This window comes from Microcebus murinus, chromosome 4 (genome assembly GCF_040939455.1).
Source record: "Microcebus murinus isolate Inina chromosome 4, M.murinus_Inina_mat1.0, whole genome shotgun sequence".
Classification (NCBI taxonomy): Eukaryota; Metazoa; Chordata; class Mammalia; order Primates; family Cheirogaleidae; genus Microcebus; species Microcebus murinus.
Genome location: NC_134107.1, coordinates 6352120 through 6422738, shown reverse-complemented (window position 1 = coordinate 6422738; position 70619 = coordinate 6352120). Strand labels below are relative to the sequence as shown.

Here is a 70619-nt window from a genome sequence, read left to right as displayed (position 1 = left end):
GGCAGACAGTGTGCTCAGAGCACTCGCTGCCTCCCCGGGGCCAGGGAGGGCCACAGGGGGCCGACGCGGGGCTCAGGCTGTGTGAGGGGTGGGCTTTGAGGGACTTGAGGCCCAGCCCCACCCCATCGGCTGGTGTGCTAGAACATTCCCCATGTTTGACTTGTCCCTTGACCCGACAAGGGGGTGAGGGGGACCCCTGCAGCCCAGACACTCCGTCTGACCACAGGGGAGGCTCAGGAGGAGGCCCGAGCCCATGGCTGTGGCCCATACCCTCGGCGCTCGCTCGGTCTCTGCAGAGGCTGCCCGTGGGTGGGGAGACTGCCCAACTAGGGGCCCCAAGGCACCCGCACACACCCGAGTGGCAGCTGCAGGCTGCTCCCCGAGACGGCGAGAACTGAGCGGGGAGCGGAGAACAAAGGCTCAGTGGCGAGCTGCACGCCGGGCCGGGCTGCCGTGTCTGCGGGGCCGGGCTCCGGGCGCCTGTTTGCCCGTCCGGAAGCAATAACGTCGCAGTCAGGCAAGATGGCCAGGACATGGTGCAGCCTCCGAATCCATGCACTCCGAGGCGAGGAATGTGGATTGAACGGATAATCTCACCAGCAGCCAAAGAGCCCGGCTCCTCCCGGCGCTTGGCTCTGCCGCAGCCCCGCTCCCGGGCTGCCCTGGGGCCTGGGCTCAGTTTTTCCCTCTCTCCGGGTGGGAATGGGGGGTGGAGCCTGCCTCGGGGCCAGCCTGGGGCCTGTGCCGGAGACCCTCATCTTGCAGAGGAAATAAAAAAAAAAAAAATCAAGTTGGAGAAAGTGAAAAATAAGGGGTGGTGGTGACTGATCAAAATCTACAATGGCTAGGACTTGTTCTGGAATCTGGGGGAGAAGAAACCATTTCTGTAGCTCTTCCCAACTTAATATAGCTGGAATAATAAAATAAAACAATAAAAACCACAGCGGAAAAGATGACTGGAGAGTTTTTATGGCGAGCAGCAGAGGAAGAGCCCAGCAGGCCCGCGCGGCGCGGGGAAGGCGTCCAGCGGGAGGAGGGGCGGGCGGCAGGTCACCGGCCCGGGGCACACGCGGGCAGGGGCCCCAGGCTGCTCACGGAAGCCTCATCTCCGGCGGGGCCTGGCTGTTCTCTGGGCTCTCATTTCAGAGGCTCATTAATTATCCTAATGTAAAATCCCCCCAACGGCAAACGCTTCACAGAGCCGTTCATTCCGTGGGGAGGCATTAATTAGCCTGCTGCCCCCTGGGTGCCCCACGCCCACGGGTACACCAGGCAGGTGAGTCTCTGCTCCTCATCCTCGGCAGGACCCCCCCCACCCCTATTTACAAGTCGGCTATCTTCCAGGCAGCCGGCCTCGCTCTAATGAGAGCCTCGGAGGGAGGTGGCGGCGGCCGCAGCCCTTCCCGTCCCCCGCCGCCTCCTCCCCGTCCAGCCCTGGCTCTCCGGGAGATAACGTGTGCGCTCCATGCCGAGAGGCCGTGAGAAAGTGCCGTGCGGAAGAGGCACAGGAGCGGGGCTGCCTGGGCTTCTCAGCAGTCGGGCAAGGAGGTGGGAGGGTGAGGGAGGCCGAGGCCGGGTGGCAAGGGGGACTCCCACACGGGCCCAGGCAGGGTTAGGGGGATCTCAACCTCGGCCAGCCCCATCTGCAGGTTCCAAGAGGAGTGGGGTGGGGGCCCCACAAACTCCTTGACCCACCCCCATCGTATGAGCTGGGGACGGAAGCTAAGAGGGTCCACATCTGGGCCTCCAGCTACCCATCCCGCACGTGTTGGGCAGGGCAGCGGTCTGGCATGGCGGCCTGGGGGAGCAGGTGGAAAGGGAGCCCCATTCTCTGCCCTGAAACACCCCACTGGGATGGCTGGTGGCCCTGCTCTGAGCCTCCCCCCAGCCTTCGGGGGGTGCTGGAAGTATAAGGCCCCGGGCGGGGGCTTCTGCGCCTGCCCCACCCAGGCCCCAGCCCCAGTGAGGGCTGAAATGACCTCCCTGGGACCCGGCTGCCCAGCTGGACCCCACGTCCCCCAGGGCAGGGGTCACTAGTGTTGGTCCACAGCACGCTGTAATTCCCGCGCCTAGCACAGGACAAGGCATGCAGAAGGTGCTCAGTAGACGCAGGGTGTGTGGATGAATGGAGTGAGCCCAGGTCCATGGCTTACTCAAGACACAGCACAAAGCCTTGCCCAGGTTCCCAAAGGGCTTGAGGACCGTCGCTTCCTCAGACCCTGGTCCCCCCCCCCCCCCGGCTCTCGGGGGAGCAGGGAACACAGCTTTTCCCCCTTTCACAGACGGGGAGAGAGACCTGGTGCGGCTGGGGCTGGCAGGGATCCAGCCTGGTCTGAACGACTTGGCCCTGCCCCATCCAAGGGGACGGACGCAGGTGAGCAGCCCCCGGCCACCTGTCACCTGCCCAGGGCTCCCGGCAGGCATTTGCTGTGAGCCGGCTCTCCCACCCCTCCCAGGCACCTCCTCAGAAGCAGTGCCAGGACCCTCCCCCCCGAGTCTGCAGAGTGGATTTGAGACCCTTGAGTTGAAAGGAAATTTGAAAAATCAAATTCCTTTTGTAAGCTGCCAAAGTCCCATTTCCCTGGCAGTGGGGCCTTGATATGCCTCCCTTAGTACTTCAGGACTATTTATCAGTTGTGGGGATCTACGATCAAACGCCTTGCCTGGGACAGCTCGGTTCCACCCGCAGACCTTCCCTGGGTCCCCTTCCCCCTGTGCCTGGCCTTGGGGTGCAGAGGCTGGTGGGACAGCGGGGCCACCCTGGCCTCAGAGCCCCATGCTGGGGATGGCACTCACATTTGGCAGAGGATGCCCAAGGCAGGGGAAGAAGCCCCTTTGAGGTGCCACAAGAGCACCCGGACAGGAAGGGTGGCTCCGTGAGCCTGCAGGAGCTTGGACTAGAGGGCGCTCATGGGGAAGGTAGGAGAGAGGTGCTCTAGGTGTGGAAGGGGGGAGAGAAGGTGCTCCAGGTGTGGAAGGGAGGAGAGAGGTGCTCCAGGTGTGGAAGGGAGGAGAGAGGTGCTCCAGGTGTAGATGCAGGATGTGCCAAGACTTGGGCCTGGGCAGCAACCTGTGCGCTGCCACAAGACAGGAGACCATGAAGAACCGTCCCAGATGCCATGGGGCCTGGCTGGGGCCAGGAGGCCTAGAGCTGAGGGAGGCTTCATGGGTGACACATGGGGAGGAAGGACAGCCGGTGGAGCTGCCAGAAACCACCCTGATAGTGAACAAAAACAGTGCAAACTAACACTCTGACAACTACAAGTCACCCTTGGAAGAAATTTTCAAAAATCGAAATACAATGAAAAGACATCCCATGCTCATGGACTGAAGATTTCACACCGTTAATGTAGCAATTGGATGCGCTTCCTTTGAGAATTCTAGGCTGGCTTCTTTGCAGAAACGGACAAGCTGGTCCATAAAATTCACATGGAAATTCCAGGGACCCAGAAGAGCCAAAGCTATCTTGAAAAGGAAGAACAGGGTTGGAAAACTCACACTTCCCCAATTTGCAACTTACCGCAAAGCTACAGAAATCAAGACAGAGTGGCACTGGTGTAAGGACAGACATCTAGGCCAACAGACCGGAACTGGGAGTCGAGAAACAAACGCTCACATTTACTGTCAATCGATTTTTGACAGGGTATCAAGGTCTTCCCATGGGGAAGGAGTCATTTCAACAAATGGTGCCAAGAAAGCTGGCTACTCACGTAACAAGAGTGAAGCTGGGTCCCATGTCACACCATGTTACAGATTTAACTCAAAATGGATCAAAGACTTACACGTAGGGCTAAGCTATTAAACCCTTTGAAGAAAATGTAGGGATAAATCTTTCTGACCTTGGATTTGAGCATTGTTACTTAGATATGACATCAAAAACGCAGGCAACAGAAGAAAAAAAAAATACGTTGGACTTTATCAAAGTTTAAAAAAAATTTTGTAAATCAAAGGATGCCATCAAGAGAGCGAAAAGACAGCCCACAAATTGGAAGGAAACATACCTGACAAGGGACTTACCAGATCCTCGAATATAAGAACTTGTATCTGAAACATAAGAACTTGCGTCTAGAATATAAAGAACTCCACTCGACAATGAAAAAGACAAACAACCCAATTAAAAACCAAGCAAAGGATCTGAATAGGCACTTTTCCAAAGAAGATACAAAAGGGCTGCTATGCTCCTGAAAACATGTCCTACTTCATCAGACACCAGGGAAATGCAAATCAAAGCCACAGTGAGATGCCGCTTCATACTTGTTAGGGTGGCTAAAATGCAAACAGCAGACAGTGACAAGCGTTGGCAAGGATGTGGAGAAACAGGAACCTCGTTCGCTGCTGGTGGGAAGGCAAGCTGGTGCAGTCGCCGTGGGAAACAGTCTGCCAGTTGCCCGAAAGGGGTAAATATAGACAGTTACCACAAGACCTAACTAGTAGTAGTTTTATCTGTTGGTGTAGACTCAAGAGAAATGAAAATACGTGTCCACAAAATAGCTTGAGTCCACATGTTCATGGCAATATGACTCGTGATAGCAAGAAAGCAGAAAGGGCCCAAATGTCCATCAATGGATGAACGAATAAAGAAAACGTGGTCTATGTATACAACGGAATATTATTTGGCCATAAAAAGGATCAAAGCACTGATGCACATGACATGAATGAATTTTTATTTTTCTTTAATTTGGAACAACATGAATGAATTCTGACAACGTCGGGCTAGGTGAAAGATGGCAGCCACGGACGTGCATACTCGGCGAACGATTCCAGTTACACAAAATGTCCAGAGCAGGCAAATCCAGAGATATGGAAAGCAGAGTCGTGGCTGACTGGGGCTGAGGAATGAGGGGGAGGCGGGGAGAATGGGAAGTGTTGGCTAAAGAATGCAGAGTTTCTTTTAGGGGTGTTGAAATGTGCTGGAACTAGATAGAGTGGTGGTTGCACAGCTCTGAACACAACTAAAAACCATAGAATTGTATACTTTAAATGGGCGGATTGTACAGCATGTGAATATCTTCATAAAGCTGTTATAAAAGCAAAAACGAAAACCAAAAAATGCAAAACAAACAAAAAAATAGCCCCGAGGGACTATAGCACCACAGCAGGCCCCCAAGAGTGGCCCCCAATTTCTGGGATACCCCTGGATTGGGGGGGCCCCCGGATAGCCCCCGCGGGTCCAGGCGTCTGAGCCTCTACCCACTTCTTGCTGCGCGGTTCCCAGGTTTGCTGTTTCTCATGGTGAAAGCCCGGGACAGGGAGCCAGAAGTCCTCTGCAGCTGGGGCTGGGGGGGCCTGGAAGCCGCGCAGCAGAGATGGAGGCTCCCACGCTCCGGGGCCAAGCCGACGTGACTAAAGCTAAACAGACCCCGTGCCACAGTGGGGTTGCAGCTAATTCTGCTCAGCACACGGAGCCCCTAGCCAGTGACGGCGGCCTCGGGGAGGGGCGGCGGAGCAGGCAGCCCCAAAGGTAATTTGCACACGGAGTTTATAAGGCCCCTCAGCTCTTTTAAACATATGCTTCTCTGATTATAAACAGCTGATGGCTCACAAGATTCAGATTTTCCAGCAGGGCTTCCAAAAAAAGATTGCACTCCAAGCGGAGAAAGGTGACCGGGTGCTTTGCCGAGGACGTAAATCCAGCCATGTTCTCCTGCAGCTGGACCTGCCCCTGTTGCCAGGCTCCGAACATGTCATGTCTTTAAAATGTGTGCTGCTATTGACATGTCCCAAGGAGGGCTTCAGCCCTGGCCGCTAGCCTGGGGAGGGAACAGGCTGATGGAGATGGCCCCCCCCCACGCAAACTGGATCCTCCACCTCCCTGGAGCATTGCTGCTCGAAGCCTTCACCTCCTGCCTGAGGCATTTAACCCTGGATCAGGAGTTGAAATTAGGGGCCCTGGGGTGAGCCTTCCAGCCAACACCCACCTCGAGCACCCCAGAGGTCTCTGCACCAGTCCCCTGGGGGTCCCCCTCTGGCCACCTACCCAGCCCTCCAGGGGGCTATGCCTGGGTTCAGCCCCTACCCTTGTCTGCCTCACCCTCCTTGGGGGCTCCGGGCACACGAAGGGGCACTACAAAGGAAAGAAAGGACCCTGGGGCAAAGCAGAAACGCCAGCGAGCAGCCCCACGGACGGTGCCTACATGAGTTCCCAAGTCACCGGCTCAGCACGCTAGCCGTCCGGGCTGTCGATGCCCATGGGGACAAGGATCCTGTCGAGGACAGCGCCCGGGTCAGGTCTAGGACGCCCGTGCCGCCGGAGGGCCTGAGCTGGTCGGGGAGTCCTCGGGAGCAAAGAGGCTGGACGGCTTTCCCGGCCCTCCCCGAGACAGACGACGGCATGACCCAGTGTGGCAGGTGAAGAGCAGGCCTGGGGGCGCTACCCTTGGCTGTGGGTCGGGGAAGCCGTGGGTACGGGGCCGTGGCCCCAGGGGCCTGGCGCCTTGGGAGGCCGGCTGCCACCGTCTCCCCCACCTGTGCACACTCACCCGGCCACACACCGCAACTCCCGGGGTGGGCGCACACATGGGGTTGGAGCGCACTCAGGGTCGGGGCCCAGGAGGCCACATGTGTGCAGAGACACGCCTGACCCCTGCTCCCCAGCAAGTGCCTGTCCGTGACAGGGGCTGCCTGTGCGACAGGGACCACCTCCCCCACGCTGAGGCCGCCTGGCGGCCAGGGGAGGACAGCCGCCGGCCCCCACGCGCCCAGGTGGGGCAGCCCAGCACCAGTACCTTCTACCATTCTGATGACGGGAAAGTCCCTCGACCGCACCTTGCCTCAGTTTCCCCATCTCTACACCAGCCACCCAAGAGGTGGGGTCCACCTCTGGCCACCTGCCTGGCCCACCCGTCACGCCTGCCTCCTTGCTCCGGGGCTGACTCCTGACGGGGCCCCTCGACGTCCCCCAGGGCACGGGGCTGGCTGTGGGGACCCCTTGCCCAGGCCCTGCCCGTGTCAGCCCCCGTCTTGCCCACGATTCAAGGAGACGGATTTGGATGTTCTCTGGGGGAGAAAAAGTCCCCTGTTACGTTTTCTAAGCCACACTCCAGCTGTCAGCTTCTCCCAACCGTAAGCATGCGTTGTTGCTAGGTCACCCCAAAACCCCAACAGTGGCTCCCCACTGCCTGGAGACCACCTCCTGAGTCGAAATCTCTCTCCTCTCCGGGAGCAGGACTTGTGCCGGGCGGTGGTCCTCTCGGGCGCCCCAGGCTAAGAGCCGCTGATCGGAAGCGCAGGAGTCAAACTGAGAGCTTACGCACTTGACGTGCGTGCCGGGGCAGATGTTCTCTGTGGCCACAGCGCTTTCTCCTGGTGCCCAGGTGCCACTGTCCTGGGAGCCACCAGCCGTCGGTGAAAGCCGACAGGCAGGCCAAGCCCTGTCGAGGGTCAGACTAAATAACCTGGTGAGAGTGGGTGGCTGTCCCAGCCAGCTATTGCTAAGTAACAAATCACCCTACAACCTCACAGCTTGAGGCTGTGGGTCAGGGCTCTGGGAGTGGCTTGGCTGGGTGGTTCTGGCTCGGGGTCTCTCGGGGGGCTGCTGTCTCATCAGAAGGCTTGACTGGGGCTGGAGGATCTGTTTCCAAGCTCACCCATGGTGGGGGGCTGTTGGCAGGAGGCCTCAGTTTCGCCCCAGGGCTACTTCTAGAATCAGCGATCCCAGGGAGACAGAGCAAGGAGGAGGCCGTCTTTCAAGACCTAGTCTTGGAAGTCACACTGTCACTTCTTCCACACTCTATTCGTCAGAAGCAAATCCCTAAGTCCACCCCAAACTCAACCAGAGGGGAGTTAAGCTCCACTTCCTGAAGGGAGGAGTCTCAGAGGCCTCTCCCGCACATCTTAGAAACTGGCACGGCCACGTGGTTTCCGGGTCAGGTCTCCCTTTCTTCCCATTCCCGCCTTTTCCGCTCAAATCGCACCCATCCTCTGAGCCTGCCTGGCTTGAATAGGACACTCTCCTCGGGTCCCCTGAGCCCCTTTGCTGCCAGTGCCACCGCTTGCCAGAGACCTGCCAGCCTCCTCAAGCACGGAGCTGGCATAGCCTGGCTGTCCACAGACACCTGTCCTCATGACAACTAAGTACCGAGGTCCCTCCACACTTCCAAAGAGGCGATGACCACCAGGGTGGCGGGAACGGGATTTCCTGCTAACACCTCGCTCAGACGGAAGAGACAACCCCAAACGCCTCCCAGGTCGGTCCTGGCCATGCCGACGCCCCCGGCCGGAGGCCGGAGCCCGCTTTCCCCTGGCAGGCTGAGGGCACGGTGCTTGGCCCGGTGGCGGCCGTGGAAACGTCGGGCCCACGCGGGAAGGGGGACGGGCACACCCTGAGCCCGGGACGCTCCATGGGGGGAAATTGCCTCTGGAAGGTGGTGGTGGGACGGCTCCGCAGGCGGAGGGGCTGGCAGGGCTCAGCACGCCCTGTTTTCCCATCCCTGGTGCCTGGCACCCAACCAGGCCCCGAGCAGGTGCTCGGGAGACAGCTGCCGCGCTAACCCGCGGCGAGGCCGGGCTCCGGGGGAGCCGGGTCTGGCTAATCAAGGCTTGGCCGCGCAACACCCGAACATACGCACACAGCACAGCTGCCCGCCCCGGGAAGCAGCCCACACCCCGCACTGCCACTCATGGAGATGGCCGGAGCCCCGGGGGGCCCCCGCCCGGCCTCGTGTCATCCCCGACCCCAAACCCAGGAACTCGAACCCACTCTCGAGGAGCGGCCAGCATGGCTGTCTGGTGGCGGTGCCACCCGAAGTCTGCTCCAAGGCTGCCCCTGGGCCCGAGACCATCCTGGAACTGGGCCCCCCTGGGGGAAGCGGGACCCACACCTGTCACACTCCATCACCCTCCATGGCTCTGTGGCCTGGGCAGCTAAGACAGAGAGGGGCACCACAGACAGGACAGGCCTCTGGGGTGGCAGTGCCCCAGGGCCACAGAGCTGCCACCGAGGCTGGGTAGAGGGAGGCGGCTGACCCCACTACCTGGGTTTCTTAAGACCTGGCTTGGCCACCTGACTCGTGCCTTCCCTCCAAACCTGCCCTTCCCTGGGCCTGCCCGTGGCCGCATGTGGCACCACAGCTGCCCCGGTTGGATGCCCAGGGGCTGCCTCGAGCCCCTCTCTGTCCTCAGCCACCATTCAAGGGAGTCCTAGCCGGGCCGCTGCTCACACCTCCACAGGTGCCACCCTCCTCCAAGCCCCTCGCCTCTCTCGTGGGCGATGGGGAGAGTCCCGGAGCCCCCGTGGGCCCCCTCCTTTCAGTGCTCTCCCCACTCAGCAGAGTGACCTTTCTAGAAGACAGGCCTGGTCCTCGCCACCGCTCTGCTCAAAACCTCCGAGAGACGCCCGGCTGCGCCTCCCCTCCCTGCCAATCCCAGACGCACCCAGAGCCGCCCCTCCTGGCGGGAGGTGCCAAGCACCGAAGTACAGGACACAAGACGTGGCGGTTTGGGGGACAATAGCTTTGGGCGGGGCCGTGTGTGCATGCCCCCTGAGGACACAGCGGAGACCTGAGGCAGGAAGTTGGGTACACGTGCCTCACGGGCCGAGTGGGAGCGAGAGTTGTCGACAGGCCCCTGTACCCAAAGCCGTCGGGACGGAGGGAGGCGCAGAGACACACAGAGGAGGAGGAGATTCCTCAGCAAGGGCAGGGGCTGCAAGGTCAGCAGCAGAGACCTGTGACCAGTGCAGAAGCCCCTGGTCAGAGAGGGTGAGGGGTCGCGGGACCTCTGCAGGGGTGTGTGGGGGTGTGTGTGCACAGAGCTCTACTGGGGGAGACCAAAGAACAGCCGAGTGCAGGCACCCACTGCAAGACCTGGCCTTGAGAGTGGGCTCTGGGCAAGGCGTCAGCCACCCACGGGTAACCCTGGGGTCCTCGCCACCCCCTCCCCGCCACCCTGCGTTAATGTCCACTTTACAGAGCAGCGTGGGGCAGGGGCTTTCTCAGAACACGGTCTGACCAGGCAGCCACGTGGCCTGGGCCTCTCTGCTGCTGACGGAACCTGGCTGGGCCTGAAGACAGTCCCACCCTCAGGCTCTAGGGACGGGGAGGGGGTAGGGAGAGAACGGAGGCCCCCAAAACCCCTCTGCCAGGGCCTGCCACATGTCCCGCGCCTCGGGTGAGGGGCTCCCACTGCAGCCCCTTCCTCCGTCCTTGCCCTGCTGGGCTGAGGGCTGGAGTTCCCCTGGGATGCCGCTTGGGCTCTGGGCCCCATCTGCACTTCTGTGCTGGCAAAGGCAGAAGAATTAGCTCAGCAACTTCCTCCCCCTAATCCCCCTCCCCCACTCTAAATACCTTGGAATCAAGAGAAAAGCCGAGTGGACATTTTGAGCCTAATTCTCTTCAGCTGTGTGTGCGTGTGTGCGTGCGTGCTCTCGGGTGCAGAGTCTTGCAAGGAAACCTTTTGAACCCCAAATATCAGAGCTGGAGGCAGGGCAGGGAACGCTAGTTCAGCCCCCACCACGCACGGGTGAAGTAAACCAGATGCAGGAGGAGGACGAGACCTGCCCTCGGCCCCATGGAGAGCCCAGGCGGAGGCCACCAGGTGCCCGGGCTCTCTGTCTCAGCACCCCCTCCCGCAGTCTTGAGCCCCAAGAGGTGACAAGGTGCAGGCACCAAATCTCAAGGGCTTGCACGACCAGAGTGAGCCCCCGGGCTGGCCTGGGCTTGGGGGCCCACAGCACAAGCCAGAAAGGAGCTAGCCCTGACTGCAGCCCCTCCCCAAATTCCATCACGATGCCCAAGGCCAGCTCGGGGTAACCCCCACCCCACCCCAGCCCGCCTGGCAGTCCCATCTGCACTTGGCTGGCCTGGAGTCCGCCCAGCCCTGCATGCCCCTCCAGCTAATTCCCACGTGTCTCTTGTCTGTCTCTCTGTTTCCCCGCAGCTCTCCCCAAAGGACAAGAGGAGAGGCGGGGGTGGGGGGGCACACAACAGGTGCGCTGGGCTGGCGGGTGGCACTCGCTGATTGACGGCACCCTGTGTGTGGTGAGGGGGTGAGGCGAGGGGGACATGGGGCTCCGAGCCGTCCTTCCTGACCGCTTTCCGGGAGCCTGTGTCAAAAACAACAGTGACAGTCTCCGTGGCCTGGCAAGCCTGCTAGGCGTGGGCCCATGGAGCCGGGGTGCACACACACAAAGCGGGGATGCCCACGGACTTTCACACGATGAGGGAGTCTGTGAGAGAAAAATTCCAGTGCTCAGGAGCTTAGGGTCTGCGGCCACAGGGGCGGGTAGAAGCTGGGAGCAGCCCTGTAGCAGGGAAGTCTGCGCCCGTGAGTCAGCTACTGACCCTAGAGATGGGCCCCATCCGGGCCACAGTTGGAACCCGGATTTTGTGACGACCAAATAAACTCAATTGTCATGCTTTTACAAAACCAGCTTTGACGATAACGTTCTAATCAACACCCTTTGTCACTCTTTTCCCAGGAGCCTGGTCACCATTTTAAAGCAACTTGCTTTAAGGTGGCTTTCCAGCTTTGTGTGTTCAGCATCCTTGGATAAAACAAAGCAAGAGGCTGGGAAACAGCTCTGTGTCCAAGAGCTAAGACCGGAAGAGTTAAGCAAGGCACCTCCGCATGACGCCGCTAACAAAAGACATAAGAAAAGTGCCCGCGAACGTTCTGAAAACCCAAATTCCCTACTTTAGACCCTACACAGGCAGGGATTTTTGTTTTGGGGAAATCTGTGAGTCTGAGTCCCGGGCTCCCACTCCCCGGAGCTCTCCAGGGAGATGGGAATGGACATGCGGGGGCAGGGGGGGCAGGTCGGGGCTGGAAGGGAGCCGCACCACAAGCAGGACAAAGGAGCAGGCCGAGGGCCGAGGCCACACTCAACCCGCGGCACTCGCCGGGTCCCCCACAATCTCTCTCTCCTGTCTCGGCAGCTCCAGGGGCCTGTAGGGGGCCTCTCCTTCCCACAGTGGGGCAAATGGGGCTTGCAGGGGTCCCCAGGTTGCACAGAGTCCAGGCCAGGCTCAGGACCCCAGCCCGTCCCTGCTCTTCCTGGCCAGGGGGTGGAAGGTAACAACAGTGTCACCAAGTGTGGGTGGAGGCCAAGAGGGAGGCTGGGTGGTGAGGGCAGGCAGGGAAGAGGCAGGAAGGCAGAGAAACCACCCGTGAGTCCATGTTCCAAGCTCCGCCGTGCTGTCAGACTTCGCTTCCAAAGCACAAGTTCAAAGATAAAACCATGAAGGATGTCACGACAGTGACAGCAGATCGTTGAACCTTAAGTGTGGGGCCCTTGGAGCATGGGGCTGTCTCCCGACTGGTCGCCCATCTGCCTCTGGAGGAGGGAGATGACAAACCGTTCCAAGCCCGATGGCAAGGGCAGGACAAGCCCCCCAGACCAGAAGCACCGACTGGCAGCCCCCGTCCCTCGGGACAGGCGCCCAGCTGACCACGGACGGGCAGGCCCGAGAGGACCAACCTGGGCGTTGTTCCTAATGGTCGGAAAGGAAGCTCTGGATGCTTGAAGAGATGACACCATCTTCCCTTTCCTTCTGGCTCGACCACCCCCGCCAGCCCCGGCACGCCACGCTGGAGAGAGGGATTCTCGGCTCTTTGGACAGACTCGTTTTCGGCAAGAGCGGCTAAGACGAGCGTCCTGCTTAGATGAGGGGTAGGCCTGCTGCCCGGGTGGGTTCCAGCCGCCCTTCCTCCTTCGGTCCTGGGCTAGGGCCTTGCTCCTGGGGACACCGCTAGGCACGTACGCTCCAAACGGGCTTTGCACTTGGCGCGGGGGGACCACGCGGCCCGGACTCGCGGGGAACCCTCAGGAGAGGGAGGCCGCGGGGGGGTTTCCCGACTGTCGTCCGCGCCATTCCAGCGTTCGTGGCAGCGCCCCGCGCCAGAGGTGCCCGAGCGCACGGACGGGGCTAGGGACACCGGGAGGCCCTAAGCGGAGGCCCTAAGCAGAGGCCCCACCAGGCACCTGGCCACCTGCGAGGTCACGCAGAGGGCAGCAAGGGCACCTTCCGCACCTGGTGGCCGGATCCACACGGTGGGGGAGGGGCGGGGCCTGATGACCTGGTGGGGGCGGGGCGGCACTGCAGAGCGAGGGGCTGGGATGGGGCTCTGCACGCGGCACTGGACTCACCTGACCAATCTGAGCCCAGGTGGCATCGAAACCGGCCCCTCTTGGCCAATGACAGAGCGCGGCACATTGCTTTCCTTGCCCAGCCAATCCGCGCGGCAGTCCGCGGCAAGTCTGCCCCGCGGGCCGCCCAATCAGCAGTAGGGTGCCGCTACGTCACTGCGGTCTGGGGTAGTCCGGGCGCCGCGGCTGTCTCCGGGCAGAACAGTCGCCGCGTTGCCCCCGGCCGGTTGTGCGAGCCACTCCTCGGCGTGCTTCTGCTCCGCTCCGGGGAGCGGCCTCAGCGCAGGGCGCGGTCTTCAGCGCGGTTCTCCTGCGTACGGCCCTCGGCGTGGTTCTCCTCAGTGTGGTTCTCCTGCTTGCAGTCCTCGGCTTCAGGGCGCAATCCTCTGCAGCTCCAGGGTGCGGTCCTCTGCGCGGTCCTCCTGGGCTCCGGGCACAGTCCTCTGCACGATCCTCCTTGGCTCCGGGCGCGGTCCTAGCGCGGTTCTCCTCGGTTCCGGGCGCGGTCCTCTGTGCGGTCCTCCTCGGCTCCAGGCACGGTCCCAGTGCGGTTTTCCTTGGCTTCAAGCATGGTTCTCTGCACAGTCCTCCGCGCGGTTCTACTCGGCTCCAGGGCACGGTCCTCTGCGTGGTCCTGCTCGGCTCCAAGCGCGGTCTTCCTTGGCTCCGAGCAGTCCTCTGCGTGGTTCTTCTTGGCTCCAGGCGCAGTCCTAGCGCGGCCCTCCCAGGCTCAGGGCGCAGTCCTCGTGTGGTCCTCCTCAGCTCCGGGCACGGTCCTCTGCGCGGTCCTCTCCGCTCCAAGCACAGTCTCAATGCGGTCTTATTTGGCGTCGAGCGCGGTCCTCCTCGGCTCCAGGGCACAGTCCTGTGCGCGGTCCTTTTCGGCTCCAGGCGCGGTCCTAGCGCGGTCCACCTTGGCTCCGGGCACGGTCCTAGCGCGGTCTTCCTTGGCTCCGAGCACCGTCCTCTGCGCGGTTCTCCCTGGCTCTGGGCGCGGTCATAGCGCGGTTCTCCTCGGCTCCGAGCGCGGTCCTAGCGCGGTCCTTCTCGGCTCCGGGCGGGGTCCTCTGCGCGATCCTTCTCGGCTCCGGGCGCGGTCCTAGCGCGGTCCTCCTTGGCTCTGGGCGCGGTCCACCCCGGCTCCGGGCGCGGTCCTAGCGCAGTCCTCCTCGGCTCCGGGCGCGGTCCTAGCGCGTCCTCCTTGGCTCTGGGCGCGGTCCTAGCGCAGTCCTCCTCGGCTCCGGGCGCGGTCCTAGCGCGGTCCTCTTCGGCTCCGGGCGCGGTCTTAGCACGGTTCTCCCCGGCTCCTGGCGCGGTCCTAGCACGGTCCTCTTCGGCTCCGGGCCCGGTCCTAGCACGGTTCTCCCCGGCTCCTGGCACGGTCCTAGCGCGGTCCACCTCGGCTCTGGGCGCGGTCGTCCCAGGTTCCAGCGCGGTCCTAGCGCGGTTCTCCTCGGCTCCGAGCGCGGTCCTAGCGCGGTCCTCCTCGGCTCTGGGCGGGGTCCTCTGCGTGATCCTTCTCGGCTCCGGGCGCGATCCTAGCGCGGTCCTCCTTGGCTCTGGGCGCGGTCCTAGCGCGGTTCTCCCCGGCTCCGGGCACGGTCCTAGCGCGGTCCACCCTGGCTCCGGGCGGGGTCCTAGCGCGGTCCGCCCCTTCTCCGGGCGCGGTCCTAGCGCGGTCCGACCCTTCTCCGGGCGCAGTCCTAGCATGGTTCTCCCCGGCTCCTGGTGCGGTCCTAGCGCGGTCCACCTTGGCTCCTGGAGCGGTCCTAGCGCGGTCCTCCTTGGCTCTGGGCGCAGTCCTCGTCGGCTTCGGGCACGGTCCTTGTCGGCTCTTGGCGCGGTCTGAGCGCGGTCCTCCTCGGCTCCTGGCGGGGTCTTCTGCGCGATATTTCTCGGCTCCGGGCGCAGTCCTAGCGCGGTCCTCCCCGGCTCCTGGTGCGGTCCTAGCGCGGTCCACCTTGGCTCCGGGCGCTGTCCTAGCGCGGTCGTCCCAGGCTCCGGGCGCGGTCCTCCTCGGCTCTGGGCGGGGTCCTCTGCGCGATCCTTCTCGGCTCCGGGCGCGGTCCTAGCGCGGTCCTCCTTGGCTCTGGGCGCGGTCCACCCCGGCTCCGGGAGCGATTCTAGGGTGATCCTCTTCGGCTCCGGGCGCGGTCCTAGCACGGTTCTCCCCGGCTCCTGGTGCGGTCCTAGCGCCGTCCACCTCGGCTCCGGGCGCGGTCCTAACGTGGTCGTCCCAGGCTCCGGGCGCGGTCCTAGCACGGTTCTCCCGGCTCTTGGCGCGGTCCTAGCTCGGTTTTCCTTAGCTCCAGGGCGCGATCCCGAGCGCGCTTGTTCTCAGCCTGGTCCTTCTCAGCACGGTTTTCCTCTGCCTGATTTTCCTGGGCATATTTTTTAGCGCGAGTCTCATCCTCTTGCTTCTCCCGGGCTCAGTTTTCGGCGTGGTCCTCCTCGGCGCGGTTCTGCTCACTGGGGTTCTCCTCAGCGCGGTTATCCGGGGTGCGGGCCTCAGCGCGGTTCCCCAGGGCAAGGCTTTCGGCGGTCCTCCGGGGCGCGAGCCTCGGTGCTCCTCGGCGCGGTTCTCCGGGCGCAGTTCTCCGGGGCGCGGGCCTCGGTGCTCCTCGGCGCGGTTCTCCGGGGCGCGGGCCTCGGTGCTCCTCGGCGCGGTTCTCCGGGGCGCGGTTCCCCGGGGCGCGGTTCTCCGGAGCACGGGCCTCGGTGCTCCTCGGCGCGGTTCTCCGGGGCGCGGTTCTCCGGGGCGCGGTTCTCCGGGGCGCGGGCCTCGGTGCTCCTCGGCGCGGTTCTCCGGGGCGCGGTTCTCCGGGGCACGGGCCTCGGTGCTCCTCGGCGCGGTTCTCCGGGGCGCGGTTCTCCGGGGCGCGGCGCGGTTCCCCGGGGCGCGGTTCTCCCGGGCGCGGTTCCCCGGGGCGCGGTTCTCCGGGGCGCGGTTCCCCGGGGCGCGGTTCTCCCGGGCGCGGTTCCCCGGGGCGCGGTTCCCCGGGGCGCGGTTCTCCGGGGCGCGCCCCGCGGCGCAGCAGCAGGGCCCGGGCGGCTGCCACCGGAGCCTGGCCGACGGCGCGGGATGGGCGGTCGCCAGCAGCGCTGAGGTGAGTGGCGGGCGGGCGTCCGCGGCTCGGGCGGAGCGGGCTTTGCGCCTTGCCGCGAGCGCGGCCGCTGTTGGGGTCCGAGTCCAGGTCGGAGTTCCTAGCCCGGGGATCCGAGTCCGGGTCTGGAGTCTGCGTGGTGGGGTGAGGCAGGGCGGGAATTGGGATCGGAGTCGGGAATCTGCCTTGTGGTTCCGAGCCGGGCGCGTTGGGGTTGGAATGGTTGTGAGTAGGGCCCAAGTTGGGATCGGAGGCGGGAATCCGTGTTGTGGTTTTGAGAGGTGCGTGTCCTAACTCGGATCGGAGTCCAGGTCTGGAGTCCGCATCATGGTCCTGAGTTGGGCCCAAGTTGGGATCAGAATTAGGGACTAGACTCCATGTCGTGCATTGGAGTCCAGTGTTTTCAAGTTCGGAATTCGAGTCTCCGTCGCGGAGTCTACATCGTGGCTCTGAGTCGGGAGTGATTTGGGAACCGGCCAGCGCGGGTCTGCAGTCTGATCAGGGTTTTAGGTTGTGCCGCATCGGGATGGGAGGGTGGGTTTGGGGTCTGAGTTGGGACCTCAGTGGGTTTGGAGCCAGCACTGGGTCTGGAGTCCACATCGTAGCTCTGAGTCGGGAGCTTGAGTTGAGATAGACACGGTCAGAGGTCCAAGTTGGTGACTGGTCCGGAGTCTGCCTTTGGCTTGGGGTTCCAAGTAGGAGATTCCGAGTTGGGGATCAGAGCTGGGGTGAGGGGTCTGAGTGGGAGAGTGGAGTCAGGAATTGAAGTGAGGCTCCGAATCTGGGTGGGGATCTGAGTCAAATCCAGGAGCCAAGTAAAGGTTCTGGTCCAAGTTGGGGATCACGTCCAGGTAAGAGACAGCGGTAGGGAGTCATACTGTGGATCAGACTCGATTGGACCGGGGTCTCAGTCTGGACGGTAGCCCGGGCAGGTCATATTGCCTGTTCTGTAAAGTCGTGATAAGAGTACGAACTTCCCATAGAACTGTTCTGGGAACAAAAGGAATAATTCACCTAGGTAGAATAGTTTTTTTTGTCTTTGATCACATAAAGTGTAAAAACTTTCCTAATGATAATATTTCACATCTCATGTGCATTTACCAGCCCCTTTCCTTATTGTGGTGCCTGCTCTTGCTAGACCAAGGAGCCCCCAGGGAGGAACTCTTTCTGTTTTGTTCTCTGCTGCCTGCCCTACACACCCAGCCAAGAGCCTGATACACAGCCTTGCTCAGGCAGTACTTGTTGAAGAAAAGCAGGCAGGCAGGATTAACCAGATTTCTATGGTGTCTCAAATGATCCATTTCTGCACCTGTTTTCCAGATACTCACTAGGAGAAAAATTTAAGGATTGAGTTGCTCGATCATGGTTATATTTTAATGTGTTTCCAAATGTGCTGAAGAGAAAAGTGGGTCTGTTTCAGGATATATGCCCCAGCTAGAGTGATCTTTTTAAATTGCGAACCAGAGCATATCCAAATTTCAAATAAAGAAAGTACAAGAAAATTATGAGCCACTTCCCTTATGAATGTAGATGCAGGAGTTCCGTGTACAACATTAGCTAACTGAATCCAACAGCGTATTAAACAACAGTTCTTCTTAAACAAGTGGGATTTTGCCTAGGAATGCAAAGATGATCCAATATCAGAAACTTTATCCGTGTCATTCACCACATTAAGAGACTTTAAGGAGAAAAACCATATGGTTCTCTCGATAGAGGCAGAAAAATTATGTGATAAAGTTTAATGCTTATGTATGATTTTGGGGTGGGGGAGGACACCCTTAAGTAAGCGGGTACAAGAAGGGAACTTCCCTAACATGATACAAGTTATTGATAATGCCAAAACTTTACTATCCTATAAACTTAAGAGAGAAACCAAAAGTGAATCATCCTGTTTAAGACAAGGAGTGGGCCAGGGGTGCTCTCCTGGCCATGTCCGAATGCAAGAAAAAGAAACGGAGATATGAGGATTTCATAGTAAGTGCTAAAACTGTGACTCAGCTCATAGAATAGGTTGTCAATACCAGAGTTGTCAAACATTTTGGTGATAGGACCCTTTGTACTTTTTAAAATTGTTGAGGCCCCCAAAAGGGCTTTTGTTGATATGGATTATATCTATTGATAGTTACCTTCTTAGAAATTAAAACTGAGAAATGCTTAAAACAGGACTGTACGAGCTCATGTTCCAGCAGGGTCATGCTGCCTCTGAAAAACTTTTTAACCCTGTGAGAGTGAAAGTAGAAAAGGCAAATAATGTCTGAGTATTATTATGAAAGTGTTTTTGACCTTTCCTGAAAGGATCTGGAGTCCCTGGACTATACTTTGAAAACTGCTGAGTTACATGGGAAAAAAAAAAAAAGAATTAAGAAACTTTTACAACTAAAGAGAGATTTCAGATTTCAGAGAGATTTTAGATATAATTTTGGATATCAAGGTACCCAAAACAAAAAACAAAAACAAACCACATTTCTTTATGCCTAAATAATGACTAAAAAAGAGTTTAATAGAGATTAAGGTAACAATCAGAATAACAAATAGATTTATACTAGGTCTAGGAATGAACAAACAAGACTTTTATGGGAAAAAAATTTTAAAACTATCGGGGGATATAAAGGAACATCTCTGTACATCTTTTGATGTGCAGAGACATTTCATTTTCTTGGATGGGGCAATTTTAGCATTAGAAAGATCTTCAAATCTGTAAATTCAAATAGGACTTCACTGGGACTTCCAGTTAGAGGCTTTGTTGGAGGCTTGACAAACATATTCTAAAACGTATGTGGAAGAAAAAGATGTACAAATGCCACATGGACTTTGAAAAGGGAAGGCAGAGGAGGACTTCTGCCTGCACACACTAGGGCATGCTCCAGGCCTCTGCAGTCAGAGCCGTGTTGTGACAGAGGCCCGGAAGAGAACTCAGAGTCCAGAGGAAGGTGACACCTGGTACAGATAGCACCACATATCGATGGGGACTGTTCGATGGGGACTGTTCGGAAGGTGATGTTGGGAAACCAGCCCATTTTAAATGTGGATTCCTAACTAGGGCCCCTAGAAAAAGTGGGCTTCGAATGGGCTAAAGACTTAAAAGTAAAAAAAAAAAAAAAAAAAAAAAAGGAGAAAACCGTGAAGAATAATCTCCTGGCCCAGGGTGGCCGTGGAGTTGGGGGTGAGGGGGGTTCTTAAACAGCACCCAGACAGCACAAAGCTCAAGACTAAAATTTATGAACCTGAATACATTGCAGACTAAGGATTTCTGTCAAATAAATCCATCAGGGCAGAGGTCAAGACTGTTTTCATAATCACGCTAAGAAACGATTTGCCTTTTTCACTCTCACTCCTGTAAGCATAACTCGGCCCGTGACAAATCACAAGGTAATTGAAACAACGGAACCTTAATGAGGGAACGGCAGCTAAAGCGAATGGAAAGCACTGCGAACCAGTAAGGAAAAGTTAGGGAGACCGGGAGTTTGTGGGAGGGACACACAGATGAAACTTTGCCCAGGCTCACCCGTCATCGGAGAAATGCAAACGAAAGCAACAGCCATTCCCCACAGGAGAAGCATTAGAAAGTAGGATAAGGCCAAGTGTTGGCAGGAGGCAGGGAACAAGCCTCCCAGTGTGCTGCAGGTGGGGACTGAGACGGGCACAGACGTTCTGCAGAGCCAGCCAGCACTTCTTCCTCAAATAAAATATTTTATACCTGTGGCCCAGCAGTTTCCCTCCTGAGTAAACAGGCTGGAGCAGTTCTCACCCAGAACAACGAGAGGCTGTGTGCGCCGCCCGCCCGCCCGCCCGCCGGGTGCAGCACGGCCCGGCCCGTGGGGGGGGGTGCGGGGGGCTCCTGGAGCCGGCCGCTGTGGTTAGGAGCCGGGACTGGGCGTACACTTCACAAGACGGGGACGCGGGAACGCGGCGCTGGGCGACACGAAATGCCTCACAGAACGAGGGCCTCCCTCCACGACCGTGCATTTTAATGAAAGTCACACACGCCTAGTCACGCGGTTCCGGGAGGCGCACGCATGCATGCACACACGCACACACGGGAAGATAGTAACACGTTGTGCTGGAGCAGCTGCCTGGTGGGGGAGGAGAGCGGGACTGGAGGACAGAGATTAAGTGGAAAAGCACGGAAAGGAACAGAGTGGCACCTTTACAAAGACCTCGCGGGGTGACAGTGTTCCGTGGGCCGAGGTGGACTCTGCGCGGCACAGTCCCAACAGCCAAGGACGAATGCACGAGCCAGCCTGTATCTGTCGCTCTGCTGCCAGATACCCTCTACTGGCTTCTGCTTCTAGGAAGTAAAATTCAGATTTCATCAAGATTTTACAGGATCTGCCCAGCTGCCCTCTCTGATCACCGTCCTCCTCCCTCACTGAGCTCCGGCCATGCCAGCCTTCTTCCTGTTTCTTAAATCAGTGTCCCTCCTCCCGCCCCAGGGCCTCTGCCCAGCTCGCCCTTTCCCGTGGTCTTCTCACCGGAAGCGTTGCTTGGGGAGGGGGCCTTATTTCACCTGCCGGGGCAGCCCCGTTCCTTACTTGCTGCTCTCGTGACCACGTTTCACGTCTCGGCAAAGCATGGGCCACGTTACGGTATTTTTAGTTACTTAGGCATCTACTTATTGGTTGACTGCCTGAGGCCCCACGAGAGCGTGTCTGTCTTCTCTAGAGGGTCCGAACACAGCGCGTGTGCCACACATTTCTGTTGAATGGCTTCATTGATTAGTTGAATGAATGGGGAGGCCAGGCCAGGAAAGAGTGCACCCATTTTCAGAACTCAGTGAGAAAGCAAGCCAGCATGTCAAAGTCCTGGTCCTTCAGACCAGGGCGTTTCTTAACTGCCAAACTGGTGGCACTTGGGACAGGACTAGTCTTTGTTGTGGGAGATGTCCTCTGCATTGTAAGATGCTCAGCAGCCTGTCTGGTCTCTGCCTAGTAGGTACCAATAATCCCTCCGTAATTGTGATAACCAAAATGTCTCTCTGCGGACATGGCCATATGTCCCCTGGGAGGACATAGCTTTTACCCCAGGTAAGGGCCACTGCCTTAAGACTGTCTCCAAGGACTGAGATGGTTTCTGTGCTCTGGTCTTTTAAACATGGCCAGCCCTGGCCCGCGGTCTGCTGCATTCGGCACCCACAGCCTCACTGCCTCTGAGAAAGACCCTGGCCCAGGCCTGGCCAATCTGAGCACCCCCCTTCCCTGGTCAGCGGCGTAATTTGAGTTTAGCAAGTACCTCCAGTCCCACAGCCCGTGGGCTGCCACCCAGGACGTTAGCTAGAACTGTGTTTCAGCTGCAGTCCCTGAGCCGTTTATAGCGTGGGCATGACCGGATTGGAGGTGGCCTGGATGGAGGCCGGGCTGGGTCCTCTCGCCTTCTTTTAGTGCAGACTAATTGAATGAGTGGTTCTAAGCCAGGCGTCCTCAAACTACGGCCCGGGGGCCACACGCGGGTGTTTTGGCCAGTTTGTTTTTTTTTTTACTTCAAAATAAGATATGTGCAGTGTGCACAGGAATTTGTTCATAGCTTTTTAAAGAAAACTATAGTCTGGCCCAACAAGGGTCTGAGGGACAGTGAACTGACACCCTGTTTCAAAAGTTTGAGGACCCCTGTTCTAAGCTAATGCTAGATCCAGAAGTTTGCAATATGCTCCAGAAGGAAGGGGAAGGAGGTTTGCCTCAGAGCAGGCCGGGGTGGGAGTGGAAGGGGTCAGCCTCTAATACTGACTTTTCCTTCCTGTGCTCCCGTCAGCTTTCGCCTCGCTCCTCTGAGCTGGTCTGCCCCAGCGGGTCTGGGTCACTGACCTGAGTTTAGATAACCCATCAGAGAAGCCCGGAAGCCTCACATGCCGGAGGCAACTACTACCTAGTGGCTCTGTGTGTGCAGCTAAAAGCCTTTCTCCCAAGCCTTTCCCAGGACTGTGCCTAGAGGCCCCTGTTTGCAATTTAAATGTAGCCTCATTTATGGAAGAATCCCTGTTCCTGCAAAAAAACCCCTTGGGCTGTAACTCCCTGGCAGCCCAGGCCTCTGGCCTGGAGCAGAAACTAATCTAAAAGGCCTTTCTCCTGCTAATTGTAGCAATTAGCATTAGAGAATGGGGACTGGGGAGGGGGGCAGCGCCTGGTGAACCAGCTACTTCCCAGCCCAGGCCCAGCTCCCAGACGGCTGCTCAGCCAGGCCCCTACCTAGGCTCTGGCTGGCTTCAAAGGTAGGGGTGGGACAGAGGGCTGAGGCCCACTGGGTGCTAGGGGCAGTTGTGGCAGGGGTGCATCTGACCATTCTGCCCGGTGGCTGTATAGGTGACCGGGGCCGTGACTTGCGGTCTTCTCAGAGGAGGGCCTGATTGGAACCAGAGACAGACTGCACCTGCATGCCTGTGAAACTGTGTCGAGGGGGGGGGGGCAGACGTGAGGAATATCTGGTCTTGGAGCAAATGACTTTTATAGAATAAGGAGCCATTTCCCCAGTGTGGCTTACTTGAGTCCTTTCTCTCTACTCCCTCCAGAAGGGAGTTGCCTCCTGTTCCTTCACCGAGGGTGCTTGCTTGTAAGGCACTTTGGGGCCCGGTGCCCTTCTGGGAGCCAGGGGAGTGCAGTGGGCCTGATGGAAGACAATCCCGGGCACAGCCCACCACACCTGCTCGTGGCAGGGGTCATACTGCAGCTGCCTTTTCACCAGCGTGCTGTGTCCACACAGCACGGTGCCTTTCCAGGCATGGGATTATGTCTGAGAGGCAGGGCGGTGGGCACTGCCCCATTTTACAGATTCAGGCATTCAAGAAGCAATTGCTGAAGACTTCACCAGGCACTAGGCACTGGCCGAGGCAGGAGAGACTGGAGGTGGGAGCAGGGACCTGCCCGCCCCTTGCCCACATGGGGCTTGTGAGCCAAAAGGGAGAAAGACTAGCCTATGTCTGAGTGCTGCTTGCACCCTCAGGGGAGTGCTCTGAGGGCTGGGAGCAGCTAAGACCCTTAACGGGAGCCAACTGGACCTAGTCTGGGCTTTGAGAAACACCTCTGGGGGGAGGCAGACCGAGAGCCCTCTGGTGGGAGGGAGCCCGGGGCTGCTCAGGGACCAAAGAGACCAGGCATGAGCGTTGTGACAGCTGCAGGATGGCGCCAGACCCACAGGCCTTGATGCCTCTGAGGGCTTTGGCCTTGTTCTGAGAGCACCGAGAACCATGAAGGGCCCCACTCAGAGGGACAGCCAGTTGGATCCAAACTTCGAAAGAATCTCCTTCTGTTGAGTGGACGATGGAATGCAAGGGGACAGGGGATGTAAGGGTGCCGGTTAGGAGGCAGCCGCAGAGCAGAGCAATGGTGGCCACCCAGGGCAGTGGCAGTGGGGACGCAGGGGAGCAGCACCCCTCCAGAGCTATGGAGTTGTGATGTGAGCCTGGCCTGGTGACGGGTTCCACGCAGGCAGTGAGGAGGGGACCGTGCTGAGAACCACCCCAGAGCTTCTGGCCTGTGCTGCTGGCAGGGTGAGTGACAGACTAGGACCCTTGGTGGAATGGGCTGTGAAATGACGGAGCTGGGGGCAGGTGGCTGGCGCACGGGTCCAGCCGGGCTGGAGAGACTTTGGGGCTCAGGAGCTCCCAGATGGTCTGGAAGCTCCAGGCCCGGAGCGGCTTAGGGAAGCAGTTCCGAAGAGAGAAGGCAGTGACGTTAATTGAATGGCCAGGCCAGGAGGGAGGGAGAACCTGCCAGGGAGACTGAGGACAGAGCCAGGGAGGTGGCACGAAAACCAGAAGAGCAGCAGGGAGGAACAAGAGGGCCTGCCTGCCCTAGGGTCATGGTCCCGCGGGTGCAGCTGATCATCTGTCCACAGTGGAGGGCCGCTGCTCTGCGAATGTCCCTGCTGGAATGTGCCCCCTGCCCGCGTGACCCCTGCTGGCTGTCTTTCTCCGGGATAATTGGGCAAGGCCCTTCCCCACTAGGTCCTCTGGTTCACCCTTAGAATGTGGCAGTGAGGAGGACCTCCTTGCGGCAGGCGCAGGGAGGGAGCCGGGGCCGCTCCTCAGGGAGGCCTTGTCCTGCTGAGGTATTTCATAACCTTGCAAGGATGGAAAATCCCCCCAACTGCAACTCAAAGCCAAGAGAGCTGAAAAATGGCCTTGAATAGACTGAGATGAAAAAACAAAGAGGCCACCGACATCAGAGACTCAGAGGGGGCAGGGAGCTCTGGCGGACTCCGGGCACACGGCAGTTCCTGGGCTCTCGTGCCCAGGCTTGGAGGCCTGCTCCCAGGAGGGCAGGACGGATGGGTGATCACGACAGGGGACAGTGGCCCTCTAGCCTCAGCCCAGAGGCAGGAGATAGCCTCTCCCTTGTCACCTCCTCTCCCTGATTAACAGTTTAGAGAGCCTTCAAAGACTTAAAAGGGGTTAACTGCAGTTCCTGCAACTCCTCCACTTGCTAATTTTTAAACGCAGCTGAGCTCCCAGGGCCCCTCCCAAGGCTGAGAGAGGCCAGAGGCCACGCAGACTCTGCACCACCGGCTCTCACTGGGTTTGCTGGGCCCCCACCCCCATGTTGCCAGGACTCTGCAGGCATCTAGAACAAAGGCGTCTCCATTCCCCCCTTCAGCCAAGGTGTCCCTAGCCCAGACTGCGTTCTGAAGCCTCGTGGCCGCTCTGCCTGGCTTTTCATATACGCTTGCCCACGACTCCCAGATGGACTTTCAAGGTTTGCTTAAAGGAGCTGGGACCTGTACAGGACAAAACCCAGATAAGAGAGGGGCTGGGGTCCCTGAGTGCCCAGAGGCACTGTCTCCTAACAGTGGGAGGGCCCATGGCTAGGGACCTGGGGGCCAGGGAGCTCTCCTGCTGACCCACCTCTGGGCCACGCCCCATCCTCAACCATTGGGATCAAATGGAAACCCCTCAGGAATTGGTAGAGACGGCCCCCTGCACCTACTGACACACCGACACACACGTGTTCTGACATACACTCGCACATACGTGCGTGCGCCCCGCTCCTTGCCGGGGCCCAGGGCTCTGCCTGATCTTCATGTTAATTCTTGTCCTTCCCCCAGGCCCAGTGGCACCTCCTTCGTGATGGATGCCGAGACCCACCAGGCCCAGTGGCCGTTCCTGAGGTCCCAGGCCCCAGCGTCTGCTCCCATCCCACGCCACTCCAGCCCCCTGACCCCAGCTCTTCCAAGGGGGTGAGGCAGCTCTCCCGGTCAGGCACGCAGTCCCTGCCAGCTGCCTTCCCGCCAGGGTGCCTGAGACGGCAGCCACCGTGTCCCCAACCGCCGTGTTCGCTGCTTCTGGGCACCGTGGACTTCACGCGTTCCCACATGGGCAGAGGCAGTGCGGAGTGGCTCAGCCACGTGGAGTGACTCACGCAAGACCACCAGACGCTTGACATGACAAAATTTAGCTTGTCTCTAGGGAGGCCAGCCCTCTGTAGCCTCTCACAGCTGGGGATGGCTGCTGCCCTTGTGGGCCCCCCGCTCTGACCTTGGAAAAGAGAGTCTCTGCCGAGGCTCCCCCTTACACGGACGCTGGCTGGGGAGCGGGGGGGGGGGGGGGGGGGCGGCAGGGCGGCAGGGCGGCTCTGGGAGGGCCCACCTGCCTCATCAGCGCTCTGCGTGGGCACAGGCCTTCTAAGCAGCCAGGCTCTGAGGCTCGTCAAAGTCATCGGTTTTTTGGCAAGACAGCTTGGGAGTGCCGGAGGCTAGAGCAGAGAAGAGCCTCCCCGGAGAAGGAGGCTTCTGTGGCTTCTCAGAAAGCTGCCACAGCTGGGCACCTGGGAGGGCCAGCAGCCACCTTGAGAGGAGGCGCTGCTACCCCCTCCTGCCAGGGCTGCTTGGTAGAGAAATGCCGCCGCCCGGTTTCCCGTGAACAAGTGGGACTGGGTCCCTGGCGCTACACTTGGCCCCCGGCGCACAAAGCAGCCGCCCCCTGTAGCTACTCTCCCTGCCCCGGCCGCCTCCGCAGGCCGGGCCTCCCTGCACCCCTGTCCTGCACCTGCTGGCTCGGCTTTGTTGCTGAAGTGGCTGGCCGTTTGAGAACCCAGAAGATGCCACCGCTATTAGACTCCCGCCTCATACACTAGTTCATCACTCGGTCTGTCCTAGTGCTGGGGCCCAGGGCCATGGGACAGGCACCCTGGGGCTCTCTGCACCACACAGGTAGGCAGGGCAGGGGGCTCTTGGGGTGTCATTTCAGGCAGTGCCGTCCTCCTCCCTCACAGTCTCCTTATTTTCCGAGGGTGGGCTTATTCTCCCGGCTCAGGCACCTCTTCCCAAGGCCACCTGAAGGGCCTCAAGCTCTGGCGGGGGTGGTGGGGGAGTCCTGAGGGTGGCATTGAGTCCCAGGGTCGGGGTGGGAGATTATCTGTGCAGAGGCTGATAGGAACGTCCCCCAAGGGCTGACTTCAAAGCTTGGCCTAAACCTCTGCATCAAAGTCAGCAAGCTGAGCTGTTTGCACATAAAAGGGGAGGGGCAGGCCTGCCTCCCAGCCACCTGCACCTCTCCCCAGGGTCTCAAAGGCCTTCCTGTGCAGGCGGGCTGGCGGGCCAGACCACCCCACTCCCAGACAGGCGAGCTGCAGGGGAGGAGGGGAGGAAGGGAGTCACTGCCCCTCGAAACCCTGTAGCCTGGTGCCAGGAGTCCACCCCAGGGCGCCGCAGACCCCCCTGCTCTGCAGGTCAGACTCCCAGGAGCCCCCAAGCCATGCGGGCCAGGTAGGGGCCAGCCTGTGTGGAGCGGAGCGGCCCCTGCCCTGGACCAGCTCCTGACCTGACCTTGCTGCATGACCTCCCGCCCAGCCCTCCCTTCCTCAAGCCCGCAGAGCTCAGAGGTGGGCAGCTCAGGCCGGTGTAGACGTGAGGTACCACGTGGAGACGAGCAACAGCAGGCACCCCCAGGGCCACTGGGCCTGGCCACGCGACCTCAGCCATGCTGCCCGGTGCAGGGCAGCCCGAGGTAGAGCCCGAGCCTGGGATTCTCCTGCAAATTCATGATGCCACAGGCAGCGGCTGCGGCCCTCTGACCGCGTGGAGGGCCAGCAGCGGGTGGCAACTGAAGCCTCTACGGGGAAGTCCCCCAGACACGAGAGGAAGACCCCCGTGAAGGCTGTGCGCGCGACATGCTTGGGTTTTCCAGAGTCTTCGCTTTCCTTGTCTAAACAGAGGCGGCAAGGCGCCTCCCTCTCAGATCAAACGCCCAGTGTGAGTGGATGCGCCCTCGCTGGGCTGGGGCAGCCCCTCCCCCTCTCAGGAGCCCTCTGCAGAGGCCCAGGGGAGCTGCGTGGGGTCTTTCCAGCTCAGCCTCCCTCCCCGCCCCCGCCAGGTCCCCTGTCTGACCCCAGCCTACCCAGGCCCCAGAAGCACCAAGGACTCATGGCAGCTGAGCTGAGCAGAGCGTGAGCCTGCCGGGGCCCAGAGGGGCCCTGACCCCTCCCGCGCATGGGGAGACATCAAAGGGAAGCAGGAAGCAGCAGGCCCCGGCTGACCCCCAGCGGGTGGGAGAAGGGCAGCCTCGAGGCTGAGCCCCGGCTGGCTGCTGGGGATTTTCCATCCCACCAGGATTTCCGCAGGACACCCCGAGTCCAGCCTTTGAGGCTCCTCAGGATGCCAGAGTTTGGGCTGGTGCCTGTTGGGGCAACGCATGGGGGCCAGGCTGGGTGGGTTGTGGGCATGGCCAGGTACTCTCAGTGGCTTCTGTCCTCAGTCTCCCCAAGACTTGCTGGCTGTTGCCCAGGCCCAGCAGGACACCGAACTCCCTGGGGCCTGGCTGGTGAGGGGAGGCCAGTTTCTGCAGGGGCCTGGGAAGACTGAGGAAGGGATATCTGCCTCTCCCCCAGCCACACCTCACCGGGGGCCATCAAAGCCTCAGGGCTGCTCTAGGTGCCTCTGGGAGGGGACTGCATGGAGAAGACTGGCCCAAGTCCCAGGGTGCCTGGGGGGCAGCCCTTTCTAACACGCTGCAGCAGCTCTGGCGCAGGCAGGGACCTGCGCTGACAGGTGGGCACGCAGAGGTGCCTACTGACCTCCCAGCCCCGAGTGGCAGCCAAGGCAGGCCTGGCCACCCCCGCCTCTGCGTACAGCCCCCAGCTAAAGCCCCGGGAGGCCTAGAAACGCCTCGCTTCCCAAAGTTGAGAGGAGAGAGGCCAGAGCTGGTGGCAACACTGGCTGAGCGAAATTCACACCTGTCCCAGCACCAGGGTGCTCACTGTCCAACCTGGGCGCTGGCGACCTTCTGTGCTTTGCGGAGGAGGCGGACTTTCAGCTCCCGCCGTGTGGTTTTCGGGCTAAGGTTTACTTGGTGTACCTGACTCGGGGCATCTTATGCCACTCCCTGGCATCCCTGTCCTCCAGAGCTGGGGCTGCCAGGTTTTGGCCCCGAGCTCTTTCTCCCTCCCTGGTGGGTAATCGTAGGCCCAGCCTTGCCCTCGCCTTCATGCCCGCTCTGGATCACAGAGACCCTCACGGACCTGGATGGAGCTGGTCACCGGACAGACACACACCAGGGCCTTTGGCCAGAGGGCAGAGTCGCTCTGAGTCCCTTCTGCCGCTCTGCAGGAGCGAGCAGGGGGCCCTGGCGTCACAGAGCCTGCACATCTACAGTCGGAAACCACTGGTCCTGGACTGAAAGTTGGGCTGGGTAGGACACGCCAGCCTCGAACACGGGTCTGCCATCCCAGTGGGGACCCAGGTATGGTCCAGAAGCGACTCTCCCTGCAGCCCAGAGCCAGGCCTGAGCATAGCCGCGCTCACGTAGAAAGTGAGCTGTCCCGCCCAGCTGTCCTTGCGGGGACGCACTCGCCAGGGCTGGGAACTGTTTGGGGCACGCGCACGAGACTCCACGCTGGAGGAGGGCAGGGGTGTCTACTGGTGGGAGTTACTTCGAAACAGTCACTGAAACCTGGCAGTGCAGGGGCTCTGGGCACAGGTGTCCAAGTCTCCTGGTCAGCGTCTGGGGTTCGGTGCCTCTGCTGGTACGCCCAGGGGAGCGTGCTCCTCCCCCGGCCCAGAGTGGGCGGGAGCGGCCAGGCAGCGCTCAGCTCGGGGCATGCAAGCACGGGAGAGAGGGCCAGTCAGGAGGCAGGCCTGCCCTGGGGCTCCTCAGCCCAGGCAAGTGGCCGGTTGGCCACCAACTCCCAGCAAGTCTTCCTTTCCTGCCTTCTTCACGGAAGGCTTAGCCTCAACTCTGGGACCATAGCTGGGGCTCACTCTCTTTTGCTGGAAAGTCACTAAGGGACATGGAGAAGGCACCGCATCTCTTGCCTTTCTAACACCTAAGAGTGGAACAGGAGGAAGAGAAGGGGCCGTCAGCCAGAAAGTTCCGTAGCATAGTCTGTCTGCCAAAGGAGCGCGTTTTCAAATGAAAGACCATGCTGCGCGGGGCTGAGGAATAGGTGAGGACTGTCCCCATGGCCCACTAGAGCTTGTTTTGTCCCCGGCCTGGATACACATACCTGGACCACTTCAGGAGAGAGACTGTAGGGCCAGAAATGGAGTGGACCCTCAAGCCTAACCGGCTCCCCGTTTTTGTTTTTTTTTTTAAGTCACTTAATCCAATCAGAGAAGGTACTGGGTAGGGTTGCAGCCGCCTGTCTCCTGGCAGAGCCCAGCCAAGCCCCCTGGGGTGGGCACTTCTCTTCCTGAGCCCCCCGGGGTGCCCCATCCTCCAGGGGAACCGGGCGCCCGAAGAGCTGGTGTGAGAGGGTCCCAGAGCTGCTGCGCCAGTTAATCAATTATTTACTCCAAACAATGTCTCGATAAAGGGGGAGGACGCAGCTAGCTGGGGTTGTCGAAGGAGGGACAGGGTTGCCAAGGAAATTCTTCTAAATGGAAAGAAGCAAAGGGCAGTTGTCCATTTTTGCCTACCCAGGAAAGAGGTCACAGAGAGTATACCTTTGGCCATCTTTTTCTGTGTACAGTTTGGAAGAGAGAGGGCCGGGGGCGGAATCTCGCAGAGCTGGCCTGTGAGGCGGGGGGCGGGGATTTTGGGGTACGCAGCAAGAGCGTCCAGGCCCGGAGGCTCAGTTCGCCTGGGCTGCCCAGAGCTAAAGCCAGGTATCCAGAGGGTGAGGGAAGAAGGGCCTCTCGCCCCAGCACTGAGCCGGCAAGGGAGGGACCGTCCTCGCGGCCACGAAGGGCCCGGCTGCTCCGAGTAGCGTTTGAAACGAGCTGGCGTCTTAGGCCGTTTTGCGGGGCTGGCCAGCATGTAGGGGCTTCCACTTCTGCTTTCCATCTTGCTCTGCCATAAATCTCTGCTTCTCCTCAGCAGTTTGAAATGTTTACTCTGAACTAAGCCCTCTGCTTTAACAAGTCGTGTTTTAATAGGGAGACCATCATTGATGGAATCATATATACAATTCCTACTTTTTTTTTTTTTTTTCCAGTTACTCATTCCTGGGGGAAAGCTCAGCCGTGGGGCAACCAGCCGGAGCCCCGGGAACCGGCATGTGCAGACAGTGGTGGCAGACACAGTGGCCTGGTGTCTGGCAGGGAACCCTGGCTTCCAGGTGTCTGGTCTTGCAAACTAAAACGCCGTTGCCCATACTCAGGTTCTGCAGGGTCGGGGACCCTCCCCCTGTGTCCCTCACCTCCAGCCCGGTCACCTCCACAGCAAGAACTCCCAGTAGGACGCTTTACTCAGGTGCTGGTGCATCCTTCCTGCCAGCTGGTCCCGACACCTCCCGAGCCGCTGAGATACATCCCGGGAGCAAGGAAATCTGAGGGCCGCTGGTCCCCAGGCTGGTGAGAGTCTTGCTTTTAAGAAGCAGGAGGAGACCGCCTGTGTCAGGAGGGCAGGGCCGGAGGTGTCTGGACACACACCCTGGCTGGCGGAAGGAGCCCCGGCTTTGCGGCAGGGCAGACCTGAGAGCCTCCCCGGGTGCCACCACTTTCTTTTTCTGTCTGGGAACATCCGCTGTCCCCGAGAGTCAGTTTCTCTATCTGCAAACACGGAGATAGTCCCTTTCATGCAGGTCCCCAGGGGGGACCCCCAGAGCCACTGCATTTCACGATGCCAGTTTTCCCTGTGTTTCTAGAATGGCGACAGATAGGAACGGGCTTCAGGGGGAGGGACACTTTGCAACCAGAGACCTTCTGGTGGCCTTTGAGCCCAGCTGCTGTGGACAGTACAGTGGGGACATGCATGCTGGGGGATGACTAAAGCCTCCCCCCGTCCCCAGGATATTACCAGGGTACAAACATTTTGGTTACATACATTGCTTTTATACCTCTTGAGTCAAAGTTATAAGCGAGCCCATACTCCCCCGGGAGGGGGGGAGGTCACTAAAGTCTTGCCACTCTCCACAAGACCTACCTCCGGCTACCTGGGCCCCAGCACAGCCTTCCTGGGTCCTAGCACCTGGCGGACGCGGGCACAAGTCCTCTACTCATGCACGCGTTCACACTCGCTCATCAAACATTCACCGAAGGGCCACGACAGGCTCCACACGGATTAGACCCTGAAGATAAAACACTGAACAGAAACAGTCTCTGCCCTCGTGGGCCTTGACTGCGGCTGAAGAAGGCAGCCGGGTAAACTCTTCGCCGCGAATAAACACACGGTTACACATTAAGGATGGGAGGGAGGGACTGGGCTCTCTACCTTCAGCCCAGTCTGAAGCTTAGACGTCGGCCACTTTAAGGAAGGGACGTTTCAGCTAAGACCCGCAGAATAAGCCAGCCCTCGCTTGAGGGGAGAGAAGGAGAGAGCTCAGCGTGTCCAATACGGAGGGAATATTTGAGTAGCTGGGGCTGGCTTTGTGACCCCGGGCCCCGGATTTGATCCCTCAGGCCTCGAGCTGATTATCCATAAAACAGGAATGATAGCGCCCTTCTGTCAAAGGCTGCTGTGAAGATCAGGGAAATGATGTTCATAAAGCACTCAGCCCAGTGCCTGGCGGAAGTGTTAATGGCAGTATCACTTTACGGTTATTCTTTGGCGGAAAGGTGTGTTCAGGGCCAGCGGGCCGTCTCCTTACCTAGACGGCGGTGCCGGCTCGCTGTGGAGTGCCGTGTTGCCCAGGGAACATGGGCGGCCTGGCCGGAACCTCGGAGAGCAGGGACTGCCGCTGTCCTGTCCCTTCTGGTCCCCAGGGCCTGGGGTGTGTGATCAGTGCGCAGAGAGTGGACAGGTGCCTAGTCTTCCAGGCTGAGAGAGCACCTCCCTCCGCCCCAACTTGCTAGCACATTCAGGGAGCTGCACCGAATTTTCTAGTCCCCTTTAGCTCCCAGAGCCTCAACCCCTCAACCCCATATCAACGCAGCCTGGCATCAGCTGCGGGAAGCCCCGCCGGAGCTGCCCTTTGCCGTTCTTAGCCCATTGCGTGCTCGTGCGTGCGTGTGTACAGCTAGAAACCTCCAGAAAAGGCAAGTTCTTCTGGACGAAGGCAAGTTCCTTCCAGGTTTCATGGCCTGGCCCAGTCTTTCCAACTTGGCTTTACCAAGCCCTGTTTCCCATTTAGGGAGCCTGAGGCCATTAAGGTCAACTGGCCACACCGCCCCCAGAGGGCTCACAGGGACCCCCATTCTTTATCTTCAGTCGCCCCAGCCCAAAGAGCTGCCCTCTGAATGGGGGGGGTGAGCAGGAGCTGCAGGGAGAAGACTGGGGGTCACGCAGTTGGAGAGAGAGAGACGGAGACAGAATGGGGTGGCTGGTGGAAGACAGGAAGATAAAGGGGAAAAAAGGGAGAAAGTGAAGCTCTCTGGGGGAGTATTTGAGGCAGGAACACTCTCTTCCCCCCAGGCTGGCCACCCACGGCTCCTTCCTCAGGTGGCTCCCTGGGTCCTTGCATTTATTCTACATGGAGATAACTGGCTTCCTTCTGCCCATGCCACATAAAACAGAAACAAAACATAAACAAAAATGATGTTTTCTGAACCCCCTTTAGCATTCAAAAATACAATGTTTGCAAAATAATCTTTTCACAGTTTTTCTTGTTGAAGATTTATTTAAAAAATGACCACATCATTAATGAAATCTTCTAAGGCAAGGGTCCTCAAACTTTTTAAACAGGGGGGCCAGCTCACTGTCCCTCAGACCGTTGGAGAGTGCGCACCGTGGGCCCGGGACGAGTCGGCTGCTAAGCAGGACAGGCAGCGGCGGCAAAAACACCCAGAGGGCCGGATACATGTGCTAGGTGGCCCGCATGTAGGCCACGGGCCATAGTTTGAGGACACCTGTTCTAAGGTCTCTTTTTGGAGCCCAGATTCCACTGATGTCCAGATCTGACAAGGCTAGCGTAATAAAAAGGGCATACATCTGTCTCATCCCTGCTGGTCAGTGCCAAAATCTTAAAGAAAGTGTTAGTAACTACGGTCCGTCAGTTTTAAAATTGGGGTCATACCAGGAACGCAAGGTACACTCAACAACCTGGACGAACTTCTAGGGAATTATGCCTCAAGAAAAAAGCCCATCCCAAGAGGTGGCATGCTATATGATTCCATTTACATACCATCTTTGTAATGACAAAATTAAAGAAATGACAAATAGTAGTTGCCAGGGGCTCAGGATAGGGTGCAGTGAGAGGGACATGGGGGTGGCAATAAAAGGGGGACACAGGGATTCTTGAAGGGGGGATAGGAGTGTTCTTGGGCTGTGCTGTCAGTCGCAGCATCATGGTCCTGACAGTGTACTATAATTTTACAAGATGTTACCACTGGCGGACAGTGACTAAAGGGGTGGGTAAGATCTCTGTTATTTCTTAAAACGGCATGTGAATCTACAATTACCCCAAAATGAAAAAAAATTAGCTAAAAACTCATAATCCCATTTGAAACAGGAGTGTAGAGAGAAAAAAAAAAATCATAATCCCAGGTTAAAAAAATAGTTGCCCTCCTAAAAATATCCAGAAGTTAATTTTAAAACTGTACAAAATCCGTACGGACAAAAATCTAAAAATACTGGGGGACATTATACTTGATTTGAACACATGGATGAACACTCCCGTTTGTGGCTAGAAAAACTAGTTTCGGAGGGAAAAGAGATAGTTCTTCCTGAGTCAAGTCTAAATTGAATGATTTCAATAGAAAGTATGAGTGGAATAGGGATATCTACACACACAACTTTTTTTTTTTTTAATTCGGCAAGCTGATTTCTAAAGTTTTTATGAAAATAATACACATGTCCTCTAAAATTCTGAAAGAGCAGTAGCCTGTCCCGTGGGGTGCTCCTCGAGCCTGGCCTGACAGCTCTGATATGTAGCTGGGGCCATCTTCCCGTCACCCCAAACAGCTTCTGGACAAGAACGGTGAGGCAGGCAGATTGCAAAGACTTTTTATACATCCTAAATAATCTTATGAGGGTATATTTGCAATCTTTTCTGATGCTGGTACTGATTCAAACTCATCTCCCCCCATTGGCCCCAGGAGTACCATGTCGCATGTGATAAGAACAAACTGAATGTCTCCTTGTGAGTGTGGCACTGCATTTAACGAGCTCCACACACCCGCCAGAGGTCAGGCTCCTTTCTGTGTGCTTCACGTTGTTAATTTTCCCAACAACCCTATGAGGAAGGTTCCTTATGATCCCCTTTCTGCAGATGGGGAAACTGAGACTGAAGTTAAAAGCGACTCACTTAAGATCTAGCAGGTAGGAGGTGGTCGAGGCGGGATTTGAACTTGGGCTGTGGCATTCCTCTGGACTGGGTTCATACGGATGAGGCTGCATGGGTTCAGGTGGCTCAGCCTGGACAAGGAAACTGAGTTACTGCTGTCTAAGTCATGCTGTGAAACAGTTGTGGCCTGCAGAGTTATAATAGCACTGTAGCTGTGATACTTTATGGCATCAGTTTTTTTTTTTTTTTTTTTTTTTTTCCTTTTTGGTGGCTGGTGTGAGGAAGGGGCTGGGCTACACGTTCTAGATTGCATTTCTTGTTACTGGTTTTCACATTCTTCTTGGATCGGGCTTATTTACTCTCTTGTTCTCCATCGAGTTAGCTAATTCCATTTTCCCAAGATGCCCTAAAAGTTGATCACACATGTATACGGCCCTTTGGTCTGGCCAGCAACTCCTGTGCACCCCTGCTTGGACTCTGCCTTGTGAGCCTTGGAAGCAGCAAGTGCTCACGTTCTCTGACATTATTAGCTGCCAGGGTGAAGACTCAGGCCCAAACACCCCAGCTTCCTGCCTAATTCAAGAGCTAATCCTGTGTTTAAGTCTTAAGAGTGTTTAGATCTTAGGCTGTGCCGTGAATTCCCTCGGTTAACTGCGTCGTGTAAATGAGCTTCTTGGTATTGGCTCTTAAGTAATATAGACGAGGGGAAGCCCTGCTACAGAGATCAGCGTGTCATGAAGTTATATAATTAAAATAACTGGGCTTTGGCCTATCCACAGGCCCCATCAGCAGTCCCACGAAGGGTCTAGAAGTGGACACAAATTAAATGAAAGTTTGAAATATAATAAAGGTAGCAGTTGAAATCAGTAGAGAGACGATGTACTTAAATAGTGTTAGGACAACTGGGTAAACACATGGAAAATAAATTGGATTTAATGGCTCTTCATGTCAAGATCCAGATGAAGCAAGGGTTTATACGCAAACAATGAAATAAAAAATGGTAGAAGAAAGCAAGAGAATTTATTAAAACAATCTCAGGATGAGGAAGTTATTTCAAAGTGACGACAGGGACCCCAAGTCATAAAAGACTGGCGAAGTTGACTACGTGAAATCTTAAAAATTCTGCCGCCAGAAAAATATGGAAAAAGCCAAAACGTCTCAGAAAAATTAGGATAAAATATTTTCAACAGAAATGACAACGGGAGTTCTTATAAATCAGTAAGACAAGGTATTTTATAACAGTCCAAAGGGTTTGAAGAGACGGTTCGCAAAAAAGAGAAAACAAATGCTTTTTGAATCATTTAAAAAGATAAAAAAAACCTCACTTACAATAAAAGAAATGTAGGCCGGGCGCGATGGCTCACGCCTGTAATCCTAGCATTCTGGTAGGCCGAGGCGGGCGGACTGCTCGAGGTCAGGAGTTCGAAACCAGCCTGAGCGAGACCCCGTGTCTACTATAAATAGAAAGAAATTAATTGGCCAACTTATACATATATAGAAAAAATTAGCCGGGCATGGTGGCTCATGCCTGTAGTCCCAGCTACTCGGGAGGCTGAGGCAGGAGGACTGCTTGAGCCCAGGAGATTAAGGTTGCTGTGAGCTAGGCTGACGCCACGGCACTCACTCTAGCCTGGGCAACAAAGCGAGACTCTGTCTCAAAAAAAAAAAAAAAAGAAGAAATGTAAATTAAAGCTCCAGTATACCATTTCTCATCTGTCAAATTAGTGAAGATAAAAACTGTGACTATACACTGGTTGGAGAGGGTGTGCGGGGAAACAGGCAAATCTGTGTGATGCTCATGCTAGCGTAAACCTTTACTTGGCAGTATCTATCGAGATATGTGCAGATATTTTAATTCTGCTGGAAATGGGGTGAGGGGAGGGACCTCTTAAAGAGAATCCACTGAAAATGGAGCCAAAATTTTATCATAAACAGATCTGATTGGGAAGTTATTTTGAAAAACAATAGTTGCAAAACGATTACTTCATCCCATATCTTCACAGGTGTTATAGTGGCAAATATATACTCATTTTAGGAACAAAAAAAAAAAAACAAAAACAAATTGAGGGGGGTTTTGGTTTCCTTTTTGTAACAAAACAGCCTACGGCGACACGCCAGGACAGCTTTCACTTGACAGTGGGCCTTGGAGGCACCTCCCTAGAGAGGGTCACTCCTTGGTAGAAGCACGGCAGGGCTTCCTGCTTGGCGGAGGGGACCCTGCACCAGGTTTCATCTCCTTTACTGTCCTCTGAAATGCTTATCTAGGCATCGGCCCTGAATTTTTCTCTTCGATCACTAACTGGTCTAATGCTGCCTAATCTCCAAAGAGTTCTCCAGTATCGCTTTCCATAAGTTGATGAAATCTATCTTGGCAAGACACGACGATTCTTTCTAAGTGATTTATTCTGTGTGTGCTTTGCATTGTCTTTGGTTGACAAGGGACGGCCTGGAAGGAGATCGGCCAACAGAGATACAAGCCGGGATATAAAGATGGGTGGGGAGAAACAACAGTGTTCGAGGGGGAGGGATGTTTCGGGGCGAGCTAATTTCATGCATGATCAGTTCATCGGTGACTACATTTGAATGGTTAATGGCGATCTTTAGCTGCCCTGTGTATGCTCATTGATAGGGGGCCTGTTCTATAAACCGTAGCACAAGGGAAAACTCCGTAGGTGTTAATAAAAAGGAGATTTGCTAGATGTTTTAATGTAGTTCCATCTCTGGAACATAGCAGCATGTTTCCTTTTAAGTGGCGCGCATTGGGGCTGAGTGCTTACTAAGAAACGAGAGGGCTCCCCTAAAGGTGTTATTGCCGTATGCCGCCCGGGAGAGCGCCCAGCCCAGCACACCGGCCCTCACTCTGTCCTCCTCAGACGCCCTGGGGCTTCTGCACGCTGCAGACGACCATGCGCCTTGGCCACCATGCGAGTGTTGGGCCGCCTCCTGCCAGGCTCTAGTCCTTGGAAATGCTCAAGGCCTTAGTGAACTGCCCATCCATGAATCTGTTGAGCTGCCTCTTAAAGGCCACTTTGGAGAGGTGGCTGTTTAGCACCCAGTATGATGTCCCCTAGCCTTCTTAAGGCCCTTCTGCCCCACCACCTGTAGGCCTCCTGCCAGGCATTGCAGGTCCAAGTGCTCACCAGACACGAACTGATGCCAGAAAGATGCCAGCTAACCACCCAAGCAGAACAGGGAGCACCTCCCATCTAGGAAAAGCCCAGCCCAGTGGGCTGAGTGAGTGCTAGGCTGACAGCATGGGGCCTATGCCATAGGCCAGCGGTCCCCAAACTTTCGGGCACCAGGGGACTGGTTTCCTGGAAGACAGTGTTTCTACAGCCCAGGCAGGGGTTGGGGATGGGGAGCGGCTGCAAGTACAGATGAAGCTTTGCTAGCTCTTCACTCCCTGCTGTGCCTCCTGGTCCTAACCGGCCACGGACTGGCACTGGTTTGTGGCCCAGGGGTTGGGGACCACAGCCATAGGCCACATTCCCACAAAGTACACTGGAAGCCCAACCGTGAGAAAGCAGCACTTCACCCACACCGTTGAGAACGGTCACCTGTCCACACCTGCGTGCATCTGTATGCATGTATGTACATGACATTTTGAAATAGGGATGCTGCTCAGATGTACCGCGCCGCGATAGATGAGCATTGCATAGGCAGCTCCAAGGGCAGTATGGCATGCCTGAGAATGAAGTCAAAAAAGGCAAAGTGCAGAGAAATACACACATACACACACACACCACACAATGTCCCATTTGTGTAAAAAGGAGGTACAGGCACACACATTTGTATACATTACCTCTGGAGGGTTTGATAGGAAACTGTTAACAGTGGTAACCTTTAGGGAACGAAACTTAGGACTTAGGGGTTGGGGTGGGGAGAGTCTTATTTTTATCGTATTCCCTTTTGTACTCTGAATGTATTTTACTATGTGTGTGGAGACTGTTTTACGATTTTTTTTCTCTTTTTTTAAGCACACCACTTTAGTGCACAAAGCGCGGCGTGCTCCTGAGCTCAGCAGGTGCGTTGCCGGGCTGTGGGTGCGTGGCGGGCTCTGTGAGCACGGCTCCCCATACGTGGAGCCGTGAGCCTCTGGTTCGTGTCACTCTGTGGAGTAAGGGCTGCTCCAGCACAAAGAAGTTTTTGACATGGAAAGGCAGAGCCGGAGTCAGGGCAGGCCCTGGGCGGGCTGCCGGAGAGCCCAACCACTCTGTACTAAGGGGTGCTCTCCACCCAGCTGAAGAACAGCCGGGATCTCCTGGGGAATGAAACCGTTACGTCTGTCTTGTTGCAGAACTTCAACTGGAGTGATTTAGATAGAAACGAATGTGTACAGCATGTTCTGACTGCCGTGTCTCATTAAATATTTAAGTTTTTATGTAATTTTTTTCCCGTTTTCAGGTAATCTTTTATCTTGATTAATGCAGAACGACAACCAACACTTAATGTAATTTCCAGTTGATTTGCCCAGTGTCTATATTTAAATGTTCTCTAATGCATATCCACATTTTAAATTTGCTTTCTAAAGAAACCTGTGACTTAGAGCCCTTTGTACGTTCATGTTTTATATTGCCAACACTCTGCTTTTGGGAGGGGCGGGTTATCTTCCCTTCTGAAGCAGGGCTGCTTCAGAGCTGGTCTGGCCCTGGCCCTTGTGGGGAATGACACAATGTTGACCTAGGAGGGGCCCTCGTCTCTCCCCACGAGAGCACTGCCCGCCGCGTGGGGGCCGGGAAGAGGAGGCCGGCGAGCCCACCTCTGGGCTTGTCCACCCGGGACTCGCCCACACCGGCCTCTGCGGGGGCTCCACCCTTGGCATCCCTGCCCCCCACCTGGGTGCTGGCGGAGAAGCCGGGCGGGAAGAAGCCGGCCCAGCGCCCGCCGCTACAAGAGGAAACGGAGAGAAACTGCTCCAGTCAGCCCTAGAAGCGAGGCCTGGAAAAACTCTGCAGCTGGACCTAACACAAAGGACTTTTCAGACCCTGCAAGCCAAGGTGCCCAGTGATTTTTTTTTTTTTTTTAACAGCTATTAGGGTGACAAGCCTTTCCAAAGGCCAGCAGTTGGCGAGAGTTTCCAGGAAGCTGGTCTGGCACCGGGCTGGGATTGGAGCAACTTTAACAAGTTTAAGTTCAGAAGGAAGGAGTCATCAGGAAAGGTTTTAAGGTTCAGCAAACTTTTCGAATTAGTTTGCAAAAAGTTCTGGCTTTCCCATTCAAAGGCGTGTTTCACTGTGCCTCCTTTTAAGCCAGAGCCTGTTTCAAAGGAAATGCAACTTGCACGTTTCTGATTTACTCCGCCGAGGTGTTTGTCTAACTCCCAGGGATGGGCTTTGCAAGTGCCGCCTAGCGCCGAGAGTCACGGTGGGGCCATCTTCCGCGTCGCGACAAGCAGCCGGCCACCACGCGCCTCTCTCCTCCGCCAGCCTCCGCGGTCTGGTGCTGGCGCGGGTACGCGTGCACACGCGCACACACGGACAAACACACACACACACACACACATGCACACCTTCCCCAGGCAGGAAAGCTGCTCTTTGCCAAGAGTGAATGGAATTCAGATTTCCAAAGGGTGTCCTTGGCCTCCACGGCTGCACGGCAAAGAAAGGTCCTAGTGTGCGTGCTGGGGGCTGGGGGAGAGGGGCCTCCGGCTCTGCTCACATCTCTGTGGGCCCCAAGAAAAACCCATAGCTGGCTGTGCCCTCCCCTGCCACACCCAGCCTCAGTTGCATTCCTTCCCTTCCTGAGCCCACACTGGGTGGCCCCAGCAAACCAGCCTCCACACCTCTGCCCCCACCGGCAGGGAGACCTAGCCTGGGCCCCCACGGGGCAGCCTGCAAGCAGGAACGAGCGGGCCCCATCCCAGACCCGAAGCCGCTAGAAAGCACCCCCCCCCCCGGGGCCCTCTGAGGCTCGGCACGCTCCTCTCCCTGTGGCTGCCGTCATCCATGGGGGAGACCACACGCTCAGGCCTTCCACCAACAGCCCCCGGGGCTGGGCTTCCACACCTCCTTGTTCCAGGAAGTCTCTCTTCTTCCCGTCCAGCCTTGACTTCCTGGCCTCGGGGTCTGGGATTGAAGGCCCTGCTGCGGGGCTGATGCTGTCCCTTCCCACCAGGTGTTCCCAGCATGCCAGCAAAAGGGACTGTACCTCCCTTCCCTGTCCAGGTGGGCCTCCCAAGTCCTAAGATTTGGCATCCTTGGGGGAGTGAAACATAACATGGGAAAGGCCACCGTGAGCCAGGTAAATGGGCAGGGTAGTCATCCGCAGTGGCAGGCAGGCGGGCTGGTCACACAGAGCTTCTCTTTAGCCCAGGTCACTGGGCCTCGCACCTGTGTGGCCAGGTAGGGGCTCAGCTGAGAGACCGATCTTTGCACAGGCCACGAGGGTCCACAAGCGGCCGGCGCAGGCAGGGGCACTGATAGCATTGCAGGCGCTCGGTGCTCAGAGCAGCCTGGCACCAAGTTGGAACCCTCCGGTCCTGGGGAACAAGGAGAGGGTGGACCAAACAAAGGCCAAGGGCAGCTCCACCTTTTTTTTTACTAGTGAGGCTGTTTTCACAAGCTAAGCCTGCCGGTAGCCTGGACTGTTTCTCCTGAGATTTCTTCCGGGGGCGAAGGCCGAGGAGGTTTTGCAGTCTACTTTACCCGGTCCCTGGACTCTACAGGGGACTCAGCATGTCTAGTCACAGTTGGGCTCCCGGATCCTCCTGCCATGCCAGGAATGGTTGGCACCCCTGCCCCGGCGCTGCCTGCTGGGGCCTCCTGCTGGTTACTATGAAGTCCTCCTGCAGCCCGAGGACTTCAGTGTCCCTTATGGCTAGCCCCGGACTCTGTATTTAAGTGTTTATGTCATGCCTGATTCCGCTGGCCTGTCCTTCCGGGCAGGGCCTACAGTGGACTCACTTGGGGCTCACTCTTCCCCATCACCTGGGGGAGGGCCTGCGTAGACAGGCCAAGGCCTGAGTGACGTGTGCTGCTCACCTAGCAGTCTGCTGGCCAGGGTGTGGCCCTCAGGGCAGGCCTGGGCAGACACCAGCACTGGGTTCTCACTTGGTTCAGCCCTGCGGGGGAAGACTGGCTAGGCCTGGCACAGGCAGGAGCTAGGCCCCACCGGACCGGCAAGAGAGTATGGGACTGGAGGTTAGGAGCCTGACATCTCGTCTTGGCTCTGGCCATCGGTGTCCTCTGGGCAAGGTTCTGTCATCTCTGATCTTGGGGCTCCCACTTCCCCAGCCTGCCCATCTCCTGACCTCCGCAGGGATGTCTCCCCTGTCAAAATTCAGGCAACATGGTCTGATGGTGCAGGAAACAGGCAAGGTGATGGAGAGGGGCTGGGAGCACATGCTCCTTGCACTGCCATGGCGCATGGGGAGCCCAGGGGAAGGACAGCTCAAGTGAAACCCTTCGGAGCCCCCGGGGTGGACAGTTCCCTACTCCCTGCCCCTACACTCACGCCAGCTCAAGCTCAACCAAGCTGGGAGCTGGTTTGCCCAAGCGTCACTCCGCCGAAGGTGACCCCTGCCCGGCAGCCCTGGCCCCCTGGCCCCCTGCCCCTGCACACACCTGGCTGGGTGTGGGGTTTGTTTGGTAGCTCAAAAAAAAAAAAAAAAAAAAACAAGAAAGAAATGATTCACGTGTTTCAGACTAGAAGGGTTAGGGTTAGGGTTAAAATTCCAGACATGAACCTAAAGGAAACATTGAAAATCCAGCCCACCTTCGAAAGGCTCAAGAGGGAGGATTAGGTGGTAGAAGAAAGGTCCCCGAGGGCAGAGGACAGCTGTTCAATCTGACCAGGGGGTGGGGGAGGACACGGGTCTGAGTACTGACCAGGGCAGGGCAGGGTGACAATCCCAGAACACAGTCAAGGACTTGAAGTCAAAGGTCCCAGTCTGGCCGTAGCCTACTCTCCCTGCCCCAGGTACAGAGAGCAGCTGCCTGAGTAGCAGCAGCAGGGCCCAGGGCTGGCCGCTCACAGCTGCCCACCTCCCCTCTGGGGCTGAGCCACCGTGAGGCTGCAGGGACCCGTCTGGGGGAAGGACCCTGAGTGGGAATGAGCAGGTGCATGTGCGTGTGCATGTAGCTCCGTGGTCTCCGCACAGCCCTCCTCACCTTACCTCCCGAGTACCCTCTACTGCCTTGTAAAGTCACCCTGCTGCTCTCTGCCTCCATATCCCCAGCAGGGCGCCACAGGACGCGGCTGCGGCGAGGATCACACTTTGGGTACAGTGCAATCTGTTCCTGTATGAGGGTTCAGTGCCAAAGCCTTAGAAGAAAACTCAGGGTTCAAAACAGCCTTTGAAAATCCTAAAAATAATCCCTTTCTCAGAGCTCCCACGTGAACGCCGCCTGCTAAGCTGCTCCGACGCCCGCCGAAGTGGCCGCGTGGACGCCGAGGGTTGCCGGGAGAGGCGCGCCAGGTGCTCGGTGCCACTCCGGGATACTTCCAGGGCCGTCTGGGGCCTGGTTCCCTTCAGGGGGAATCTTTGGGGCCGCACCCGCACCCGTGTGCAGAGATGACTTAAGGAGAAGATGAAAGCAGATGATGGGGCCTCGGCTAAGGGGTTGGGGACAATGGGGACGCCTGAGTCTGAAGCCAGACCTGGACTCCTGTCTACCTCTGCGTCCACCTTTTCTTTCTATTTCTCTTCTCCCTCCTCCCAAGACGGCACTCCAGGTCTCCCATGGGGCTAACCAGGCCTGACAGACTTACAGCCAGACGTCCTCCTGCTAGCCGGCCACTGCCGAGGACGGGCACTCAGGTGTGGCCCCTTGTCCGGGACACCTGCATTGTCCCTAAAGGGCCTCTACGTTTAAGGCGTAAATGACTTACACCTTTTGACTCCACCTGACCCTTCTTCTAAGACTTTGGCACTGAGCTTCATACAAGTTCAGGCTGTACTGCACTCACAGTGTAGTCCTGGCCACATCAATGTCCTGGGGAAACTGAGGCAGAGAGCAGGGGGCACTTTGCTGGGCCTGCCACTCTGCATCCAGGGAGGGCAGGCCGGCCTTGCCCAAAGCATCCAGGAGCCCCTGAGTGGCCCGTAGGCCTGTGAGGGCCCGTGTTCTCCTTGCCCGGCGGTACCAGGTCTGTGACACACGCACAGACTTGAAGAATTCTTACTGTAGAGCGTGGCCACAAAGAAGCGCCCGACTGGCGCCCAGAGCGTCCCTCTGTGGGCCGCTCCTCCCTGCTCTGTGAGCCGTAGGACCCCTCTGTCTCGCTGCTGTCCCACTGCCTGCCTGCCACTTCTGAGGCTCCAGACCCCCCTGAGACTGGGCGTCTGGGAATGAGCCCCGGCCCTGCTCTCACCTCCCAGTGGTGTTGGCGATTCTCTGTCCTTGAGGCCTCAGTTTCCCCTTCTGTGAACCCAGGGGACTGACCTCCTAGGTGCTCTCTAAGGGACCTACCAAAGACACGGGCTGCGTCGGAAGCAACAGCGGCATGTCTTTCCAATACTAACGCGAGAGACGCACACAGCACACACTCGAGTGGCTCAGCGCTGCTGGAATGTCAGCCTCCTCTAAAAGCACCTGACAGCCACCGAGTCCGAACACGGCTGTCCCAGCTGGGATTCTCTCTCCCTCGGGCACCTGCGGGTCGCCAGAGACAGAGACGAGCCCCCACGGCCCCCTGTCACGCGCGGGGCCAGGTGAAGGCAGGCCACAGGTCCCGCCCTGGTCCTCACCTGAAGGCAGGTGCTGGCCTTGGCAGGCGGGTGCGGCTGCGATGGGAACACACGACAGGTGCACACGGAGCACCCCTGATCGTCGTGGGCACGGTCCATGGGCTCCCCCCCTCCAGCCCCTGTTCAGAGCAGGACATGGATGCCGGGTTTCTACCAGCACCTCCGCGGGAGCCGGGCGGCGCGGGAGCCTCCTGCAGAGACCCGAGGCTGCGGTTGAAGGCGTCGAGGGCTGACTCTGCCTCCAGACCATCCTGGGGCTTGGCCAGGCCCCCAGGTGTATCTGGTCAAGGACAGCACCTGATGGCCGCACGTCGTGACCCCACATTTGCACCCCATGGAGACTCCTGACCTGGCTGTTTCAGAAGCTCTCAGGCCAAAGACGGGACGTCCCCACAGGCCACAAAGTGACATTTTATGCTGCCTGACATTTCCCCAAGCCACATACACGGTCAGATGTCTGCCCCGTCTCCGTGCGGCCTCACCCCAACACTGTAAGGCACCCCTCAATGTCTGTAAGAGGAAACTCAGGATCACAGAAGTTAGGTAACTGTCCCAGGGTCCTGTGGCAGGAGGAGTGACTCAAGCTGGCCGGGGTTCCTGGCAGACACCCTCTCCGGGCTCAGTGAACCCACACCAAACCATCAGCAGATAAGGAGTCGGTCCAACAAGCTGCACGCCACACTGAAAACTGCGGGACACAGGAAGAGAGATGAAGGACGAGCTAAATAAACAAAGGGGACACGGGGCCACGATTCGGACATCCACTCTCCCATGCCTGTCTAGGAGTCCGCTGCACCCCGAGGAGACTCTCTGTGGAAGCTGGTGCCTGTAGGGTGAAGCCCTATAAAGACAGCCAAGCCCGTCGTGAGGAAGGAGAGAGAGATGGCTGGAGCCAGCACGACCAGTTGCCAAGACCTGTTAGCAAACTACAGTGAGAACGAAGCGTGGCCCCGGCCATGAGAAACCGCTTGCGCCTGACCAGGGCCACCAAATGGGGTCCTGAAAGAAGGTCACATGTAGACAGCTGATGAACGGCAATGCCGATGACAGAGCGGGGTGGGGGCCTTTCCGAAAAAGGGTACTGAGTCAAACTGGATATCTGAGTGGGAGGAAGCCGTACCTTGACCTCAGGCTCACACTGGACGCAAAAATCACTGCCAGATGGAACACAGACCTACATGCAAAAGGTGAGCTCACAATGCTTTGGAACAAACCAGCATATCTTTAAGACCTTGGAGCAGTCAAAGTTTCTTAAGTAGGACACAAACAGCACTATCCAGAGAGGAAATGTTTGATTAACTGGACCACATGAAAATTAAGACCTTATGTTCTTCAAAAGACACCATCAAGAGACAAAAAAGGCAGCCTGCAAGGGGGGGGGGGCGATATTTGCAATGCGTACACATGTACACACACACACACTCTCATATGTATCTGACAGTTGCTCACATCCAGAATATATAAAGATATAAAGAACTAGAAATTGACGAAAAGGAGTCCCCCCCTCCCCAACATATATATAAAACAGGCGAAAGATGTGGGCATTTTACAGAGGGTGATAGATCTAAGTAACAGCAGGGAGAGGGGCTCAGCTTCGTGAGCCGTCTGGTTAGTGCAAATCAGTATCACAGTCTGATGCCACCAGACATTCGTCGGCATGGCTAAAGAGGAAACAACGGGAAATGCCAAGTGTTAGGACGTGGAGCAACCGGAATGCTCAGATACTGCCGGTGGGAGTGAAAACTGGGAAGACTGCTCCGGGGGAACGGGCAGTATTTACTAAAACTAAACGCATGCCCATCTAAGTGGCCCCGCCATCCCGTGCCTGGGCGTATGCTCACTAGAGACACAGGTGGATGTTCACCAAAAACACATACGCGGAGTGTGCTCTTAGAGCTAACGGTGACGGTTTCCCACACCGGAAACCGTCCGGGGGCCACAGACGGTAGGACGGACGAACGGTGCCGGCCACGCGTCCCGTGGAGTCCCGGGCGGCAGGGAGCAGGAGGGAGCCACCGCTCTGCTCAGCCCCGGGGCGGGGCTCGCGGACGGCGCACGGAGCAAAGGACGCCAAGGCGTGTGCGCGGCGGGACTCCAACTGTGTGAAGCTCAAGTACGGGCAAAGCCGGTCATTTGAAGCTAGTCTTGGGGTTACTCTCCGATGGCAGTAACGGGAAGTAAGAACCCCGGGGGCTTTGCAGGGCTTTCGTGGCTTCCTCTGGGCGCTGCTCACGTGGGTCTCCTGGGGGTGAAAACGCACCGCGCTGTGCACTTGGGATGGGTGTCCCCATCTGTGTGTGTGCTCCATCCTTCATCTAGGAGCTTAAAAACCACCGCCCGGCACCAGGGCGGCCCTCTCTCAGCCTCCCTGGAGAGACGGGCAGACCGGGTCTGCGGCAGGGTTGGGCCCTTTGCCTCAGCCCTCGCTAACCGACCGGGCCCTCTCGGGGAGTCTCCCCTACCAGCTCCAGTTGGAGCACACGGTGGGGGGCTGTCTGGGACCCCCCCAAATGCCAGAAGTGTCTCTGTGACAACAACGGCGCAGTTTGCCAAGTCACCTTGTCTTCTAGCCACCGCGGTTACATGGACGCCCTATCATGTCCTCTGACACTGCCCACCTGGCTGAGGGCCTGGGCAGCATCATGGCCCATCATGGCAAACGGAGAGGGTGGGGGGGCGGCCACGGGACCCCGGGCTGGGGGACCCGGCTGCCCCTTCCCTTGCCAAGCGGGCGAGTAAGCTTCGCTGCTCTCCTCTGGGCCGCCCACCTAGACGGCGTGGCCCCCTCCCTAGAGCCGTGGCCCCGGAGGCCCGCCGCGTCCTCCTCACGCGCGGATGGAAGAAGCGCAGCGCAGAGAGGGTGGGGGGCCTCTCTGGGGTCTGGGGGGGCTGCCGCAGCTGAGCGGCAGCGGGCTGGGAGCCAGGGCGCGGGCATCCGATTCCCAGTCCCATCCCTTTCCCACTGAGCCACTCCGCCTCGCTTTTAATTTAATTAGGGGAACATTTAATCCCCCGTGCATTTCAGAGACGGGCTGAGCCTGGCGGGGGCCGTGTGGGGCTCTGGCGGGGATCCTGTGACTCGCGCGGCCCTCCCGGGCGGGCTCCCACAGGGTTTCCTCGGCACCTCGCGTAGACAGAGGGGGTCTGGAGCTCTGCAGAAGACCGGACACCGGTCTGGAAAGACGACATGGTCTCGTCCGTTCCTGGCAAGCCCCCTTCCTCGTCCTCCCGGACACTGGTCCCAGAGTGGCCTCCCTATCCTTTCTCACCAGATTTTACGGGGTGAGAAACGAGGCGAGGGCTCGGTCACTCACAGAGGTGCAGTGCCCGGCGCCCCCGGGGCGTGTGGGAGTGGGCCACGGTGGGCTCGGGGTGTCTCCAGAACGTCGCAGGCAAAGGTGGTCCCATCAAAAGGGCTAGCCCCCTGGCCCGTGGAGCCGGATTTGGGGTCGGCCTTGTGACATCTGCCCCCATTTCCAGAAGGCACAGGCTGGCCCTGGCCTCGCTGACAAATGCAGAATTCAGGAGACATTAGCAGTGATGTGGATGAAAGCCAGGCCACAGCGGCCTCGCTGGAAAAGAGCAGCCCGAACGTCTTGGCGTGAGATTCTGCAGGGTCCAGGAGAAAGTTGAAGACATGGAAATTCTAATTAATGCACACGGGGCTGGTTTTACTCAAGGATTTGCAAAGCTGTCATGTCGCAAGAGGCCAGGCAAGCACATGCTGACCAGGGAGGTGCTCACGGTCACCTGGCGGGGGTCTCTGCAGCTTTCTCTGTGCCTCTTCCCCACTCCCTGTGTCCATGCAGCCTTGGGGTCCTTGGTCCTCCCCCCATGCCCATCTCAGTGGACAGGTTGCCCCCTGAATGTTCCCTTGCAGAGTGGGACTGGGGAGGAGGTCTAGGAAACACGAGCTGGGCCCTGCCAGTCCAAGATGGCGGGCCCTTCAGGGAAACTGCACAGCTGGGCTGGGCAGCGCCGTGGGCTGTTGGGTTCGTGGTGGCCCCGACCTCTTGGGCTGCCTGTCTTGGGTGTCGGCTTGTTAACCGACAGGCCAGATGTGTAGATTCCAGGCCAGTCCTGGCCAGCTTGGCAGCCAGGGTGGGAGATGAGCCATTCACGAAAAGGGCTACAGCCCGCCAAGGCTGTTGGGAGAAGCCCACCCAGGCCACACCCTGCATGTGACCCCCGAGCTCAGAGCTGCAGATCCTCACACCCCCGGCCCTGTGTCTCAGGGTCCCCAGAAGGCACCTGCAGCCCTTGCGTCATTCAGGCAGGGCTGAAGGGGTGCTCTGTGCATGGGGTGGGGGGTGGCAGTCCTGGGGCTCCTCAGTGCCTGGGTCTTCAGGGGTTCTGGGGAAGGAGAGGCTGAGGGGGGCTTCACATATGCTGCTTCCTCCTGAACTTCAGGGCTCAGGGGAGCTGGCACTCAGGGCTTTGGGAGCCAAAGGAGGTCATATCTACCCGGCCTCAGAGTGTCCTGGGGGGCCTTGCTGAGGCAGGGACAACTGAGCAGACGTTAGAAAGATGAATGGGAATCTGATGGCTACAGATGAGTGACAAGGGCACTGCAGATGGCAGGATACCGCATGCAAGGCTCAAGGGCACACACACAGGCATCGTAGCCCTCCCTCCCACTGTCCTGCCAGCGGCCCCCGGGTGGGCGGAGAAGAGCAAGTGGGGCAGGATCCTGGGAACTCATCCTGGCCCTTGTTGGGGTATAGGGCTCCCCTGTCCTCATGGAGGTCCCCTACACACTGTCCGGGAAGGCCTGTGGACTGCACTTCACCCTGGCCTCTCAGAAGCCCTACAGCAAGGTCCTGGGTGGAAGCCGCAGGCTTCGGAAGCCTGAGACCCTGTTGGACCTGGGGAGACGGCTTCTGCCCGAACCGTGCGCGTGAGGCTGAGACTCAGCCCACGCAGGGCGGGGCACCCCTGGGTTTCACGGGCAGCACCTGGGCTTGCCTACCAGCTGGGGAGACAGCAAAGCCACTCTGTCCCCCAGCACCCAGCCCTGCTTGCCAACGATTCCCTGGAGCTTGCACGGGGCCCGCTTGCTGACTCCTTCCCACCCCCGGCCCCACCGCTGGCCGGCAGACCCCGGAAAGAGGAGCTTCATCCAGCCCGAGGGACCTTCCCGTAATCAAGGCTGCAGTGACCTCACCTCCCTGGGGCCCTGTGGGCGGGGAAAGCTTGAGATGGAAACAAAATGTGTCTTTATTTATGCTTTTAATTTGAATTCTGGAACCGGCCCAGCATGGTAATACACTTAACATCAGTAAAATGCTGCAGCAAAATGGATCTGTTTTTCGGTAACCACCTCCCTCCCCACACACCCCGTCCCCGAGAGACCCCCACACTCATCCCTGTCCCGAGGGCACGCACCCCTCTTCTCAGCGAGGGGTGCACGGGCTGGGCTGCCCACGGGGGCTTAGCTCCATCCCCAAGCAGCTGCAGCCGAGTTCAATTACAGGCATCAATCACCGGGCGAGCTGTGCGGGAGGCAGGGGAATGCGGCCCTGATGCGGGCAGGAGGACCTGGCCTGCCCGCCCCCCCTGCAGCCAGGCAGCCTGGCCCCGAGTAGACACGGTACCCAGCGCTGCCTGCCTGCTCCCCGACGGGGTGGGGCCTCTGCCCAGCCTTTTGTCCCGGGGCACCTGGGTTCCTCGCCCCGACACTTAATCCCTGCATCCCACCCTCTCCTCTGGGCCTCCCTGGAGAGACGGCACCCCAACTCCTAGGGATGGATGTAGGCGCACAGATACCCCTGTGCCCCGGCCCAGACTCCGCCCTGACCAGACCACGACGCCTCAAGGCAGCCCCTTTGCTGAAACCTCATTCTCCCCTTCCCCGGCCCCCCACCTCAGGCCCTCCGCCCAAGCACCGAGCCTGGGACCCTGCCCACTGTGCCAGGCTGGCTCACATCCAGCTGCAGCCTTTGGAAGGTCCTGTCCTTGGGAAAGAGCTTGCCAGGTTCCAGGGCAGGGAACTGGCTGGGTGGTGACTGGGGTGTCTGCCCTGCTTGGGCCCAGAGAGCACTGGAGGAGCCACCCTGACCCCGGCGGCCCATGGGAGTGCCAGCCTGAGAAGGCCCCTGGCGGCTTCCTGGATGGTGACACGCCAGGCCCAGGGTAGGGCTGGCAGCGGCCTTAGGTTCAGGTATCTCAGGCTCCGCCATCTTGGAGGGGGACAAGAAATGGCTTACTGAGCAGATGAGCAGGTCACCCCCAGGGCAGGTGGGCAGCCTGGCTACAGGGAGCCTGTCACGTGCTGATGACAGCACGGGCAGCCCTGGGGTGATGACGAGGCAGCTGAGGCTTGGCCATCGTGCACACCTATGTCCAGTCTTTCACCAGCTTCACCTGGGCCTACCTGTAGCGGCTTCTCGGGACCCAGAAGCAAGGGGGTGGGAGGTGGGCCTGACTGCCCAGCTGGATGGACGGTGGGCGGGTGACAGCCCCGTCCTCCCGGGCTGTGACTGTGTACATATCTGTAGGCTGGTCCATGGCCGAGAGAATGAAGGAGAAGAGCTCCAACAGGAGGAAAGAGTAGCCAAGAGGACAAGAAGGGACAGGCCGAGTGGCCCAGTGAGGCCTGGGTGGCATCTGGGCCCAAACCCTGGGGCATTCCTGGGTTCCCAGTGTACTCCTGGCTGTCTTCTGAGCAGGTACGGCCACCCATGCTGCGTGTGACACCAGTCACAAAACTCCATTTGACACTTTTGGGTCTCTCACACCCAGACTTGGTGCAAGGCCTGGCCACAGTGTACGCCGTCGTTCTGCCTTCTGGCCCCTGTTCTCGCCCAGCCTGTCTGGCGGCCACCCTGTTGGTACCTCGGCTCCTGCCTGTTGACCTAGCCGGCCTGTCGGACGGTCTTCAGCAAGGATTCGACGCTCCAAGCCCTCGGCCCAGGGCGTCCATGAGGAGTTAGTTGTCCCTGCTCCCCAGTGACCTGCTGGCTCTCCTGGAGCCCGTTAGCACTCCCTTTCCACGCCGTGCTAGCCACGGGGTGTTGCCAACCTCCCCGAGAACCTGGGGGCCTGGAGAGACACTGAGCAGGTCCTATCTGATCATCATTACACCTTAAGACAGCCTGTCCTGTCCCCTTCCCTGGGGGTGGCCTCATTCTGGCCTGACCTTGCTAGCCCTCTGGTTATAGGAGCGGCCCCTGGCACTGTGGGTCCCAGTTGCCTTAGTCACCTGCGAGGCCACGCCCACACCTGGCGGGCAGCAAAGGCAGGAGGCGCAGGTGCCCCACAAAGACAAAGGCGCGCGCGGTTCAGGACACCCCCCCCAACCCGCAGACGGTCTGAAGAGCGAAACGTTGTTTAGAGAAAAGTCGGTAAGAGACGCAGAGAGTCCCAGCAGGCGCCCCTCAGAAGGGCTGAGACTGTTGCTCACACGACCTGGCACCTCTCAAGGGGGGGTCCCCGACGAGACAGTGGCCGGAATGGGCCCCTGTGCCTCCCTGGCCCTCGCGCACGGCTGCTACCGCCGGGCGCCCCGGCCGGGGCACTGAGTCACACGTCACGGGAATCACGCCATGGCCGGGCACCGGGATTGGCCTGGAGAAGCCGTGACGGCGGGGGTGGACGGGCATGTGTCCCAGGCCAGCTGCGCCTCAGGAAGGCCCACTGGAAGGCGTGGAAAATCAGCTATTTCCTCCACCTGAAGGAGCCCCTGGGGACAGCCGCGGCAACTGGCAAATCGCACCCAGCATCTGCCCTGTCTTTGGCCCGGGTTCCGTGGGGAAATGCCGCAAGACAAAGTCGCCTCTTTTCTGGGGGGTGGGGCGGGGAGGGGGACAGGGGAGAGAAAAACAGTCTTCTCAGATGCTCGAACCATGAAAACAAGTGGAAAATGATCTGTCTGGTTTTCCATAAGTCAAAACAGGAGGATCATGTTCCCACACTCGGTGGGAAGCACCCCTGCTCTCCTCGGCTGCTCCGCCGGGGCCAGCCCCCGCGGCCTGCCACGCCGGGGTCCTGAGGGCGGGCGCGGGTCCAGGCGCTGGGCAAGCGGGCAGTGCCCCCGGCCAGAGCACGGGCCTCCTCCGGCGCCCAGGTGGCTTCTCTGAGCCTGTGCCCGTGGGGCGCAGCTCCACGGTACTCACTGTGAGACATGGGTGATGGGTGCCAACAGCGTCTCCCCTTCCAGGTCCAGGTCCTCGGTGAAGCTGTTGGTTCTCATGAAGTGGGGCGTGGTCACTTCCAGCAGCGTGGGGCTCTTCCTCACTGCAGGGAAAGTCGGGGGACAGCACGTTAGGTCTCCCACTCCAGCCTGCCACTGCTGCGGGACACACTCGCGACACGCTCCCAGGGCCAGGGGAGGAGTGGGGACCGAGCCTAGAAGCTCCCACCCTGACGGGCTTATAGTTGGGTGGAATGGGTGGGTTTTTAAGGTGGTCCCCAAGTATCTGAGGCCTCGGCGTCTGAAGAAGGGAGAGGCCCGTGAATGCCCCTCAGATTGGCACCTGCCTGGGGCGGAGCTCAGGTGCCCGGGACTCGCCCCACCTCAAGCTCTGGGCCTCTCCCCTGTGTCGCACCTGACACATTTGGGTCAAGACTGAAACGGAAGTGATAAGCACAGGTAGGAGATACCGACTGCCACACCGTGCTAGCACACTCACACAGTGACCGAGCAACGGGCCAGGAAGGACTGGGCGGTGGGTGGCGGCAGCCCTGCCCATGAGGAGCTGCAAGCCCAGGAGGGCGGGGCAGGCACAGAGCACCTCACTCAACACGGGGTGCCTCATCAACACCTGCGGCCCGAAGGAAGCACAGGAACCACCCGGCAGCTGGCTTCACATGCGTGTTCCTGGGCCCGCCCCTCCGTGGTTCTGACACAGGAGCTGAAGGGCCTGACCTGTGTCCATCTCCACTCCACCCGTTCCCTCAGTGCTTGCTCTGGTCTTAATTTTTTCTTCATTTAACGTTTTTGTAGCAAAAAGATTTAAGCACTAATTGCAGGCAGAATAATTCGAAGATTTGCAGTGGCTGAGTGACCCATCAAAGTCCTCCGTGCGGACCGCCAGCTGGGTCCCTAGCCCCCGCCGCCTCTGCTCGTCCTAGCGGCAGATGCTAGGTGCGGCGACTGTATACACGCGGGGCAGCTCGCATCGCTTGGTTCCTGTCTTTCTGCAACACGCTCACCTAACTTTTCCCCAGGTATACACGCCTGGCTCTAATTCTCATTTCAGTAACAGCATAATAGTCCGTAGGTTAGACTGGCCGAAATTAGTTCCATCTATTTTGTGTTTCATGGACATGCGGTCTCTTTCACTTTGAGCCACTTCTTCAGGCAATGATGCAACGCCCACCTTTATTCTTAACAGCCGACGTGTCGGAGCAGGGTGCATGGATGGATGCATCTATTGGTAATTCTAATGGACGTTGCTGGATTGCTTTTTCCCAAGAAGTCATAGCAATTCAGACTCCCTCAGCTTCCCCACATCCGTGCCTGGAAGGACTGTCAGCACCCTTAGCAGGGCCCGCCAAGTGTGGATAAAAACCAAGGCCCTGCGGTCATTTCCATCTGTGCTGGCACCTTGTATGCACTTGGTGTCTATCTGCGTTTCCTCTTGTAGAATTGCCTATTCATATTCTTCGCTCATTTTTGCTTAATCACTTTGTAGGAATTTTTTTTTTTTTATAGGTTAGAGATATTACTTTGTTTCATGGGACACAAGTATCTTCCCCAGTCTACCTTTGGTTTTTTTTTTTTTTTTTTTGAGACAGAGTCTTGCTTTGTTGTCCAGGCTAGAGTGAGTGCCGTGGCATCAGCCTAGCTCACAGCAACCTCAAACTCCTGGGCTCGAGCGATCCTTCTGCCTCAGCCTCCCGAGTAGCTGGGACTACAGGCATGCGCCACCATGCCCGGCTAATTTTTTATATACATATCAGTTGGCCAATTAATTTATTTCTATTTATAGTAGAGACGGGGTCTCGCTCTTGCTCAGGCTGGTTTTGAACTCCTGACCTTGAGCAATCCGCCCGCCTCGGCCTCCCAGAGAGCTAGGATTACAGGCGTGAGCCACCGCGCCCGGCCTACCTTTGTTTTTTTTAACTTTAATGGTGAATTAATTAATTAGAGACAGGGTCTTACTCTGTTACCCAGGCTGGAGTGCCGGGGTGTGTTCATAGCTCACTGTAACCTCTAACTCCTGGGCTCCAGTGATCCTCCTACCTGAGCCTCCCAAGTAGCTAGTACTACAGGCATGCACCACCATGCCTGAATGTTTTTTAAACATTATTTTTTGTAGAGATGGGGTCTCACACTACGTGGCCTAGGCTGGTCTTAAACTTCTGGCCTCAAGGGAGCCTCCTGCCTCAGACTCCTAAGGTGCTGGGATTACAAGCATGAGCAACTGTGTATGGTCTTAATTATTATTTTTTAAAATCATAGAAAATATTTTACGTTTTTAAAGTGATATACCTTGCTTTATGAGAAAGGTTTTCCCACACCAAAGTATTAATAATACAATACTCTCCTAAATTTATTCCTAACATAAATATACGGATGTGTTGTGTGTATACATGTGTGTGCAAATTTTAATCCATTTAGCATCTATGCCTAATGTTGGAAATGATCAACAACTAGAAAATGAAAACTTAAAAGGTATTATATACTTTAGAAAACTAAAGTAAAACATAAAACTATAAATTTTCTTGAAGAAAACATAGGAGAAAATCTCTAGGACCTTGGATTTGGCAGTGAATTTTGAAATACAACACCAAAAGCTCAACCCATAAGAGAAAAAGAATCAACAAATTGGATTTCATTACAATTAAGAGCTTTTGCTATTAATGGAATGAAAAGACAAGCCACAGACTTGGAGAAAATATCTGCACGTCACCTGTCCTGTCAAGGATTTGTACCCAAGATATATAAAGAAAGCTTACAACTTGACAACGATAAAGCAAACACTCCAATGTAAAAAACAGCTTAAAAATAAGCGAGTGAGACTCTGTCTCAAAAAAAAAAAATAAAAATAAGCGCATGAAAAGATACTCAATCAACATCAATGGTCATTATGGAAATGCAAATTAAAACCACAATGAGATACCACTACAGCATTATTAGAGTGGCTATAATTAAAAAGAAAAAAAACCAAAACCTAACAATACCAAGCCATGTTGAGGATGTGGAGCAACTGGAACTCCCACATGTTGCTGGGGGAAATGAAAAACGGCACAGAGACTTTGGAAAACAGTTTGGCAATTTCTTACGAAGTTATACAAACACAAACCATGTGACATGGTTGTATGTCAGCCCCCTTTCTCACATATGTACCCAAGTGAATTGAATATTTATGTTCACCAAGCCCTGTATATAAATACACAGAGCAACTTTACTTACAATTGTCAAATACTGGGACCAACCAAGATGTCCCACAGCAGGTGAATGGATGAATAAAACATGGTACATCCATGCAATGGAATATCACCCAGCAACAAAAAGAAATAAACTAATGATTTCATGCAACAGCATGAATGAATCTCAAGCGCTTTTTGCTGAACAATAAAAGAAGTTAGATGCAAAAGGCTACATGTTGTAAGATTCCATTTATAGGACATTCTAGAAAAAAAAAAATCACAGGGATGCGAAACAGATCGATGGCTGCCAGTGGTTACGGGAGGAGGAGTATTTGACTTCAGAAGGCTCATCCCGGGGCATTTTTAGGGGAATGGAACTTCTCTGTATGATACCGTGTGACATATGACTCCAGGAATTCGTTAAAGCCCGCAGAAGTATGAATCTCCAAGAGTGAGTTGCGCTGTGTGCAAATTAACAGAAATCAACCAGGATGTTTGAGTACCCTTGGATGGAAAGCAAGCCGGTGATAAGTGAGTTCTAAGTGTGTTACAAATGTATGACATATCACTGAAAAAAGAGGTGAAGAAGGGGCTGGCCTGTGTTGCTTTGAGAAACAATGTTTTGACTGGACACTGGATGGTTAAAGACAAAACAACGCATAAACACTATATTCTCGTGGGCAAGTTTGTTTCACTACATGTACAATAGGGTTATACAATTCAGCCAGTCAACTGTAAGTAATGGCAGCAAGGCTTCTCACTGTCAGAGAAAAGGTTACAAGCAAGCGTGTGTGGTGCCTGTGGGTATGAACTCATGGCTAGTTTAGTGCAGATCCAGATAAACACGGAAGTGTAGACCACGTGTGCACGCTCAGGCTATGCACATACTACATGTATCTTCAAGCTCCGTCTGATGAGAGGAGATAGAAGTAGTGACATCCCGGTAACTGTGAGGATGTATACCTCATGCCCAGACCCTGGTTTCTAAATACCATTCATTCTCCAATGAAAGGATCCAGGGCTCTCTGGATAAATGGGTGATTCTAGGGCCGGGGCAGGGAAAATACAAGAGGAGCCTGAAGTATTGCTGTCTAATGCTAGAAGAGATGAGCGTGCTAAAAAAATAAATAAATGAATAGAATAAGGGCACATCAAAAGGACCCACGAGCCAACCAATGGCCAGAGCTAGAATAGTTTGAGCAGCAAAACAAATGATGATAGTATTGGATAACTCAATAAATAAGTACTTCTGAGTCCATACTGATAAGATTAAATAAATAATTGGAGGAGAGCGCTGGATCTTCCTTACAGAAGAATTCCAAGTAATAAATACGGAAGGAATGAGGAGAATAGAAACACGCCACGGTCATTGCTGACCCACGGACGAACGCTCAAATCAGCAGGTGAAACTTTAAGGAGAAACTTCAAAGGGTTTCCTTCAAAATCATGTTTTAATTGCTGTGGTGGCTTTAACGTATGTTCACAGATTCTTTGATACGCGCCCTGCAGGAGGTAGGGCTGAGCTCCCCTCCCCCGAGTTTGGGCTGTATCTGGCGACTTGTTTCTAAGGACTAGACTGTGGAAGGGGAAAGACAGTGACTCAGTTACAGCGGAGGGACTTGGCCACCACCACCTTCACCACGGGATTCAAGGTTAACGCCATCAGTGATAAGTCACGCTGCTGTCACGTTCCACCGGTAGGATACGATGAGAAAAGCACCCTGTCTTGGTGGCGTCCTTCCCCCAGGGCTATACCCCTAGTCTAACTTTGAGAAAACACCAGACAGACCCGAACAGTGAAGGAGGCTGACACCTGACCAGTATTTTTCAAAAGTGTCAAGGTTGGCCGGGCGTGGTGGCTCACGCCTGTAATCCTAGCACTTTGGGAGGCCGAGGCGGGCGGATTGCTCAAGGTCAGGAGTTCAAAACCAGCCTGAGCGAGACCCCGTCTCTACCAAAAATAGAAATAAATTAATTGACCAACTAAAAATATATATACAAAAAATTAGCCGGGCATGGTGGTGCATGCCTGTAGTCCCAGCTACTCGGGAGGCTGAGGCAGGAGGATCGCTGAGCCCCGGAGATTGAGGTTGCTGTGAGCCAGGCTGACGCCACGGCACTCACTCTAGCCTGGGCAACAAAGTGAGACTCTGTCTCAAAAAAAAAAAAAAAAAAAAGTGTCAAGGTAATGAAAAACAAGAATGAAAAGTTGTCACAGATCAGAGGAGACTCGGGAGGGAGACCTGAAGAATAAACATAATAATGGATCCTGGATGGAACTCTGGAACAGAAAGAGGATATTAATAGTTAAACTGGGGAAATTCAAATAAATTGACTGTAGCTTAAGAGTGTTGTGCCGATGTTAGCTTCTTGGCTCTGGTCAATGCACGGTGGTACGTAAGATGCTAACATCAGGTGAAGCTGGTGACAGAGATGTGGGGACTCTACTGTTTGTGCCTCTCTTCTGTAAATTAAAAATTTTGAAATAAGAAGTGACAGCTTGCACACAGTAGTACAAAAGGATCTTAATTAAAGATACGCAAGAACTCTGTGGAGACGGGTGTAAAACTGGAATGATGAGAGACAGCGAGGACGACGCAAATGGAGAAGGTGCCTTCATTCCATTGACTAGAAGACTCGATACTGGAAAGACTCTCTCCAAATCTTAGTCAGTCTCTCCAAGTCTTAATGAAACTCCCAGGGTTTGTGTGTGAGAACCTTGGCAAGTTGATTCTAAAAGTGATCTGGAAGTACAAATAAACAGCCAAGAGTTGGCAGTGTCCCTGAAGAAGAGCCAGGTGGAAGAACTTGCTGCACCAACATCAGCTCTTCTTCCGAGGCAGCGTCCATGGAGACGGCGAGGGGCCGGCGAGGGAGGCAGCTGGGCCGGGGGACAGGACCCAGCGCCGGGAAACAGCCCCACGGACAAGTGGGCGGACACTTGCTGTAGATCTGGGCTGCACGTCCTGGGAAGACGATGGACTTCTCTCAGTAAAACGTTCGGGGGCAATTGGATATCCACATGGGAAAAACATTTAATGTTTGATGGACCCTTAATCACCTCACATCATACGCCAGAAATTCATTCTTGGCATTCCAGGGGATTGAAGACCTAATTATGAAAAGCAAAACTATTAGGATGCCCTCATAGCATTTAGAAGACTATCTTAATGACCTTGGGGTTAGGAAGGATTGTTTTTGTTTGTTTTGTTTTGTTTTTTGGTTTAAGAAGCAATAACCATGAAGGAAAAGGCTGATAGTTTGACTACATTCTACTTAAGATCTAATCATCAAAATACACCTTCAGGAGTGAAAAGGCAACCACGGAAGAATGGTGCCCGCAAAATACAAAGAACTCCTACGAATCAACAGGAAAGGCACAAAGGACCTAATAGAAAACGGGCAGCAGACAAACCAACACACCACGAGAGAGGAATCTAACAGGCGGACGCACGTGTGGAAAGGTGCTGGGCCCGACCGGCAATCAGGGAAATGTAAATAAACTCGGGGGCTCACAGCCCGGCCCGTGGGGCGAGCGGCAGACTTCCAGCAGGAAACCGTACAGACATTACTTAGTCCCGGCCGGGAGAAGGCTCTGCGTGGAGGGCTCTGTGCCCGTGACATCCTCCGAGAGACCAGGGAAGGACCGGTAAGCCTGGAAGAATGTGCTCGCACTCGGAGGCCCACAGGTCTGGGGCCTGGCAGGAGCCCCCATTTTAGCGATTCGGGGCGGAGAGATTCAAGTGCCCTGGGTTGTATTATACAGTTGTCAAGTGACAGAGCTAAAACTTCATCCAGGACTCTAATGTTCTTACAAAAAGAAAAAAAAAAAAAGGGAAGAAGGAAAAGAACACAAATACATACTTGAACGTCTACATCACTCGTACAACAGGGAGTGAGCAGCAGAGCGGTGGCGGGAACGTGGGGCTGCTTCCCAGACACCTGGGATGACAAGTGCCACCTCCAAAGCCCGAGGGCCAAGGGTGAGCCACCGGACCCCTGAGGAAGACCCAGCCCTGGCGTTTTAGGAAATTAAAATGTGCACATCAGTTGGCCGTGCCCGGAGCGGGCGGGGCCTGCACCTGCCGGAGAGGAATGTGTGCTCGGTGGCTTAATCCTGGGAACAGCACGCGGGGCCCCAGAGCAAGGGGCGAAGAGAGGGGCTCGGCGAGGCTGTTTTTCCAAGCGAAAAGAAAAGGCTACTTTCTGCTCCACTCGTGTGCTGGGGACGGTGGGGCGAGGCGGTGGCCAGGGCTGCCTCCTCTTCCCTGTTCCCACCCCTGGTCACGGCCAGGTCCAACGTCTATGGGAGAACGGGAGGGGGGGACCTGGGGGCCGGGGTGGAGACTCAGCTCTCCCTGGACAGTGGTGTTGCCCATTTCCCGTCAGGCCTGGGAGGCAAATGCTGTGTTACCGCCTCTGCCTCCAAGGCAGGTATTGCAGAGCCTGAGCTCGCAGCGGCAGGGAAGGCTGAGCTCATGGTGGACTCGATGGGGCAGCTCATCCGGACACTCAGGCCCTGCACAGGACATCAGAGCGACGCCAGGTGCCTTCCGCTGAGCTGTCCAGAGCGCCTGGCCCCGGGGACAGAGAGCATAGCATCCTGGGGACAATGAAGTCACACTTTCCTGATACAGTCCCAGTTTTCGATGCTTTAATTCCTTGGCTGCCTTTGCTTCGTCAACGCCAGAATGGGGCCTGAGTTTTCAGAGCAGAACAAAACAATTTTGTTTTCTAGGAAAATGGGAGGACTGGGATGGCAAAGGCAGCCTCGGGCGTGGCGACTACCCCAGCTGGGCCGTTGCCTGCCAAGTCTCTCCCTCTCCCAGGAGAGCAGGAACAAAACCCAGCACGGCACCTTCCTTTCCGGCTGGTGGTCCTGCTGAACAGGGGGGTTTGGACTCTATTTAGAAAGAAATACAGGCGCACAGAAAAAAGACTGGAAGGAAACAGATACAGATGTTAACCGTGTTGGTCTCTGGGCGTAAGGGACTTCAGGAGATTTCCGTTTCCTTCCTTATCGTGTCTGTATTTTCTGTTTTGAACGATACGTTCCACAAGTCACGAAAGAGTGCCTTGTGGAAGTCCCGTGTCTGTGCCTTGCTGTCCGGCCCGCACGCCCGCCCGTCTCTCCCTGGCGTCAGCGGAACGCGCCCCTCTCTCCGGCCTGCTGCTGCCACGTGGCGGCACAGGCTCTCCCCTGCCACGACGGCCTTCAAGGCTTTCTGTTCTCAGATGCTCCTGGGCTGGCCTCCACTGCCTTCTCGTCAAGCCTCCAGCCTCCCCCTGCCCGGACGAGCTCAGCATTCAAGTACCAAGCCCAGCTCGCAGCGAGGCCCGGCGCGCCCCTGCCGCCGCCCCCGCCTTGGAGAGTCTCACCGGCGTCCCGGCCCTTCCCAGAAACTTCACCCGGCTGTTCACCCCCTGCCCTTCCCTCCCGGCTGATTAAAATCCTGCCTAATCTCCCAGGTGTAACCCAAGCCCTCTCCCCCTACAGACTCTCCAAGGCCCCCCCCCCCAGGTCATCCCCTCCCCGGCCGGCTGCGGGGCTTACGTGTGCGCGGCCCCCAGCACGGGAACCTCGCCCCCCGCCGCCCCCACCTGCCAGGGCCTGGCACCGCCGAGATTCCCGGGCCGGCCCATCCCACAGGGACAAACACAGGCTGCCTGTCCTTCCCAGGCAGAAGCCCCTTTCCCGGCCCCTTCCAGAAACCGCCCCCCTCGGTGGACTCTCCAAAGCCCCGTGGATCCGGCACCGTGACGGAGGAGCCGTCCCCGGGGCACCCGGACAGCTGCGGCCAGACCTTGCGTGACATCGCTGAGCCGCGGCCCCACGGCCTGTGCCAGCTGCCCATGCCCGGCTCGCAGAGCCCGCGCCAGGGTGACCCCGCCGCCACCTGTGCCTCCACTCAGAGGCGAGAAGTGGGGGACACGGGCGGAAAGTGGAAAAGCCATTCCCACAGCAGCTGCCAGGAACAAGACGAGGAGCGGAGCGAAAACGTGGATCCGCAGCTGGCACCCAGTTCCGCTTAGGAAAATACCTTGCTTGAGCGGACACCTGTTGTTTTCCCCTGCCTAGCAGCCAGGCCTGGCTTCTGGGAACGGCTTCTCGAATCTTCTTTAGGGGGCTCCTCTCTTCCCAGTGCTACTATGCGGGGTTCAGGCACCCACTGGTGAGCCCCAGGGGGGTCCCCACGGCCCAGACCTTGGCCACCAGAGGCACAGTTGCAGGTCCAAGCATGGCTCACAACCCAGCTGGGGGCCAGTGAGAACCTGGCCTCGGTTTCTGGCAGGAATCGTGGGGATAGATTACGGCCTCTTTCTGCCGAGCTCGCTGAGCGGGCAAATGTAGGCTGGTGCCCATCTTGCCCCCGCTGGAAAGCAGCTGCCTGAGGACACGGCCCTCCCGTGGGACCTGCGGATGGAGGAGAGCGAGGGAAAGGGAGAGCAAAAGGGAGGGGAAGGGCAGAAGGGGGGAAACACAGAAGAGGAGAGCGAGGGTGAGCAAGATCATCTCGGTCCCAGGGCCCAGCTGTGTCGGAAACAGCTGGGTCCAGCTGTTTGAGCCAAAAAATGTCCCTTTTGTGCTCAGGCTAGTTTGAGTTAGGGTTCCATTATTTGTTACCAAGAGAGTTCTCAGGAATGTGTGTGACAAATTTGGGGGTGAGGTGTGAGCCCAAGGAGATTGGGGGGGGTAGTCAAGATCACAAAAGGACAAAACCGCCCCGCACTGCCCTCGGTAGGTTTTGCAGGGCAGGGCAGGGGGAAGAAGGCGGGCGGGAAGGAAGCTGGCCCGAGGCCCCGACCCCAGCCCTGCAGTAGTGTGGGGAGCACAAAGAAAGGGCTCCCCAAGGCAGACCCTTGACGCTCCACTGCTGTGGTGTAGGACGGCGTCTCCCCAAACCTTCAGCGAGCCCCTCCGCTCACCCTGGTGCGAGACGACGATCAGAGCAAATTATGGAACGTGTCAGGTCTCGCGGGAGTGTAGGACAGATCCGACCTGAGCACCACGGGGACGTGACAGAGTCGGAGATGGTCCCTACTCCACGGAGGACGAGGGCCTTCCACGACCCCAGAGTGTAGGGTGGTGAGGACCCCTCCCCACCACCCCGGGACCCTCCCTATCCAAACTGGGACGCTGCAGGCCTCAGCGGCGTGGCTCTCAGAGTGAACGGAAATGGCTCTGCGGGCCCAAGGGTGGGGTCTGAATAGCCGGGGTGCTGAGGACAGGCAGCAGCAGAGCCAGGACAAGGTCAGCCCCGAGTGAGCCCAGGAAACGGGACTCGAGCAGCACAGCCGCCCACGCAACTCGGCCGACCCACCCGGGTCTCCGTGCTGCAGGAAGTCACTGTCCAGGTCTCCCAAGGCACATTTTCAGGGGAAGGTTCCAGGCAGCAAGAGCAGCCCCAGGAAACTTTAATATACAATGGAATCTGGGTTAAGCACTATCTTCTCCAAGAGTTGAGCTCACAGGACATTCCCCAGAAACCTCTGGAGAGGTGGGGAGGAAAGCTTCTGGAGGTCTTTGGATGAAGAAAACAAAAAAGTGGCCTTGATTTTCAAGGCGAAATTACACAGGAAGAAAAAAATGTTTTTAATCTAATTAAGAGCGATCTTTTCACCTTCATCACAACATCACGGAAATGTGCCAGTTCTTAACTTCACACAATAATCAAAGCAATTAGTGAGGGAGAAGCCTTGGAAACCGGTGCAGATGTTCTCAGAATGTTTAATGGGGAAATGAGTTGCAGGCCTCGTTCTCAGCATCCGGCTCCAGGCCCTGGCTACCAAATCCAGACATCTGCTGGGCCCCACCCCCAGGCCCCGAGGGCGCGGGCTTGAGAAACACAGGTCCCTTCCCAGGCCGCCTCCCAGCCAGGCCAGATCTGGGGCCCAGAGGCTCCCCATAGCTCCTCAAGCTGGAGCCTGGACACAGTCAGCCTCTCCAAGAGCTGGGGGGAGGCTTAACGTCAAAATTATGTTAACAACTGATGTCAAAAGTAATCAGCACAGCTTGGCTCCCCCACCTCTGCTGGCTGCAGGAGACCGTGAGTGGGAGGAGGGCACGGGGCCCCGGAGAGACCTCGCTCAGCTACGACCCACTCAGCCCGAACAACGTTTCAAGAAAAGACACAGTGGCATCTGTCTGGTGTGACCTTGGGGGTCCCCGATCCAATGCAGCGAGACTCTTCCGAGGTCCGATAATCAAACTGGTGAACGCTTGAGGAATTTCCAATAATCAGAGAAAACACATAGAAATGAGGATGACGGTTACTCAAGCAAGAAACATCCCATTCCAGGGAGCAGAGGGCCACGTGGCTAATGTTAACTGCCGTGGGAGAGCCAGAGACCCCAGGCGGGGCAGGCAGCGAACTCCATTGGAGGCCCTGCTGTATGGCAGGCACTGGGGACATGGAGGTAAAGAACACATTGTCCCTGTTCTCAAGGACACACAGGCAGTAGGGGGCCCCCGCCGATGTGCTCCCAGCATTCACATTCTGCGTGCACCGATGGTTTCTGAATGCGAGCCCACCGGATACTCTGATGAGCACTACCTGGGACCTCCAGGGCCAGCTTAGCTGCACAAAGGGCAAGTCAAAAGGGACAGAGAGCAGGCCACTGCAGGCGTAGGGCTTGGTGGTGACAGATAAATGCCCTAGTTCACTCAGATGCTGGTAAAACAACTCTGAGGGGGGCTTCACGCAGCTTCCCGGCTGTCCACCATGGAGCTCTTTCTCAACTGACCACCACAAGGATGCCCGAATTAGGCTGTGCATCCTGTGGATCTGGCCCAAGACAGTATGGCAGGAAGCTGCTGAAGCATTTAAGTAGGGAAGCAGCAAGATCCACTTTGTATTTAGAGAATTCCCTTGAGCTGCTGTGTGAGTAACGGAGTAGAGGGAGCAAGAGTGGAAACTGGGAGAGAGCAGGGATCAGAAAAGGGCAACAACCCAGGTAGAGAAATAGTCATGGCTTTCACCAGGGAGGTGGCTTGAGAGGCCAGGGGTGGGCAAATCCGGAGACGTGGTAAGCTTTACTGATGAATTAGGTAGGGGCACTAAGATACAGGGATAATTTTTAAAAGACTTCTATCCAGGCTTGGAAAACAATAGCATGCTGCTCCCATTTCCCTCTCACTTCCTATCTCTCCAATTACCTCCTCCCCCCAAGCATAAAACCAACAAGAAGTGCAAATAAAACCACATGACCCGTGACTTTACCAGCACTAGAAGACAGAATACCATCAAATTACCTGCGAGTAGAGAAATGAACTGAATTCCAACAGCATTCACACCTGCTGCCCAGCACCACAAACTGAGAATATAAAGAGTCAGGGAGCAGAGGCTTAAGGTGCCCTGTCAAAAGAGTTTGAGGGTGGTGAGTGACATACGCAAAAATAGAGGAATAACTACCTCCAGGGACCTTCCTTTCAGAGAAATATCAAAAAACAAACAAGAAGAAAAACCTGTCAGATCAATTTTGTCACAACTCTTGGAAGAAGTTGATGGGTTACGGCAATCGAGTGAACATCAAACCAAGAAAACAGGCAATTTCTGAATGACAGAAAAGTGATGTGGCATTTCACTTGCCGTTGCAACCCCCCGCCCCTTCACTTGGTAACATTCTTGAAGATGGCAACCCATGTAATAAGTGTGGGGCCCTAGACTCTAGTTCAGGATCAGAATAGATCTAATTTTCATTGAATTTTTTTGTTCTATACTCTCTGGGAACTTTCTGATGGACTGATGTAAGGTGATTGTTTTGCCTCACTCAGAATTCAGGGCAGAAAATGGTGGACATGACTTTGAAAACATTGAAAAGCAGTTGAACAAATCAGAGTGACCTGGGGAAAAGATTATAGATGTGACTGACATACAACAGAGCACCAAAACCCAGGAGGAAAATCTGCAGAGAGTTTCTCTGGGGAATTAGAATATCCAAAAGTGCCCGTGTACACTGGGAAATTTATAAATTCATATGCATGCCCAGGGCTGAATACATACTCAGAAAAGTCCTAAGAACATCTTAATTTTTACCTTTGGCTGATATTTATGTTCACCTTAAGTTGGAAGTGAAGGCTAAGACAGTTGTAAGCAGCCTGGCTCAATGTTGAAGGAATGTCCAACATAGACTTAGTTTGCAAAGGCTAGGAAAACTTTTTTTCTTTTTCTTCTCTCCTACCACTTCTTATGACTACTGGCACTCAGGGAAAACTCTGCCAAAACATTAACTGAAGACAAGCCAAAGGACCAGAGACTTTGGAGACTACATATGATAAGAATATAGACTCCACAAAAATAGAAGTAACTAAACAAATAGCTATAGTCCATAGCATAAAATATCCTGAGGCAGGAAAACAGTCTGATGTCTAGAGTTTTCATATGTAATATTTTAAACATTAAGTTTTCAACAAAAAATTATGAAACATGCAAAGACAAAAAAATATGGCCCATTTGCCGAAGAAATGTCCCTGAGGAAGCATGGACATTGAACTTACAAGACTTTAAATAATTTGTCTTAAATATGCTCAAGGAGCTAAAGTAAACCAGGAGAATAGACAATATCAATAAGGAGATGTAAATTAGAAAAAGGATTTACACAAATTCTGGAACTGAAAAGAATAATAACTGAAATGAAAAGTTCACTAGAGGTAGTTAGGAGATATGAATAGGCAGAAAGAATCAGTGACCTTTAAGAAAGGTCAAGTGAAATTATTGAATCTGAGGAACAGAAAGAAAAAAGAATGAAGAAAAATGAACAGTACCTGAGAGGCTTATGGAAAACGATCATGTGTACCAACACACACACACACAAAATCCCCAAAGGAGATGGGAACGAAAGAGGAATGCTGGAGATAAAAAATATTGACAAATGAAAAATACCCTTGGGCTTATTAGTAGACTGGACAGAGCTGAGAAGAGAATCCCTGAACTTGAGGATATTTTAATAGAAATGTTCAAAACTGAAAAGCAAAGAGAACAAAGACTGGGAAAAACACTACCACCGCCACCAGAACAGAATATCCAAGAACTGTGGACAACTACAGAAGGTATAACATATGTGTAATGGGAATACCCAAAGTAGAAGTAGGAAAATGAACAAAAGAAATATTTGAAATAATAATCACTGAAAATTCTGCCAAATTTCTGTCACACACCAAATCACAGATTCTGGAAGCTCAGAGAACCAAGCAGGATAAATGCCAAACAAAGAAAATTATACCTAGAATTATCATTTTCAAACTACAGGAAATCAAAGATAAAAAGTCCTTGGCAGCACAATTCACTATTGCAAGGATGTGGAAACAACCCAAGTGCCTGTCAATCCATGAGTGGATTAATAAAATATGGCATAAATATACACAATGGAATACTACTCAATTACAAAGAACAACCCGTGATCTAGCATCTCTTATATTTTCCTCAATAGAACTTGAACCCATCCTCCAAAGTGAGGTATCACAAGAATGGAAGAATAAGCACCACATGTATTCACCATTGAATTGGCACTAACTGATCAACACTAGGGTGCTCACATAGTAGTAATATTCATCGGGGGTAGGGATGGGTAAACAATGAAACAAAAATATGTTTCTTTTAATAGATAAATAAAATTGTTAGCCTCTAGCCAGGCTAATAAAAAAGAGGACATGAATCAGAAATGAAAGAAGGGATATGACTACAAATCACACAGGCATTACAATGATAATAATGGAATACCATAAACAACTCTGTGCCTACAAATTTGATAACGTACATGAAATGGACCAATTCTTGGAAAAATACAACCTGTGAAAATAATCACAAGAAGGAAAATGATCTGAATAGTGCTACATCTATTAAAGAAATTGAATAATGACTAATAAATATCCAAAATAGAAAAGACCAGGCACAAATGGGTTCATTGGTGAATTCTACCAAACATTTAAGGAAGAAATTATATCAGTTCTCTATAATGTCTTTGAAAAGACAGGAATAAATACTTCCCAAGTCACCTTATGAAGCCAGCATCACCATAATTCCAAAACCAAATACATTGAAAGAAAACTAAAGACCAATAGCTTTCATGAACATAGATGTGGAAAAAAATCCTCAACAAAATGTTAAGAAATGAAGTCCAGCTATTTTATAAGAAGAATTATACATCATAACAAAATTGGATTTCTACCAGGTATGCAAGGTTAGTGAAACATTCAAACATCAATTAATGTAATCCATCGCATCAACAGATTAGAGAAGAAAAGTTGCAAGATCATATCACTACATGCAGAAAAAGCATTTGACAAGATCAAATTCCTGATAAAAAATAACTTGGTAAATTAGGAATAGGATGGAAAACTCTCAGCTTGATAAACACTACAAAATCCTATAGCTAAACATCATACTTGATGGCTAGAATCTAAAAGCTCTTCCAACTAAGATCAGGAACAAGGCAAGGATGTTCCTTCTCACAACTCTTTTTCAACATCACACTGGAAATCTGAACTTATGCCACAAGATATGTAAAGAAAACAAAGGGAATACAGATTGGAGAAGAAAGAAATACTTTCCTTGTAGATGACATGATTGTCTAAGTAGAAAATATAAAAGAATTGAAGATACTTCTGGAACGAATATCCAATTATAGCAAGGTTACAGGATATAAGGTTAATATATAAATATATACCTATTTCCTATATACCAAAAATGAACAAATGGAATTTGAAATTAATAACCAATACCAAAAGGAAATATTTAGGTATAAAATTAACAAAGGTACAAGATCTATGTGAGAAAAACTATGAAACTGTTGAAATAATTCAAAGACCTAAATAAATGGAGAAATATTCTATGTTCATGGATAGGAAGACCTTATTGTCAAGATAACCATTTTTCCCAAGTTGATATATAGACCTAATGCAACTCTAAACAATATTCCAGGAATCTATTTTGTCAGTACTGACAAACGGATTCTAAAGTTTATATAGAGACACAAAAGACCAAGAGTAGCCAAGTCAATATTGAAGGAAATGAAAAAAGTAAGAGGATTGGCACTTCCCAAGTTCAAGACTTATTCTTAGTAGACTTCTCAGCAGAAACCAAGTTCAAGACTTAGTATAAAGCTACAGTAATCAAGACAGCATGGTTTTGATGAAATAATAGACATACAGATAAATAGAACAGAATATAGAGCACAAAAGTAGACTTGCATAAGTATGGGCAAATGATCTTTGACAAAGGAACAAAGGCAATACAATACAGAAAAGACAGTCTTTTCGACAAATTATGCTATAACAAGTGGATATCCAGATACAGAAAAATTGAGACAGAGACCTTTATACTCTTCGTAAAAATCATCTCAAAATGTATTAGACTTAAGTGTAAAATGTAAAACTATTAAATTCTTAGAAGAAAGATGTCATCAAGACAGCTGAATAGAGAGGCTTGGCACTTACCTCCTCCACAAAGAAGGACCAAAACAGCAAGCAGATGACTATACATCAAATAGAACATCAAAAGGGAAATACTGAAATTCAGAAGGGAAGTGACAGGGATCTCCTGAGGCATAGGAATTCAAGATGGCAGCATAGAGGGAAATAAAAGAGCTGTCTAGAGTCACCTGGGAACCAGGAAGGACTCCACACTGCAGGAAAAAGGTAAGTAAGAAATCCCCTGTAGTCTGAATTCCCACCACAGATGACGACAATCCTAGGTATAGGAGAGCTGCTCAATCCTCACAGGCCCTGAGCCTAGTAGAGGGAGCTACCTGGAATTTACATAATTGCATTGCTCCAGAGAACGAATTCATGTTGGGGTGCACTCAACTCCTAAGATGCAAGCTGCTTCAGCCTGGTGCCATCTTCAAGGCAGTCCTGGGGCCCAATGGCCCCCTGCATCTCTACAACCCTGGAGCCATGGCAACATATACATACATACACCCTGAAGGCTGCAGTATCATGACACCACCTGGGCTTAGTGGTGTGATTGTGTCCCTGGCAAAGGAGCCCACTCAGCCCTCCATACCTGGGGGAACAGGCAGTCTGGCACACCAGGGAGGCTGTCCTGAGGCAATAGGAAGCAAAGTATGCACTTGAATCCTGAGAGCTGCATGTCAGGGATCACCACCATTGCCAGCAACCCTGCCCACTCCAGAGACAGGGCAGCTTCATGCCTGAGCTTGCCACCCAGTAGGCAAAGGACTGGCTGACGATGGCTGGTGACTGTGTGTGTCCCTTGGGGTCCCCCAAACTGGCCCACCCAGTGTCCACATCCACAGCAAAGCCTCTTCACTGCCTCCATGAACAACTTAAGAACTAAAAAGCCTAAGCCACTGAAGAACACACAGACACCACTGAAATTGATTATAGCCTAGTTAATGATATGGAGATTACCCACATGCACCCACCCAGAGCTAATGCCAAAGCACCCTACCCAAATGACACTATAGATACATGTAGGAGAAAAGGCTTTCCCTACAAAGGCTACTATATAGAATTGGAAGAAGAATCTGTTATTCCAGATACACAGATATCAACATAGGGATATAAAGAACTTGAAAAAGCAAGGAAACATGACAACTCCAGTGGAACACAATAATTCTGAGGCAAGAGACTTCAAAGAAAAGGAAATCTTACAGAAACAGAATGAGATACAAGAATACAGGTAAGCAATACAAAGATACGAGGAAATATTTCATTATTTAAATGGGAAATTGAACATAGAGTTAGATATCATAAAAAGAATCAGACGTAATTTTATGCTTTGTATGGAACAAGAGAAGACCCCATATAGCAAAAGCAATCATAGGCAAAAAGAACAAAATAGGAGGCAAGAACTTACCAGACTTCAAACTATACTACAAGGCTATAGTAATTAAAACATCTTGGGACTGGCACAAGAACATGGACATTGACCAGTGAAACAGAA

General features: G+C 55.5%; 1 long non-coding RNA gene across 1 annotated transcript; it reads left to right on the top strand.

Moving 5' to 3' along the window:
* The first annotated feature begins 55050 nt into the window (after positions 1-55050).
* LOC142870566 (uncharacterized) lies at positions 55051-59570 on the top strand. The gene is made up of 2 exons (XR_012918891.1): positions 55051-57554; positions 57899-59570. It is a non-coding gene; the product is annotated as an uncharacterized LOC142870566 (long non-coding RNA).
* The last annotated feature ends 11049 nt before the right edge of the window (positions 59571-70619 follow it).